At 37.3% G+C, this 60,948-nt stretch overlaps 2 protein-coding genes across 4 annotated transcripts; both read right to left on the reverse strand.

Moving 5' to 3' along the window:
* Positions 1–11,657: 11,657 nt before the first annotated feature.
* LOC125390264 (serine protease inhibitor Kazal-type 12-like) lies at positions 11,658–14,078 on the reverse strand. Its single transcript, XM_048419191.3, has 4 exons — positions 14,018–14,078; positions 12,348–12,373; positions 11,969–12,096; positions 11,658–11,706 (listed from the first exon to the last, which is right to left on the reverse strand). Exons 1-4 carry the CDS (start codon positions 14,076–14,078, stop codon positions 11,658–11,660), a joined length of 264 nt encoding a protein of 87 aa, XP_048275148.1.
* Positions 14,079–32,341: 18,263 nt separating this feature from the next.
* Positions 32,342–60,627, reverse strand: Spink6 (serine peptidase inhibitor Kazal type 6). Of its 3 annotated transcripts, XM_048419523.2 has the most exons (6): positions 60,487–60,627; positions 44,307–44,431; positions 41,654–41,676; positions 34,674–34,745; positions 33,622–33,737; positions 32,342–32,577 (listed from the first exon to the last, which is right to left on the reverse strand). In XM_048419523.2, exons 2-6 carry the CDS (start codon positions 44,362–44,364, stop codon positions 32,532–32,534), a joined length of 315 nt encoding a protein of 104 aa, XP_048275480.2. In that variant the 5' UTR covers positions 44,365–44,431; positions 60,487–60,627; the 3' UTR covers positions 32,342–32,531. The 3 variants fall into 3 exon arrangements, with proteins under 3 accessions (XP_048275480.2, XP_048275481.1, XP_085532679.1); XM_048419524.2 differs by lacking the exon at positions 34,674–34,745; XM_085676553.1 differs by lacking the exons at positions 34,674–34,745; positions 41,654–41,676; positions 44,307–44,431; positions 60,487–60,627 and adding an exon at positions 41,485–41,614.
* Positions 60,628–60,948: the final 321 nt, after the last annotated feature.

Below are 60,948 nucleotides of genomic sequence, written 5' to 3' on the forward strand. Positions count from 1 at the left end.
GAGGAACAAGAAGCTTGATGTGAAATTGTGTCTTCTACACATGGCAGAGAGTTACAGTCATGAAATCTTAACATCATGGTTACGTGCACAATGACAGAAACAGTTGGCATAGCAATATGGATGGAGGAAATCTCACAAAGCCCACTACCAAGATGAAGAGCTCGGGAGATTAAATAGCTGTGAAGATGGGGAGAATCAGTGTTCTCCAGGAACAACCGCTGGTTAGGTTATCTAATCCAAGTGCTCAGTTCTAAACAATGCATATATGAGTAACCAAATGTAATAGGCTTAGAATGCAGTATATGCGCGTGCGCGAGTGCGTGTATGTGTATGTGTGTGGTGTGATGTAGGTGATGTGTTTGTGGTATGTGTGTATAGGTGTACTTCTGTTTTCTTAAACATTGAAGAAAACTCATCAAAAGCCTCCTAGAGTGAAATGAAGCACAGGTACCCAAGAACAATTATTCTGTGAAAGCAGCAATGCCTTTAAATGTGCTTTTGAAGCAGCCTCTTTGGCCTCAAAGGAGAATCTCAGGTGATTTTAACTATTGTTATAACATCCTGACTTACAAGTATTGGATGCTGCTTACAATGTGTGTTGCTTTGAGATGTCAATTACCCTGGGGTTGAAAAGCAGCATGGGGTGGCATGAGGTGTTTCAGAGGCAACTGTTCAAACAAAATGCAACTGTCATTATAGTATTCTGTCAAATGTCATGATAAGAAGTCACTCTAGGAGTTGAATTTCTCTAGACACTCAGCTGTGGTTTGGAAAGGAAGTACCTTTTTTCATAGCATCATTATTGTTATTCTGTCTTGATTTTCTCTCTACTTCTCCATCTATAAAATGAGCTAGAGTTAGGATTAAAATGGATTTATTCTGGAGGTGGGAAATAGAAAACACAATTTCCTGCTATCAATAATCATTTCAAATCCTGATTACATGGATTGAATTATGTCAATTTGATACGTTGCTGGCACTTGGAATCCACATGGTTGTGCTCATGAGCCTGCTTTGTGATTGGAGTGGGACAAAGCTGGAGTAGGATGGGACAATGCCTGTTGCCTGCTGGCACTGTGCCAGCATTTGCCCGCCTATTTCAAAAGTGCTTTGAAGAAAGGGAGGCGATTGGTTTCTGCAGTGGACTTTCCATATCCAGATTACTTGATTAAATATCAGGTCATTTGCCACGCACCCAAGTGTGGAGAAGCTATGAACTCTCCAATAATTTTCTCTTTTTGTATTTACTTCTTCTTCTCCAGGGAGAGAAAAACAAGTGTCCAGTTTAATTCTTGTAACCCTCGAAATAGTTCTAGAGTCTGAACCCAGAGGAAGAGAAAAAATGTGCTCCTTCACATTACTGAGATTATCCTGATACAAACACAGTATGTTTCACTGAGTCCAGATAGAAAAGGAAAACAATTATTCCATTCTTTGGAGAACAATTTTTCTTTTATAAGAGAAACAGTCCCTGCTAAATGCAGCATCCTGTTGCCAAGGTTGTCAGATTAGTTAACCAATCTTATCAACTACAGAATTCAGAAAGGCTTAAGGCCATCCACTAAATAATCCCTTGGCACTAAGGGCCCTTGTAATTCCTTAGCTGATTCATTGATTAATAAATTTACACAATCTCTGAGTCCACACAAGGAACCAGTTTCAGTGTGTTGAACTCTGAAGGAATGATGAAGACTTTGCTTGAGATATTCTCTCTGCTGTGGGTGTTCATCACTTTAGCCAAGTACATGCAGTTTCAATGCAAGCTGAAATTCAGTTGCATTCAGTTTCATCATTATTTATAGGGGTTACACATTTATCTGACACATACCTGTGTTCCACTAATGTCATCCGATATTATTCTGTTAGCATCAGTATTGGAGGAAAGTAGACACATGACCTTGTTGACTTCATTTTAGTTGATTCCATATGAAATGAGGAGACACCAATAAAATACAAAATAGAATGTAATTAAAATAGTCATGAAGTATGCTGGTTATAGTAAAAGTCTTGTTCCCAAGACTTCTATTACATGAAGATCTTTTGTCATATGTGTCTGTAGATTTGGGGATATTAAATGAAGTTTAATCTCTTTCTAACCTCCCAGTTCACCTCCATTTACCCCTTTAAGAATAGCACTGGTTTTGACTTTTTTCTACTTTTTTATTACTTAAAAAAAATCCAAATTTCCACTTCCTCCCCTTCTCCCACTCCCTCCACAGACCCTCCCACCCTATCTGTTTTTTACTTTTGTTGCATCTTCATATTTAAGAGAAATTAAGCACACAGTAAGTAGGTTTTTTTATTTTTTGTTAACTTGTTATTTAAGCCTTGATTTCAATCACATTCTATATAGTAGCCACTCATAGTTAGGTTTATATTTTGAAGAAAGAGCATAGATTTAGAACCGTGTTACAAAGGTCAGCATCAGCATATCCTTACATATTTCTGTTCTTCTACAGAACAAGAATCTACTCTCTCTTCTTGAAATTTGAGCTGTTGTCACATTCCTTAGAATAGGAGGCAATAAGTGCAGAGGAATGGTAAGTTTTGGTCTAAGCCTTATGAGGCCTGGGAATATTAGATGAAATGAAATATCCTCAGTCATGAGCTAAAATACCAGTCACATGACTGAAGCCATCTTGGAATTCAGTTGAATGTCCTGTTATGACAAAAGTGTATGAAGACAAATGTTTCTTCTAATTTAGTCATGCATTCAAAAGCCACAGAAATGTCAAAGTTTGAATGTGTGCTTGTTGCAAGCCATTAAACTTGATGTGGTTTTGACTATCGACATTGGATCAAGATAGTTATACCAATGCTACTTATTGTGACAGCTTACATGAGCACTGCATCTTTATCACTCTGCCCTTCCAATCCCCATCCAATTGTACCCATGCTCTTCTCTAAAACAATCTCTTAATTACCATTCTTACATGTATAAAAACAAAAAACATTATGTTTTTGAAGAAAAGTTTTGTGTTTCTAAATCTTTAAAACTCATGTTCATAAATTCCATCATATTTTCAAAGTATCTTTGACCAAGAAAAGGGCAGAAGACCTACATTATGTAAATCAATATATAATGTTTGTTTGTGGGAGACACCCTGAAAACTTTGATTACAGAATAAAGAAATAAATGTAGGAAAACTGTAAGACAAGTGACATATACTGATCCCTTGGCATGGGAACAACTCTGAGATTGGATGAGACATGATAAATCATGTTGCCTACTGAGTTCTCATGACTTATTACATACCATTTTATCATATGGCATGGATAGAGGCTTGATTACACATTTCAAAAAAACTTATAAAGTTGACCAATGTCTTTTATCTGCTTAAACAGACAACAGAAAATAATTTTTGGCTAGCTTGTGTACAATACACAGTCTATACTTGTATTAATGCAAATATGTATGTTATCTTGAAAGTTTGTGTGTTTCAGAGCAAGGGAATCAGACACCAATAAAATAATGAGTGGCTCATGTGATGTAGTCTCTCAGAATATCTCTGATGCAGTTTCCTCAGATTCCTACATTCAGAACAACTTCAATGCTGCTAGCTGACTATTACAGACTATTTTAGTCAGGACTTCAGATAAACTTTGTACTTTCCATTGCAGAGAGGTCAGACAACAAATGTTATGGCTAGTTTTCTTAAGACTTGACCAATATCTCAATTTTGCAGGGTCCCTTGGGGATGCTGTCACCCCCAGATAACAGGAAGCAGTCTAAAGAGTAAACACCCACATTTTCAAGAGGTGGAGTGGGTGGTTTTGGTCATTTGTTTGGTTAAGAATGATTGTCATTATTTAGTGGAAATATAGGAATGTAGGATAAAAAGACAACATAAGACATTTTATATTGGTGTGTATTTTTATATATTGATACAAATTTAAGATTTTTTGTTATATTGTGTACATGTTTCTACTCTTGTTTGAGGTATTAAAGTTACACAGCTCATTTAAAAACTCTAGTCCTTGAAAGCTATTACTACAACCTGTTTAAAATAATTAAAAATGCAAACTAGCAGTTAGTCATCTATAACAATCAAATTTGTAGTCATGTTAGATATGTTTTTAAGGTTAAGCATGTATTTTAATTAGGTGATCTTTAAATGCTTCAGAAACTTACAGAAAATGACATTTATGATGTTTAATAAGCTATGATATTTTATGACAGTGAGACATGTCTGCTCCTGGAAGCACCAATCTACTTCATAAAAGGATGATGGACATCAAAGAACCTCTGTATGGAGTTTGCTTTCACTGTGGCAAAGCTAGCCATCTGGGCAAGAAATTGCCATTAATTTGACTGCTGATAGTATATCATACAAACTAGACAAGCAGGACACAAGGAAAATAACTGCGGAACTTTTCCAAGACGAGGTAGGACAGCCCAACAAAATTCCTGCTTCACAGATAATTTTGTCAAAATATTATAGGCCAGTAGGCCAAAGATGGGTGTCCCAACATTGCAGAGGAACCTGGGTGACTGTCCATGCAGCCAGGTATTTTTGTCATTTCTGTAATTTTGGAAGTTGCTTGGTCTGCACTTCATGTTTACACAGGTAATATTATATCTTTCTCGGGTCTCTGATGGAGTTGAAGATGATATATTTATAGCTATACTTTTCCTTGTTTCTAAATTCAGAAAAAAATTTACAAAATAGATGTAAAGTTCAGAAGGTTGTGAAACAAAGAAGCTTAAATTGTTTATCTAAGAAAATGTTTTGAGGTCTAAAATAATTTTGTTTTGGTTATACAAATCAGTATAGAAAGCAAATTAGGTATCCAACTTTGGACCCCACCAGATATGATAGATGATGGAGTATTTTCTCTGAATTTGACAAGGGCAAATGAACTGGATACTGTAAATGTAATTCTTACTTGATAATTGTTCTTTTTGTATGTTTTCTTACTATATTAAAGCTAAAATCTTTCTTTTTATTTAAACAGAAATGAGAATATATTGCAGAATGTTTGTTTAATTATGCAAAGATGTGTTACATTTGTTTATGTTGTGAAATATTTGGTTAACTGTATAATGATGTGTTGTTTTTGTTTAATTGTGTAAAGATGTATTGTTGTTTTACCTTGCCTGACTAAGGCAGCTGATTGGTCTAATAAAAAGCTGAAAGGCTGGTGGTAAAGGAAAAGGAATAGGTGGGACTTCCAGGCAGAGAGAGTAAATAAGTAGAAAGAGGAATTTAGGCCCAGGGGAAGAAAGAAAAAGAGAAGTCAGGGAGATGCCAGGAACCAGACAGACAGACAGAGAGGCATCAGAAAAGTATGGCATACAGAATGAAAGAAAGGTTAAAAATACCTGATACAAAATGTAGATAAATATAAGCAGGAAAAATTCAGTTTAAAAAAAGCTCGTGTGACAAGCCTAAGCTGAGACTGAGCTGTCATAACTAATAATAAGTCTTCCTGTCTTTATTTGGGAGCTGGTTGTTGGCCCAAAGAAAATTCCAACTACAGGGGAATAATGAAGAATTATAGAATATTATAAGTAAAATGAGGAGGTAGACTACTGGGAGTGGAATTTTTTATGTTGGAAGGAACATGAGAGTGTGGAGAAAAATAAAGATTAAAGAAAGGACAAAATCCAAGGGAAAATCTTTATGAAAGCTGATTCTCTCATGACACAATTAAAACATATAATTGAGAGGACAGGGGGATACATGTGACCTGAACAAAGAAGGTAAATAGATGTTTAAGAATTAAGTTGGATAGATGAATGGGTACTGGGAGGATTAATCAAAATTATAAATGTATGTATGAAAAGGTCTATGGAAAATACTAATCAGTTTAATATCAAAATACAGCTTAAAATGAGGATTCCAAATGAATTACCCTCAAAGGATGAAAAACACAGCTCCCAAAACCTTTAGGTTATTAAATTAAAATCTCAATGCAAAGCCCGGTATACTTCCCTATGAGTTATTGGTCAGAGAGACCAGGGAGGTCTCCAAAATCACACAGACTATTGCTACTACCTGTCGTTATTAATCATTACAACATGGCAAGACCCTGTTTCAGGAGACATCATAAAACTTATCTTCAGGTCATAGACAAATCAATGTCAAGTGGACTGGAAAATTTCTTTCCTGTTGGCTAGCAACCATAGCACAGAAAGATGCTATGGCTGCTGTTAGGGTAGAAAAAAGACATTAGTGACCTCCAGTGTGAGACTGTGCATGCTATGACACCTACATGCTAGGCAAAATGTATCCACCAGTGCACTGGTGACATTAAAGTTCGTGAAGGTAGCCAACTGCCATCTGATTAGATTTGAGATTTGTTCCCAGAAGGGAATATTATGGCTGGTCCTGTGATGTTATCTGGGTCAAAGTCATGGCTGGGAAAGTCATAGGTCTTCAGAGAGATCTTGCAACTGCCACTCTGCTTAGCAGCCATGTTACAAATTACCTTTAAAATATTGTTATTAATATTGATGCCCCCTTTTTGTAGTGGATAGCAATCAATGCAGAGGTACATAATGCATCAAACTGGTGCATTTTTATTTTTCATCATCTTTGATAAGGCTCAGGGAACATCACAGGAGGAAATACATACCAGTTACTCTTCAGTTGCTGTGACAAAACACCATGACCAAGGCAACTTTCAGAAGAGTTTATTCGGGCTTATGATTCCAGAGAGATGTAATCCTTGATGGAGGAGAAACATGATGGCAAGGAGCAGGCATGGTTGCTGAACTGGCAAGATAAGAGATCACATCTTGAACCGCGATCATAAAACATGAGATGGGGGAGGGAGAGAGTGAAAGAGAGAGAGCAAGATAGAATGAGAGAGAGAACTGAATATTGTATAAGGTTTAAGATTCTCAGAACCTCCCTCCAGTGATACACCCTGAATGTAACTGTGGACCAAGTATTCAAATCCCAAGACTCTGGGGGATATTTCTTATTCAAATCCCCACGAGACAAAAAGAATACCAGAGACAAAGGACTGGGAAGAGTATGTGAAATGCCATCGTTTGGACATGACATTTGCAAACCCACAGTAACTGTGGTTACATATATAAGAAAAGCATAGGATCAAACCAGAGAAAATTCCAGCATAGATGTGGGAGTTGCTATCTTGGACACACCCTATTGAGTTATTGGCACTCAATAGAAGACGGGGAGGGGAAAATCATGCTTTTGATAGTGTTCCTACTGGTTGTTTTCCCATGATGCAGCAGATTGTGGTATGTTGGGGTCCAACCCCAACATAAACTATCTCTCTGGACCAGCGTGGAGGTGCAGGAATAATTGAGACACAGTTCACACGGCAATATTGGATGGGAGTCTCAGGATTCATTCAAATCCTGAAAATCACCCATATTTATTCTCCAAACAACCTTTATCTCCAAAGGTAAACTGAGGCGGAAGTTCATTAGTATCCTGTTTCCTGGGTAGCAGGACTAAAGTCTCATCAGCAGCTCGGTCACTTCTTCCCAGGCGATCCTCATAATTACAAAGAAGGGAGCAGAACAATATCAGCATAGCCTGACCCAGGTGGCAGCCAGTCTGTACATGCTTTTGTGACCACCTCAGTAGCCACTATGGCTTGAGCGCCTGGCTACCAACACAATGCAGAAATATGTGGCCTGTATAATATTGCCCCACAGTGATAGAATATTTTTTGAAGTATATACAGATGTGTCACATTTGTTTGTACTGTAGAATATTACACTAACTGTGTGTGTAAGGTGTGTTACATTTGTTTATGCTGCATTTGTTTAACAATTTAATGACATGTGTTTAATTATATAAAGATGTGTTAAATTTGTGTCACCTTGCCTGCCTAAGGCACCTAATTGGTCTACTAAAGAGCCGAATTCTCTTCAGCTAGGCAGAGAATGAATAGGAAGGGCTGGTGGGCAGAGAGAATAAGAAGGATGAAAGAATGAGAGAAGAGAAGAAGGAGGAGAGAACAAAGAGAAAGAGAAGGACATGCTAGAGCCAGAAGCCAGGAAGCTGCTAGCCAGCTAGATGTAGAGACAGCAGGAAAGTAAGACATACAATAAGAAAGAAAAGTAAAAAGCAATGAGGCAAAAGGTGGATAAATAAATAGAAACAGGTTAATCTTAGTGAAAGAGTTAGGCAGAAATGAGCCTGAGCTAGGGCGAACATTCATAGTTAATAAGTAAACTCCATGTCATAGTTTGGGAGTTGGTTGGTGGCCACATAGAAAAGGCCTGCTACAGTGGATAGCTCAACATCCACGTACATGTAGGCAGCACAAACTGAATTCAATGGGTTATGGGAAAGAAAACAAAGAAAAGAAAGAAGTGAAGTTGGAAAGAGAACATATTGTAGAGGGAGGTGTTTTAGGAGGTTGCTTGTATTTTCCTGGCTGCTCAGCCCCAAAATAACAACAAAGAACTGTATTAATTAAATCACTTCTTGACTCATTAGCTCTAGCTTCTTATTGGCTAACTCTTACATCTTAATTTAACCCATTTCTATTAATCTGTGTATCTCCATGTGGCTGTGGCTTATTGGTAAGGTTCTGGCATGTTTGTTCTGGCAGCAGCTACATGGCATCTCTTGACTCTGCCTTGTTTCTTCCAACATTCAGTTATATATTGTTTTCCCCACCTAGCTCTACTCTACCCTATCACAGGCAAGTCAGTTTCTTTATTCATTAGCCAATAAAAGCAACATATAGGCAGAAGGACCTCCCACACCAGGGAGGTGGATAGAGGGGATGTTGGAGGAGATAGCAGGGTTAGATCATTGCATACATGTTTACAATTCTCAAGAATAATGAAAATTATAAAAAGATACAGGAACAGTAAGATTCTAAATACAAGGACACTAAGATAATATTAATTACACCAATTTAATCAGTACACATGGTAGATATAGTTTGAACTATCTTGATATACTCATTAAGAATGATAACCTGCTGGATGGTGGTGGCGCATGTCTTTAATTCCAGCACTTGGGTGGCAGAGGCAGGTGTATCTTTGTGAGTTCAAAGCCAGTCTGGTTTACCAGAACTAGTTCCAAGACTGGTTCCAACGCTATAGAGAAAGTTGGTCTCAAAAATCATACAAAAGAAAGAAAGATGACTAATCAATTTTTGAACTATATCTTCTTTTTTAAAAAAATAATTTAATCATTATGTATTTTACAGTCAAGCTTCAGTTTCCGCTCCCTCCTTTTCCCCCAGTCACTCCCTCCATCCTCCTATGTTCCAACTTTCCAGTCCACTTCTCCTCTACTTCTGTTAGTAAAGGGCAGGTCTCCCTTGAGTATCAACAAAACATGGTATATCAAGTTGCAGTAAGACTAAGCATTTCCCCACTTATTAAGGCTGGACAAGGCTACCCAGTATGAGGTATTGTCTCCCATAAGGAGACAATAAGAAGGATGGAATGTAAAGAGGGAGGAAGAAAAATGAAAGTGAAATAAGAAACAAAGCGGGGAGAATCAAGATTATCAAACTCTCTATTCAGAGATAAGTGGAGATATTTGAAAGTAGAGAATGTGGGAACTAAGTAAAATGATAAGACCTGCTACCCTTACATTTGTGTTCTGTGGCATTTTATAGGATGGTTAGGATGCCATTATGTGTTTGTGGTTTCATAACAGAGTATTTACCACTTAGTATTATAAAGAAGAAACTGATTCTGGCAGGAAGCTATCATATAAATGCTGATGAAGTGATATTATCCTCTAGACTGAAAACTTCTTTTCCTTTTTTAAAAATAATTTGTTGTTCTCTTTTTTAATATATTTGTTTTTTACATATAATTTCCTGCCTGCATGTATGCCTGTACATCAGAAGAGGGCACCAATCTCATGATAGATGGTTGTGAGCCATCATGCGGTTGCTGGGAATTGAACCCAATACCTCTGGAAGACTGGCTTGAGCTCTTAATCTCTAACCATCCCTCCATCTCTAGAGATTAAATTTATAAAACAAAAGTTATTGAATGAGACCCTCTTAAGGGAAGGAGTGCAACTTTATCATCTACATTCAGGAACTAGAAACAAGAATGAGGCTGATCTGGAGATTTTGGTAATTAGTCTTCTACCAGCCGTCAAAGTCAATCAGTTGTTGGATATTGAAGAGTTAGATCATTATGTGACTGGATCTTCTCATATCTATAGTTTCTAGAAATTCAGACTTTTGTCTGACCTTTTGCAAATCTTAACTATTGATATCTAACCGAAAATAAGAAAAGGTACATGTACACACATACACACCCACATGCATGTGTGTGTTTAAGGTTTCTTGACTAAAGAAACAGCTCTAAGCCACTTCTCACTTGTTTGTTGTGCGATGAAAACTTTTCTTTTGGAAGCAGTCTGTGTTTCTGTGCATATATAAGGAAGTACTCTGACCAAGTCTGCATCTTATTTATACGCTTACTCAATTTCAGACTTCACAACTATCCTTTCTTTCCCCAAAACTTTCCCTCATTCTTAACTCAGAAAACTTTCTTTATGTCATGGGTCTACCAAAACAACATGTCTTCCGTGAATTGTTTCTTTGTATATATCCATAGGCTCCCGCAATGAAGCAATGTTTCAGATTTTGTGTGGCTATCCTCACCCATGTCATTTTGCCAATCTTATTTTACTTACTTTTGTTTTGCATTTGTTATTTTCTCTACTTGAAATGCCTTCTCTCTATTTTTTCATTCTTCAATATCCGCTCCAAAGAATCAGTTTCAAGCAATCTTTGTCTCAAAACACTCCTTCAGTGATCTCTGCCATGTGTCTCTATTTCATTTCCTTTTACATTTTTTAATAACTGAAAACAGATTTAACTCACAGTCTTGTCCACCGAGTAAGTTATATGGTTCTTCAAAGTAGGAATCTTGTCTTTGCCTTTTATTGGAATGACATAGACACTGAGTAATTATTTCTAGAAATAATAAATGCAGTAATTCTTTTATTGGATTTTTTAAGCCACCACATATTAAAGCATGCTTTGACGTTGATATGTATCTGTCTTTACAATGACTGAAAGTGGTTAGCTTGTCCATTTCTATATTTTGAAACATCCACAGCACACGAGTGAATCTACTTTTATTTTTTAGCCTTTTCACAGTTTTGCACTTACAGAAATTATATTTTCTGTGGTACAAGTGTCACGCAGATAAAAAACCAGGGGTAAGTAATGGGGAGGCTGCAACTGTTCCAGAATGGACTCAGAGTGACCAATATTTTGCCCATCTTTTTATCACTTTCTGACCTCAATGTTTTTGTTGAGATTTTATGAAACTCAACACACTCTTTATGAAAAGCCACTGTTCCAACATATCGTGTGTCAGATACATATATTTACTTCACCAATTTGATCTTCTTCAGACACTCTGTATAGCCACTGAAGACCTGAGCTGTGATTGGGCAGAACTGGGTCAGGAAAGTATACTAATATTCTGTTTAGTTTTCAAGTTTCTTATTTCATATTGAATTGTGTAACAGTTCACCTAACTTAATTAATTAGAGGCACTTTTATTATCTGAAACAAAGCATTGGTTTAGAAATGTTACTGATATGACTTTATTAAAATTTTGTCTTGTGTATAATAACTGGTCGCAACACATTGCCATGGAGATTGGGCAATAGAGAATACACATCTTAATGTGAACATTAAACCACAGGTGCACCCATTGTTGTGCAAAAGAATCAGCATTTCCCTTCATGTTTGAAACCAAGTTTTCCAAAACTTCTTTCCCTGAAAGAAAAGAGATGCTATTCAGAGACAAAGTGCAGTAGAAATGGGTTCATTAAAGTGCAACAGAAATGGGTTCATTCTTGGTTGGGTAAAGGAGGCAAAGATTGGTTTTCTAGGTTTAAGGTTGGGAGACAATCATATTACTTTATTTCATATAAAATTAACTTTAATGGAACAGTAAATTATTAATCAACTATTCATGGATGCCTACGCCCCTGGAACCAACCAAGAACATCTTGCTATCAGAGGCCCATTTGCTCACATGGCTGTTCGGCAGAATTCACAGCGGTTTTGGTAAGTTCTTCCATCAGTACCACACACTGGTTTGTGGATCTTTGGGCATGATTTTGCATCAGCACCCAGTGTCTTCTCATAGTTTCTGCAAAAAGCCTGTGAATTAAGTGAAGTATTTTTTTTTCATTTCTTACAGAATGGAAAAATAGCCTTACATACCTCAAAATTCCCCGAGGCAGATTCCTGTTCTGTTATGAAAGTGGAAATACATTGAAAAGAGAGTAAGCCCCCTAAAACTGCAGCATTTCTTGTTGGCAGTTTGATTGGCTTCCTTCCGCCTCTTCTCTGGGCTTTGTGGTGCACTTGCTGGGGTAGAAATGGCTACAGAAGGAACGGGAGGCACATACCTGAAAGCCTCCTTGACTCACAGCATCTGCGGGGAAAGAACAGACGCTGAGAAGTCACACACGATGACTACATTTTCCAGCTGCAGCTGATCACAATCATCTCCTGTCACCTCCATTTTGCTTTGTGGGTGGAGAATTTTGCTTTGTGGGACACACGGCTTGTTAACTGCACAGGAGCGCTAGAGGCAGGTTGCCTTATGCACGGTTAGAACAACATTGCTCTCACTATGTTTGCACTTTATGTACTTTTATGCAATTATGTTTTCCACGTTGTGATTTATCAGATAGAAAGCTTTTCCATGGAGAAATGAAGAAAAAATCTTGAGCCATTCTTTGTTGAGTATGGGTAAATATTTACTAGGAAGGAACTAAAAATCTCTGAATTAAAAGCTTTTGATGGAAGGATAGTAATATAACAAAAATACTAAATAAATTTTAAATAACTGCAATATGAATAATTGTAATTTGTGAATTTCCACTTAGCATATCCCCTTCTATTATGGGAATTATACATTTAAGTACTGCATTAAATCTTATATGGATCAACTCATATAACAATCCTATTTTTAAAGCTGAGGAAGACTGTGAATGATTGCACATACTTGTAATTCCTGAGCACAGCTGTAGAAACAAGTGGACCACTGAGAATTCAAATATTGATCTACCTAGCAAATGCCAGGCCAGCAGGGCCTGCACAGTTAAACCCGGTCTCAAGAAAACAAAACAAAATAAACCAAAACCAAAATGACAACAACAAAAAAAAACCACAAGCAGAAAACAAAACAAACAATAACAACAAAGCAAACCAGCAAATAAACTAAGGAAAAGGAGTAATGGGGCAAGTATTTGGCTAAGTATTAATACTTATATGTTATAAATAGCAGAATAAGGAATATAATCTAGACTTGCTAGGATCTAAAGTCAGTGTGCTAGGTAGCATTGTTGTTGTGGTTGAAGGATACATCAGTGCATGTGAGCTTTCTTTCTACCATTATTATCAGACAAACTAGCAGCCAGAGCACTGAAGTGACATATTCAGCATGCATTGGGGTGGTAGGAGAATGAACATTGGAAACAAGTCTTGGACTGTCAGCCCTGGGCTCTTTCTACTCTCCGACATCATCGCAATGTTCTGTGTCTCCTGTTCCTTCTCCCTTTTTCTTTCTCTTCCTCTAATTCTCTCTTGACTTTGTTGGCTTAGAGGGTAAAAAGAATTGCTCAGATTTTATGCCATATATCAGAAGAATGCTGATAGCTGAAGCATATTAAATAAAAATTTCTTAAAGAAGATGCTTTAGAAGAATTTCTCCTGTTGATATCAAAGTTCCCCTAAATATGGAAGCTTAATTTTAACCAGATGTCTTTTTTGGTGACCCCCACACAGTAACATAAAGGGCCTACAATCCCAAAATTGGACCATGGGAGCCCATGAAACCTAAAACTAGCTTACTTGTCCTATACAGCATGAAACTAATTTTGGAAATGAAGAAAAGTGCTTTAAGCAGAGCACTATAGTAAAGTAAAAATAGCTCATTTTTCACTAAAATCCCACTGAAATGGAAAGGCCATCATTCACCATCATTATCATCATCATAGAAAACAACATTGGAATCCAACTGCTGGCATCAGCCAGTCTGGCCCAGAAGTCCGCTGCATTGTTTCGCACTCACCTGCAGAGAGGAGCAGACAGGCCAGGCCGATCAGAAGCAGAACGGTGCCTGCTGGCTTCATGATGTTGAGAACTTCAGATTCTGAGAAGACTGAAATGCTGATGGAGTTTACACTCTGGATGATGCACTCCGGCTGTTTTTATAAGTGAATCTATACATGCGAATCCAAGTACCTATACATTGTCACTCAGTCACAACCTCCACCCCTATTATGCAATAGATTTCTCTAAAGCAATAGACACTAGACACCAAAGAAACCTATTTCAGGCCCTTTCCAGTCCGGAACAATAATCAAGCATGATGTTTAGGCATAATGAAGTATATTGTAAATAGCACACCCAAGGTTTCTCTTATGCACCGTACAGTGATAATTGCAATCAAATCCTTACCTTGCAATTTATATACTTCGGACTTGTCTGTCACAGAGCCTCAGGGCCACCAAGCTAATAACAGCAACCTGGAATAGAGTCTGAATAATTTGTGTATAATATTAATAGGGTTTGGCACCATAACCATGAGGAAACGAAAAATGTTGATGTGAGGGGTTTTGAGGTCAAGGAATTTATTAAATATAAGAAGAGTACAACTTGGATGGTCATCGGTACAAATGCTAGACTTTGGAGGTGGATAGGATTTACAAGGTTGCTTCTTTCAGTTCCTGGATTTTAGGCAGAGTCTGCATTATGATTGCTAGTTACAATTTTTTAATCAAATCGGTATTTTATGTCAGTTTTAGGCATTAGACATATATGACATCCATCGTTGCCTTTCTTTTTCATTCTCAAACACACTACACACTCTTCATTTTAACTCTTTTGCTTTTATTGTTCTGCAATAAATATTTCTGGACTAGAAACTTAATTCTGATTTTTGTATTTTATAAGCAATATAATAAAGTATTGTTATGATGTTCACCTAATCATGAGCTGAGTAAGGATGACAATAGACATTCCAAATTGGATGGGGAAAACACCCCAAGACCTCCTGCAACTGAGAAATGCTAAGATCAGGAGAGCTAGTCTTCCTGAGGGAAAACAACACCAGCTAGTCATCCAGTACTAAGCAGTCAGGTTTGAAAACATACGTACAAGAAGTATTATATAGACTGAGCAGGTTACAGTTAGGAATATGAGGCATATATATGTTTTTATGCATGCAATAACAATTAATGAACCAAAAGGCCATGTACATGAAAGAGAGCAAGACTGTATATATGGGAGGGCTTGGAGGGAGGAAAAGGAAGGGAGAAATGACTTAATTATCTTATAATTTCAAGAAGAAAAGAAAAAAAAGAAATATAGGTTCAGATATTACCTTCATAAGAAGAGTTCCATGACTATTCACAAAACTCTCATCTTAAATAAAGTTGATGTTTTCTATTGTATTCAACATACCTTTAAAGGTCTAAAAACACCATTTTGTTGAATATTTCATTACAGGCTTGCCAATAACCAAGCAGACATTTACAAGTTTAGGGCCATCCAAGCTAGGTTATAAGCCATTACATTCTTCTTCCTGTGTCTGCACAACTGCAAAATGTCTTGCAGGTACATGCATATAGACAGCAACTTGCAAACGGATAACAATAAAAATTCCTTTTCTGCCTTCCAAAACAGTAACTAGCCACTGATAATTTCATATTTATCTAAATGTTGAAAATAAAGCAACACAGAAACATCTTTCTAGAATTTACGTTCTCCAGTCTTTTCTCAAGCACTTGAACTTGAAACCTGTGAATTCAAGGAAATTACTGCACTCTGGAAATTTTAAAATGAGCAAAAGAAGCTCGCTTGTAATTTTAAAAAACAATTAAAGCTATATATAGACCAGTAAGGAAACACTGAAAAGAGAATAGAAAATACTGGAAATAGTGTGTAGAAGTTTTGGCCAAGAGGTAGTGATGACAGAATTCTTGGCCTTGGGAGTTATTAGAAGAACTTGAAACACATAAACAAATACCCAGTAATCTGAGAACAGGAACTAATATGAGAAAATAATAAAAAATTATTAAAGTGGAACTTTGTAGATGTTTTTTGGTTCTGAGAGTTTGTTTCCAGGGACATGCACAGGCTGGTAAAAAGCTCCGTCATTGATGGAGGTGTAGTCTTGGTTAGCAGGCTAATTAAGGGTTAGATTTAAATGCAGACAAAGACCTGACAATCAAAATATTCTTGGCTATTTTATGTTTCTCTTTGCCTCTGGAGTCCATTAAATTTACTGTTAGTACCATATGGCACACTACACTTCTCTGGAAGTATATTTTATACTTCGGATCTCTCGATTATCCTTGTATCTGCTTAGCAGACTTCATTCTTAATCATTCTCAAGCAGATAGGGTAATTCACTTAATAATTCTGTCTATAAACTACATTATATAGGCCTTTTCTGCCCACTTTATATAAGTGATATTTTTGAGATAAGAAAGCATTTTTTCCTTTTCCTTTAGAAAACAGAGCATGTGGATTTTAAGCATGCATTAAACATGCTTAAAACAGAGCATGTGGATTGAAAGTAGATATTTCTGTATTTGTATCAATACTTTTCATTTCTTCAGTCAAACTACTTGAGAGTAGTCTTTGTTTCCTGAGATCTCCTTGAAGACTTTCTTAGATGCATACAAGATAATGTTGATTCTAAGCCAATGTTGCTGTATCACAGCAACCCTGTATCTCAAGATCTCAGCTAGATGCTCTGTATTATGTAGTTTTACATTCTGGCCAGGATTGTAAAATAGTTTCAGTTTTGTGTGAGTGTTTGAGAAGTTATTCTCTGTGTGTTCCATTTGGGCAGTTTTTTTTTCTTAGTCTTCTATAGCTTCTATTTCTATTTAAATTTGATGATGATGATGAAGATGATGATGATGATGATGATGATGATGATGTGTCTGATGCTTGTTTGTATGCCTCTAGAGATCAGAGAATAGCTTGGAAGAGTCACTTCTTTCCTTTCACCTTTGTGTGGACTCTGGTGATAGAGCTCATGTCATCAGGCTTGTGTGGCAGTGCATTTACCACTAATCCAACTAGCCAACCTGACTCCTAGAGTTTCTTAATCTAGCCATGCTGACCAGTGTTTAACTGAGAACCAGAGAGTGCTTCTCTGCAGATCTCCTGAGCCCTATACTCTGCCCTATGTACTCCAGATGCCTTGTTCTCCCTCATGAGAGTACATACAGAGCACTACTGGGAGCTCTTTCCTAATTCTATCACCAGGAAATTCCATAGGATGTAAATGGCTACCTCTTTAGAACACGGCTTTTTGTTATGCTTTTTGTATTAAGGACGTTGTGTTACATATTTTGTCTGGTACATTAATTGCTAACCTTGTATTAGTATCTTCAGTACTTCAGTCTCAATATTTTTTAGTCTTTGTTAGTGCTTTCAAAAAGCTTTTACCATTTATGTAAAGGAACTCTTTCTGGGGTGAGAGTGTAAGTCTGTAGTAAAGCCTGGATTTAGCTCATGAGAATTCCTGGATTTGATTCTGGCATTCAAAATAATACAAAAGGAAGCCATTATTTTAATGTTTACACTTAATTTGTTTATGTTAGGGAATTATACACCAGAAGAGTTTTGTTAGATCTAAAAAGTGTTCAGGGATGTCACTCCACCAGTTCCCTGGGACTAAGACCTGTGGCAGAGAAATGGTTAAATTAGAGATGAGATTAATCTACTGTTTTACATGGAGTAAAAATGTGAACTGGAATCTCACACTAACTTCGTTTATTACTCCTAGGTATCTTTGAAATTCAAACCACATATAACCTCTCTTTCTCTTTCTGCTTTTCTATCTCACACACATACACACTACACATACATAACATGATACATATGACATCATATGCATATGATAATCATCATCACATGTATTTGTAAATGTGCTGTTTTAGAAAAACATTTATAGATTATTGTTCTAAAAATGCAAATATCATAACAGGTTTTAAAGCACACTTTTGAAAAGAAGAATTATGTTGAAGGTTGAGTAAGTAAACAGGACAATGCAAGAGCTAGTGGTTATGAAGTTTTGAATATGTATTTGGAAATCCAGGCAAAAAGAGAAAAATAGCATGTTAAGAAAGCTTGGATTATCTGAAAGAGAAAAAGTATAGCTGCCATTCTGGTACTTTGGGTCCTAACAGTTTTTATAGTGAAGTATAGCAACCATATAGCAAAATACAGAAAGCTGTGAACAGACATATGTGCCTCCTTCTCTCATTTACTGGGAGTTGTTATCATTGTAAATATTTGTTTTTCAAAAGGATTATTTATTTAAAATTCTAAATAAAATATGGTGAATTAAAATGTGGAGAGGCCAATAATATACCACAGCTCTCATGGTCAGAGGACAGTTTATGGACTCAGTGTTTCCCTCCTTCAGCAAGTGGGTTTCTGGGATTGAACGCAGGTCATCAGGGGTGGTAGCAAGTATCGTGTATTGTTACATGATGGATCATCTTTCTACATGGAGATTGTAGATTCGTGATGTAGGTGGGGTCTTCTTTCTATGTGTTGCTTTCACTGGTTAATTAATAAAGAAACTGCTTGGCCTGATAGGTCAGAACATAGGTGGGTAGTGTAGACAGAACAGAATGCTGGGAGAAAGAAGCAGGGTCAAGCAGAGGCAGAGAGCCGCCCGCCATGAAGCTGCCAGGTCAGACATGCTGGATCTTTCCCGGTAAGCCATGACCACATGGTGTTACACAGATTATTAGAAATGGATTGAGTCAAGATGTGAGAATTAGCCAATAAGAGGCTAGGACTAATGGACCAGGCAGTGTTTAAAAAAATACAGTTTCCGTGTAATTATTTTGGGGGTAAGCTAGCCGGGATCTGGGCGGGCCGCAGTCCACTGCTCTTTCTACAAATGGCGCCCAAATAAAATTTGTGTGTTGTTATTTTGGGTGTAAAGCTAGCTGGGCGGGAGCCGGGCAGGACGAAAAGCAGGCCTGCTTGCCTCATCACTACAGATTCGAAACTCAGCTCTGAAACACACACACACACACACACACACACACACACACACACACACACACACACACATAGCGTTAAAGAGAATGATTTGGTTGAATTTTAGGAATACATGTATATATACATCTGTACAGATATATCATATGTATGTAACAATAATGAATGAAAAAAGATGCCGTGAATTCAAAAGAGCACAGGGGTATATGGGAGGACTTGGAGGGAGAAAAGGGAAGGGAGCAATGATGTGATTAGTCTCAAACATTAAAAGAAATAATTTGAAAACCAACACTGGGGTACACTGACAGAAACAAATGTAATAAATTGTGCAACAATCACACATCACTTGTGAGTCCAAATTCACATAAATGAATGCTGCCAATGAAGAAATTCACCCAAAAGGGATGGCATTCTGTATGGTTCTAGCTACATGACATCTGGGAAAGACATCATGATAAAGATAAGAGATGAAACTAGAGGTTCCCAGAAGTTCAGAAAGGGAAGGGGAGTGAGGAAGAGACACAGAAGAAGGGCAATGGAATCATTTTGCATGGAATTTTAAGATGCACGCTTAAACATTTGTCAGCTTCCAGAGGAAATAGTAAAGCGATATACACGATCGACACCATTGCATTAGGCCAATAATATGCCAGTTTTGTTATCTGTTATGCTGAACGCATACTATGGTGGACACAGGATGGAGGAGGTCGAGTAAAATTTGCAGAAGGCCAAATGTGAGAATTCTGACATTCCTACTTAATTCTTATCCCTAGAATTCTTTAAACTATTTTACTAACATTTGGATGAAGAAGAGCATAAATGTAGGAAAATAAGAGAAAAAGAAAATGCCAGTTGTTAATTTGATCAATGTACACTGACTGCATGGATTAAAACCTCAAAACTAAAAGTAAAATTGATACACACTGCTGAGAAGTTAAACTAAAAATTTTAAATAAAATAAATTTAAAAAACAAACATGACACATAAGTAAACATAAGTTTTGTGCAGCATTTGACTACATATCAGGATCGTCTCTCAATTGAGTACATATTAGGATTGTCTCAACTGAGTACATATCAGGATGATCTCTCAATTGAGTACATATCAGGATCGTCTCTCCTTCATACCAATCATTAGAAGACCATCTTCATGCAGTCACACAAATTGTATTTTATGGTGTGTGTAGAGACTTCATATGGTTTGTATTTATTCACTTTCCCCTGAAACTAAATGAGTGGTCACTAATTATTATTATATTGAACAGTATAGTATATTGAACATTACTAAATTCTGACTCAGGTCATCATTCCTGTTAGAATCCAAATAAAAACATCTTCTAACTCCAAACCTAACTTCTTCCAGGGACTCTGGAGAGAGTATATTGACAGATTGTCTATAGTACAGATTTGTATATTGCATATATGGAGAGGACAAAGGCTTTCCAACTGCATTCTCTCTAGAGGAGATTAATTTATGCCTGAAAAAGAATTTTCTTGAAAATTCAAGTGAATACTCTCTTCTATAAGTTTTAAAAATTATTTCTTTTATGAGATTAACATAACTCCATAATTTATCCCTTCCCTTCTCTTCTTCCAGCCCCTCCTTTTTCCCCCTCCCGTTCTCTTTCAAGCTCACAGTCTTTTCTCTCATTCATTGTTGTCGCACAGAGATACGTTTTGTTATTCTTGATGAACCAGACTGCATATTGCTATCCCTCTTTGTGTTTTGCAATGTGTTGTTTCTTGTAAGGAACACAGTGTGATAGCTTCTGCAGAGTAGGGAAGCACACTGCTGATTACTAAGTAGAGTTCTCTTTTCCCATTGTAGGATTTTAAGAACAAAGACTAGTGTATTTAGAGGAGTGGAGACTGACTCATACTTGAAGTGGTGAGAGACTCTACAGTCTCATTCGTATGAAAGAGTACAGCAATTTGCAGCAATTTCCAGAAATTAACCTATAATTAATTATGACGCTTAAAGGAGGGGCTTAATGCTTCTTTATAGTCAGTAAGAAGGTGTTTAATGATGTCTGCCTAAGTCTATTAAATTTCAAAGCATTGCACATCCAAAATGTTTATTGCAGAAAAATAAAGTGGCTTTTATTGGATTAATAGGGTTTAATTTTTTTCATAATGATAATTTAAGGAGAGCTATGTTTAAGTCACATTATTTACAGGAAAAGTAAAATAACCCACATTGTTTCCGTATGCTGCTACTCTGGCTTGAAACGTGTGTGATTTCTGACCCTTCCTGCTGAATGATTTGTCACTTCTTGAACAAGAACCAGACCATTTTCTGTGTGTTTCATGTTTACATCTTATTCTTTCTGAAGACTTTAGATATTTCCACTTTCCTTGTTTTATTTAATAATATATTTGCCAAATTTTGTTTACCCAAGTGTGTTTAGTATTTCTGTTGGAATTGTCTCCTTGCTCTTTGTTTGTGATTATGTCTTCTCTAGAAGTAATGTCTGACCCTCTAAAGGAGCAGTTAGGAGCTGGTCAGCCTTGCATTGAACTCAGCCCATGGCTGCTCCACCTTGTCTTTGATGCTGCAGTTTTTGTGTTTAGAGCAAAAAAGAGCATTCTAAACCCAATGCTAACAAAAGAAGGAAATTACAGAAAAATTCTAAGAGAAATATAAAATTGGAGATTAGCTCAGTAATACAGATAAAGAGCAAAACCCAAGCTTGTTTCTCTAAAAAGGTGAATAAATTGGTAAAAATGTTATTTAGATTGACTAAAAATAAAAATAGAAAATTTAAAATCAGATTTGAAAATGGAAACATTCATATTGATTTATATAAATGAAAACATTATAAGAGTATAACTATATTCTAACTAGTATATAAGCTAAATAAAACATGCAAGCTTCTGCAAATACATGATCTACCAAAATTAAACTAAAGAAATAGAGAATCTGACTGAAGATATTGCAGTAAGTAGATTTTCAAAAAGAATTAATTTATTTTATGTTTATGTGTGCTTGCCTGATGAGTGTACTGCATGCATACCTGGTTACTGTGAGGTCAGAAAAGGGCTCTGGATTCCCTGGGACTGGAGAGTGGAGTTCCAGAAGGGCTGAGCTGCTGTGTGCGTGCTGGGAACTGAATCTGGATCCTCTGGATGAGCATCAAATGCTCTTAACCCTTGAATCATCTCTCCAGCACTATGAGGAGCATTTTAACCAACAACTGAGACTCCCATAAAGAACAGTTTGTATATTGGATCACAAAATAAAACTGATTTAAGTATGTAACTTTCTTTTTTGATTGTATCACTTTATGTTTTCAAATCAAAGGCAATTCAAAGTGCCATTACTCAAGCTTCTGTTAGAGATCGGCTGAGCTGGCCTAGTTCTAAGATTAAATAATACTGTACTTTAAGATGAACTAATCCAGGCTCTTCATCAGAGAAGGAGAGTATTGTGCCATCTAGGCTTTCCTTAGGCTAAAAGCACATTGCAGAAAACTCTACTTTAAAAATCAACACTGCAAATACCAAGCTGTTTTCAATACTGTAGCTCTGTAATAGAGTTTGAAGTCAGGGATGGTAATGCCTCCAGAAGTTCCTTTACTGTATAAGATTGTTTTGGCTATCCTGGGTTTTTTTGTTTTGCCATATAAACTTGATCATTGTTCTCTCAAGGTCTGTGAAGAAGTTTGATGGGATTTTGATGGGGATTGCATTGAACCAGTCCTGCATCTATGGGATGAAGCCCACTTGATCATAATGGATGATTTTTCTAATGTGTTCTTGGATTCGGTTTGCCAGTATTTTATTGAGAATTTTTGTATCGATGTTCCTGAGTGAGATTGGCCTGTAATTGTCTTTCTTGGTTGTGTCTTTGTGTGGTTTTGGTATCAGGGTAACTGTAGCTTCATAAAAAGAGTTTGGCAATGACTCTTCTGTTTCTATATTGTGAAATACATTAAGGAGTGTAGGTATTAGCTCTTCCTGGAAGTTCTGGTAGAATTCTGCATTGAAGCCATCTGGCCGAAGACCCAGATATTAACCCACAAAATTATGAACACCTAATTCTCAACAAGGGAGCTAAAGGTATACAATGGAAGAAGGAAAGCATCTTTAACAAATGGTGCTGTCATAACTGGATGTCAACCTGTAGAAGAATGAAAGTAGATCCATATCTATCACCATGCACAAAACTTAAGTCCAAATGGATTAAAGACATCAACATTAATCTGACCACTTTGAACCTGATAGAAGAGAAAGTGGGATGTAGTCTACAAGATATAGGCACAGGAGACCACTTCCTAAGTAGAATCCCAGTAGCACAGACAATAAGAGAATCAATGAATAAATGGGACCTCCTGAAACTGAGAAGCTTCTGTAAAGCAAAGGACACTATCAGTAAGACAAAAAGGCTACCTTCCGACTGGGAGAAGATCTTCACCAACCCCTCATCAGACAAAGGTTTGATCTCCAAAATATACAAAGAACTCAAGAAACTAGACACTAAAACTCTAATTAACCCAATTAAAAAATGGGGCACTGAACTGAACAGAGAATTCACAACAGATGAACTTCAAAAGACACTTAAGGTCATGCTCAGCCTCCTTATCGATCAGGGAAATGCAAATCAAAACCAATTTGAGATACCATCTTACACCTGTCAGAATAGCTAAACTCAAAAACACCAATGATAGTCTATGTGGAGTGAGGGGAACACTCATCCCTTGTTGGTGGGAATGCAAACTTGTGCTGCCACTGTGGAAATCAGTGTGGCAGTTTCTCAGGAAACTGGGAGTCAACCTCCCTCAGGACCCAGCAATTCCACTCTTGGGAATATACCCAAGAGATGCTCTATCATACTACAAAAGTATTTGTTCAACTATGTTCATAGCTGCACTATTTGTAATAGCCAGAACCTGGAAACAACCTAGGTGCCCCTCAATAGAAGAATAGTTAAAGAAGGTGTGGAACATATACACATTAGAGTTTTACTCAGCGGTAAAAAACAATGACATCTTGAATTTTGCATGCAAATGGATGGAAATAGAAAACGCTTTACTGAGTGAGGTAACCCAGACCCCAAAAGAGGAATATGGTATGTACTCACGCATAAGTGGATTCTAGCCATAGTTAAAGTTCTTTGAGCCTATAATTCGTGATCCTAGAGAAGCTAAATAAGAAGGTGAACCTGAAGAAAATCGTATAGTCATCCTCCTGGATATTAGAAGTAGACAAGATTGCCAGGCAAACTTGGGTGCACGGGGGGTTGGAGGGTGGAAGTAAGGGGAGATGGTTAGGGAGAGGGGATAGGGGGAGGATTGGAGATGGCTTGGGCGAATGGGAGGGTGGAGAGAGGAAGGATGGTTATGGGAGCAGGGAAGTATATATCTCAACTAAGGGAGCCATTTTATTGTTTGCAAGAGACTTGATTCTGGAGGGGTTCCCAGGCCCAAGGAGAGGTCCCCAGATTTTTCCCTGGGCAGCAGAGGAGAGGGTGCCTGAACTGGTCTTGGCCCATAACCATACTGATGAATATTTTGCATGTCACCATAGAACCTTCATCTGGCGATGGATGGAGACAGAGACAGAGACGCACATTGGAACACTGGACTTAACCCCCTAGGTCCAAATGAGAAGCAGAGGGAGGGAGAACGTGAACAAGGAAGGCAGAACCAGAGGGAACCTTCATCCGACGATGGAAAAAGATAGAGACGGAGACCCACATTGAAGCACTGGACTGAGCCCCCAAGGTCCAAATGAGGAGCAGAAGGAGGGAGAACATGAAAAAGGAAGTCACTACCGCGAAGGGTGCGTTCACCCACTGATACAAGGGGACTGATCGAATGAGAGCTCACCAAGGCCAGCTGGACTGGGACTGAATGAGCATGTGATCAAACTGAATTCTCTAAATGTGACTGACATGGGGGCTGACTGAGAAGCCATTGACAATGGCATTAGGTCCTGTTTCGTCTGCATGTACTGGCTTTTTGGGATCCTTGTCTGTTTTGATGCTCACCTTCCTGGACCTGGAGGGTGGGGGGAGGAACTTGGACTTCCCACAGGGCAGGAAATCCTGACTGCTCTTGGGACTGGAGAGGGAGGAGGAGAGGGAGTGGAGGGAGCGGGAGCGGGAGGGTATTGGAAGAAGGGGAGGAAGTGGAAATTCTTATAAATATTAAATAAGTAAGTAAATTAAAAAACAAATCAACACTGCAGAGCACAGCACAGTAAAAGTACCTGCTTCTTTGAGAATTGTAAGAACATTTTACAATTCTTAAGTAGGTAACTTTAATCCTACAAAACAGTTCAAGAAAAATTAACATCAACCTTTCCCAAACAATGAAGAAGGAACAAGACTTATTAGTTTGATACTAAAAATGTGTAGGAATATTATATAGAGATTCAAAAATTGTTCAGTAAAATAATGGAAATCACATCCAACAACATATTAAAAAATAAAAGCTCACTTTTTCTGTTTCATGGTCAGCCTGTGCTGCATATGAACCCACAAAGAAAGTATGCTGAAATTTGATTGAAGACTTTTATGGATCAAATGTATTTTCTGATTACATTCTATTAAGGAAGCATATAGCGTTAATGGATTTTTATATACTAAACATTCTGGCATTCATGAATTAAACCTCCTGAGAATGGGAATGTTTTTCATTTTCTGTCTTGGAAAGTTTGTTAGTATAAACAAGTTACTGATTTTTACATGATCATTTTATGTCTTTTTTTAATTTTGAGATGATAATATAATTGCATTATTTTTCCCTTCCATTTTCTCTTAAAGCCCTCCCGTATACCCTTCCTTGATTTCTTTCAAATATATGACCTCTTTTTATCATTCATTGTTGTTACATACATTTATATATATATATATATATATATATGTTTTTATTTTTATTTTAGAAAAGTAAACAAGCGCCAGGCAGTGGTGGTACACACCTTTAATCCCAGCACTCAGGAGGCAGAAACAGGCAGATCTCTGTGACTTCGAGGCCAGCCTGGTCTACAAGAGCTAGTTCCAAGACAGACACCAAAAACTACAGAGAAACCCTGTCTCGAAAATTAAAAAAAAATAAACAAGCTAGCTATCTTTTTTCATTATACATGCCAATTCAAGTCCCCACTCCCCCCTCTTCCTATTCCCTCTACAAACCCTCCCACCTCACTCCACCCCCAGTCAATCCTCAGAGAGGATAAGGCACATTGCTTTGGGGAAGTCCAAGGCACTACCTACTATGTCTAGGCTGAGCAAGGTATCATTCAAAGAGAATAGGTTCCCCCAAAGCCAGCATATGCAGTAGGGATAAATCCTGGTGTCACTGCCAGTGCCCCCCTGCCCCAGTCTGCCCCAGCCATGCAACTATCAACAACATTCAGGGGGCTAATTTGGTCCTATGCTTGTTCCTTCCCAGTCTGGCTGGAGTTGGTGAGCTCCTATTAGCTCAAGTAGACTGTTTCAGTGGATGAACCCATCATGGTCTTGACCCCTTTGCTCATATTCTCATTTCTCCCACTCTTCAACTGTACTTTGGGAGCTCAGTCCAGTGCTCTGATGCGGGTCTCCGCCTCTATTTCCATCAGTTACTGAATGAAGGTTCTATGGTGGCATTTCAGATATTCATTGGTATTCATTGATCTGACTACAGGGCAAGTCAGGTTGGGCCCCATCTCCTCTGTTGCTTAGGGTCTTAGCTGGGGTCATCCTTATGGATTCTACATATATACCTAAATATAACCTCATTCTGTAAAATGTTACTTACATATATGTTTTCAGGGTTGATCATTTGGTGTTAGATAACCAGTTAGTGTACCTTTCTCTGGAGAGGGCTATTTTGTCTGCTCTCAGCATTCTTTAGCTGCCTGTAGTTCTTTTATAGGGCTGGTGTCTCATGTGCCTTCCCCTATCCATTTTGACACGTCTATTGATGTTGTCCTTATTCAGGTCATTTTCAGGCAATCATTTTGGTGAGAATTTACATGTATAACTTTTCACATTACTAGGAGATACAATCTCACAGCAAACTCCCAGATTTTCTGGTTCTTAGAATCTTTCTGCTCTCTCTTCCTCAATGTTTCCTGAGCCTTACTTGTGGAAGAGTTTTCTAAATGATCCTTTGGGACTGGTCTCAACAACTCTGTTCTAATTGGTTGTGGTTTTCTATAATGGTCTCCATGTGTTGCAATGAGAAATTTCCTTGATGAGGAGTGAGGATTATACTTATCTGTGGGCATAAGGACAAATATTTAGAATATGGTAAGAGATTCTGCTGGTTTTGTAAAGTGGTGGCTATAGGTTCTTTTCCTAGATCCATGATGATATTCATTTATGATTTGAGGAAATTATACAAAGTATTTTGAGCATATTTAATTCCTCTTTGTCTAGATTGGTGACTTTTTCTGCCATGTTCTTCTTAAAGATCTTTGCTCCTCCAGTGTTTCTCTCAGCCCCATTCTCTATCTGTTGAATTCTTGGGCTTAGGTTCTTGATTGTATCTTGTACATTGTGGTCACACTTATTTCTTGCCTTCCTCTTTATTTAGGTACAAGATTGTATTATTGTTATTTCCTACAATCTGTAATATTCTTTCTTTTATTTGGCCGGATTTATTGGTGACACTTTTCACTATATTTTGTATTTGTTTCATTCCAATATTTTACTTGCCTTGTTTTTTAAAATCCCAATTTCCTTGTTGGATATTATTCCTTTTTTACTGACTTTTTCATCCATGTTGTGACATATCTTATTTATTCTACTGATTTTTGTCTTCCTTGTTTCTCCCCTTCCCCTCTGTGGCCTGGATCAAATCCATGCTTTAATCCTCTTTTAGACCATTGATTATTACTAAACAGAAAATGTTTGAAATATCCATCTGACATATCTGACCTATTGTAGAATGTTTGAGTTCATCATCTGAAAATTTGTGCTCCCTTTTAAGTGGAGTCACTTTGCTTTGAGTTTCACTTTTATTGATTCCTGAGTGGTTATTGGCATGTCTGTTGATCGGAATGCCTCTTCTATATTTTGAAGAATTCTGTTCTTATAGATCAGTTTACTCTTCAGCTTCAAATTCCCAATACCACTCAGCAATGAGAAAACACGGTGTTCAGAGGACTCACTCCATCATGGTGGAGAAGAAATGGCAGGAGGAAGATGGATGGCTGGATACACAGTCTTCACAGTCAGGAGGCAAAGTGCTATTGCTAAACTTGTATACATGCTATTTTTAGAGAATTGGTTAATTGTCATTATTAATAATGAGTTATTTCAATCTCTGTATTACTATCTCCTAGGACTTTTTTTCATATTGTTTCATCATTTTTCTTATGCTTGCATGTACACTTCCCTCAAAGAATTCTTTCCACTGTTATTTCTGCAATACTCCTTTACTAAAGTTTAATCATTGATATACCAAACAGTTTTTTCATGCAGTTATGTTAGAAAAAACTGATTACTGAGAAAGATGTAACTTGGCAACAATGGGAGCGAGCAGTAAAATTGCCCAAGAGCAGTTAATGATTTCACCTTTGGCATAATCTGTTCCTGACAATGTTCCCCTTCTGATCTCATGGTATGATGGTAGACATGAGAACTGATATCAAATGAATTCATTATTTATTTGCTTTAGAACAAGGAGCTCAAGTCATACTTGAAAGAGTGTACTTTGTCCTGAACATCACACAATGGAAGAGTTTTTCTCAGCTAAACAAATTGATGCATCTTAATAGTTGAATATGTCTTTGTGTATGAGAGAGAGGTTGTGATTTTCAATTTAAATATTTTTTCTAGTGAAAAGTTTTTTAAAAATATAGTAATAATGAAGTAATTTTTAAAAATTAATTTTTAATATTTTTCAGTCATGAAGCAATTTTATAGAGAACACCCATACATATGGCCTGGAACATTATGCAATTATTTTTAAATTATTTTATATGTGTTTAAGATATGAGAAGTTTCATATGCATATGTATAGAAAAATAAAACTAGATTGAAAGATTACACATGAGTCACTCCATGTGTAAATGCATGTATCTCTTAGCTAATTTTCAGTTTCAATACAAAGTTATCATCACAGTCTATGTGAATATTAAATTCTTAGGATTTAACTCATTGTCCATAAGCAAAATCTGAACCTTTGATTTCTTTCCTCAACTTTTTTCTCCTTCTTGACTTTAGTAAGTCACTTTCTACTCACTGTTGATATTTGCTTGACTTTTCCTAAGAGTCCATTTGAATATTTCCTTTCATCTGTGGCTTAAATTAAATCACAGACAACAGTGCCTATGCATGTCATAGTGAAGACTGTTAAATGTTTATCTTCTTAACATAAAAACCATGAAATTGATAAATGTATACAACCCTATAACCCGCATTTTGGTTGCAAATACTTGACTACCTTTTCTTTATAAGAACTATAACTTCTTGTGCTGTTTGTTTTTATTTATTTTCTTTACATTCTCAAAAATAGTTTAGAACCAGATAGTAAATGTTTTTTTTCTCCCTACTTCTAGATCCAGCACATGAAATGTTCCATAGGATACACGATAGAGCTAAGATACAGGTTAGAGACTTGTGTGAGGGAAGAAGTACAGCAGAAGATGACGTGAGAAATGTTCCAGGAAGGACAGGGTCATGGATGAAAGGAGTCTTCAGTGTGAGGTTAATAGAGATGGACCTGTAACAGCTGGAGAGGAAGGTTCCAATGAGAGACAGATGTGGATGTTCCTTAGAAACAGCGTTCCATAGAAGCTCTATGATTGTGTTAGCAAACATCACAAAGTGTTCGTGTGTTAGGTATAGCTAAATTATATTACTGAGCAAAGAAAAAATCAGCTTACAGGCCACAAACCCAGAGAAATTAGAGAACAAAGAGGACCCTAAGAGAGACACACATGGATCTACATAGGAAGGTGAAAAAAACAAAGTCTCCTGAGTAAATTGGGAGCATGGAAGTCAAGGGGAAAGGGTAGAAGGGGAGAGGGGAGGAAGGGAAGGTATGGAAGAGAAATGTATAGCTCAATAAAAACAATAAAAAGGAGTCAAGATTCACATTGTGTTGCATTGGCTGAAGGCCCACCCTCTCATCACTGTGTTCCAATTACAATTTATATAGCTATTTTTGTGTAACAAGTGGATGATCTCAAGACACAGAAGCATATACCTATATGCTTTTCCTTGCATAATCTAAATGATATCTTGGATCTTTATCTAGTCACTCATAACACTCGTGTCTGGCTAGATTTAATTTGATTATACTCATGAAAAGTAACATCTACATGTCTCAAATATATTTGAGATTTTAAATGCACTTGTAAACTTATTAATCGAGCTGGAGAACAAACACAGGACTTGTTCATTCCGGGCTAGTGCTCTACCACTGAGCTAAATCTCCTGATACAAGTCAGACATATGATCTTAAAATTCATAATTCAAAACTTATCTTGTTCATTAATGTCAAAGCCAAAGTCTAAACAATAACCACTGTTAGAGTCTGCACTTTCCAGTGGATACCCACACCTGATTCAGGCTGCACGCTTTCCCGAACTCGGGCCCACGAGAATGGATGACTATCCTGAGGGTTAAAAAAGAGACACACACAAAAGAGACCTTTGCTCATTTACCAGAGTAAATGGCCCCTTTATTAAACTCAAGTCAGGTATTTATACCAGTGGGCAACCAGGATCAAAAAGGCAAGGCCTCCTCCCAACAAAAGCAGGAAGGAGAATAAAGGCCCCAGTAAAGGAAAACTCCTCCCACCCAGAGGGGGCTGGGGAACTGGCCTCTGTGGGAGTTTTTCCCCAGGCAGGTGGTCGAGGGTACAAGGCAATGTCAGACAGGTTAGATGGGCCTTGGTGCCTGAGCTTCTTTGAGGCAGGTTGAGAAATTACCATTTTAAAGTAAAATAGATCCCTCAGGCTAATGTACCAGGCTGTAGCAGAACCAAGGATGGAACTAGCAGGAAGCTTAGCTGGTTAGCGTAAACATTATTTGCATCCAGTATTTTGGTCTCAAGGATCAGGGAGGACAGGGTCCCACAAACCACCATGCCACACATTTTGGGAACATTGTTCTCCGCTGTGGTCATCTGTTGTTTGTCTACTCAACAAAATCTTGCTCAGCCCCATTGTCTCAACTAGAAAAAACTAGGCATGCATCAGCCTCAAGGACTGTGGCCTTGCTTCTCTTTTTGCTTTTCTTCAAGACATTTGCTTGGGCAATTCTAGAATCTCCAGGTCTTCCCAGGAAGAATGATTCTAACCACCAAACATAATGTTGCCATTGGTTACCACTCCTCCCTAAAAATATTTTTATCAATATTATTAGATGCTATTTACTATTTTTCCTGTAGCACATATTACATCTCATCTCACTATGTTTTATTTATCATATTTACTGCTTCTATTTTTACTTTATTTTTCCATTATTAAATGCATGTTCAATTAGTTATTGAAGAATTACTGGTTCTTATTACTTCCATTTAAATGTGTTTTCATCAGTACTCAGAATAGCATCTATTCCAAATTGGGCACCCAGGAAAAGGCTTTTAACAGAGAGACAGTCATTGCTTTGAAATGAATCTTCATATGTGGTTAAGTGCAATTTTCCTCAGGAAGGCATTACTTATAAATATCACATTCTCATGCATTAAAGTATTCAAATGACTGGTTTCAAAGACTTCCATGCTGATTTCTAGGAATGAGATGAACTTGTACATTATGACTGTAGGTTTTCTTAGAATGGAGTAACTACGTAGAGTATGACTGGCTTATCAAAAGGATTCTTGTATTCTTTAGTTTTCTTCTAATTGGAATTGATTTCTTTTGGCTAATAACTAAATTTATGTAAGCCTTTGGATTTCTAATGATTTATACATTTTTCCCATTTTACAGTGAAGTTTACTTTTCATTAAGAAAATTTTCACATACTCTTTATTGAATAATCAACATTTGTTAAATATTCACTGTTCATCTTGAGCATTCTTAAACTTCTCATTCAGAGTGCCTCATGATGTTTTCAGGAGGCCAAATACTTTATGGATTTCAGTGTTACACAGCCCAAATACATTATTTCAAAGATGGTTAAAAACAAACACCATAGATGATCCATATTTTGGTTTTATGTAAAGTATCTTTACTGATATTAAGAAACATCAATATCTTCTGATTAACATTTAAATAGCATATTGTGGAATAGCATTGATATTAGCTTTACTATTACAATGAAAATTCCAAATGTGGTAGAGGAGAGATATTCTCACAGGACTCTACTGTGACGGACAGTGTATTTTGATGAGAGAAGAAGATTTTGATTCAAATGATTGAGTCAAGTTCAGTATTGTCTGTTGTATCAGTTGTTATATTAAACCCAGACCAAAGGGTAATCAATTCTGCAGAATTTACTTTATTGACAAATTAAAGGAAACAGACATATTGACCTACACAAGACCCACACAGAGAAAAAGTTGTTTTATTTTTTTTTGAATTTATGGGATTTGCCAGAGAAAAGTAAAAGTAGAAATCAAAACAATAAAGGTGAGAGGATTGGCAAGCTGGCAAAACACCAGCTCACGGTCAGCATTTCCCATGATGCTTTAGGTTGATTTTCCCAGAACTTTTCCTATGGAAAAAAAATGACAAATATATGTTTAATGCAGTATCTTCATAGTTTGTCATGGTGCCCAGGGCAATTTTAATGGTACCACCTATCTGATTATTGGGTTTTGTTGGTATCTAACTGCTATTCAGCAGAAGTGAATTGAATCCATTCATCTAAGAGTGAAAAGAATGAATCTTAGACTAATCTCAGCTCTTAGTCTTGAACTTTCAATAGTCATTACTCATTGTTGAGGAGTGAAATGTAGACGGGAGGAGAAATATGCCAATCAGCCAAAATCATGGTTGTCTCGGCAGAATATTTAAGAAAAGGAGCAAAGCCTTGAAGTGTTTTGCATTTTATAGCAGACTATAGATGCAAGTTTTTATCAGGTGTTTGTCCTTCCATTCACGCAATCTCATCCTGTACCTCAAACTTCTGTGGAGATTTGCTATGAATTGCATAGACAGATTACACATTAATGTGCTGATTACATATTGAGATCAATATTGACATTTTAACCTATTTTTTTAAATAAGAAAAAAAATGGGGCTGGAAAAGATGGCTCAGTGTTTGCGAGAACATTGGCTGCTCTTGCAGGAGACCTGGGCTTCAGTCCTAGAACCCACATGGCAGCTTACAACCAACTGTAGCCCTTGTTCCAGGGAATCTGATGCCCTCTCTGGCCTTCCTGGGCATCAGGCATGTACATGGTGCACAGACATATATGCAGGTAAAGCACTCATATACATAAAACAAAAATGAATAAATATTTAAATAAAATAAAATAATGAAAAGTATAAGACTTATTAAAGGTAAATTGCTATATGCAATATGTATTACAAAGAAATTCCCAAATGCTTCATAGGTACAAAATAGTTAAAGTGCTTTGAAATATTTGTTTTATTCACTTTTGAGATATTTCTTTTCAATCCATTTTCTGAAGGTGTATTTTTTTTCAGTATCCATTGGAGATATGAATAATAACATGCTTGGATAGCTCAAAAATATTAATCTATCTTTGGAAGTTTATGCTCACAAGACAGGTATGGTGAGAACAAGACTTACGCCAATGCCTTGCAGAAGGCACATTTATTTCCATATGTCTGACCATCAGAGCCACAGAGTGGGTCAGATTCCCGAGTACAGAAGACATTGGGGTTATGGAACTCACCACAATTAATCTACAATGGAAAAACAACATCAATAATAGCATGTCTAATAGATTAGGAACAGAAGCTTAACATAATGTATCCTGAAATAGATACTTAGGTAGAACATTTTGCTTCACTGAGACATTTTATTAAGCAATAGGAACACGAGAAACACATTATTTTACTTGAGTAAATTAATAAGGCCAAATGCTACAAGACTTTTTATTTCAACATTAAATTCATGTAGTTGAGAGTAGTTTTGGGTAATATATACCAATTCTTTAATAACAAGTCTTGTGTTAATGTATTCTAATAGTACTTCAGCATACTATGAAAACATGGATGATCCTTGCAGGACAGTTTCCAGACAGTACTTGAAGCTTCTTAGTTTTTTTCTGTGAATGTAATACCCCTTTATATTCTGAAAACAAGATTCTAATGCCTTTGTACTGACTTACTCAAAGAACATGTTTGTAGAATATGAGCTTTGCTGAGTACTATAGTAATTTATTAATGGTCCCCTAAACTTCTGTGTTTAGAAAGATCTCTAGGTTTCATTCAGACTTATGAACACATTTGTTATATCTAATTAAGAGCTGCTATCACAGAAATGCATGGTAGTATCTATGGTAATAACATCCTATCCATTACACTAATCGAAAGAAATTAATTAGTAGCAGTAAGATGCTTGTCAATACAAGAAAAATATAATCGATACTTGGTGTAATTTTACTTCCAGGATATTGACAACATGAAATCCATTGAACAAAACTTCAGATATCAGGAGTAACAGAGCAATATTTACATATGAACAAAGCTTTAATCTATTTCTCCCTCCACTAAAATAATATTCTCATGGTTTTCAGTACCTTCAAGTTAATCATTTTCAAAGATATTGCTTCATTTAAATCTGAAATTCCACTGAGAGATAAGAGACTAGAGCATTTTTGGAATTGATGGCCTTACCCATGCTTGAACATATTCCTTCTCATTTGAGTCCAGAATTTCCAATAATCTACTGTGGTTTAATAATGTATCCTTATTGAGAGAATTAGACTCAGTGTCACGTTGTGTCCTTGACTACAGTTATGATCAGAACACACAGATTTCATTAATAGAGTTTATCAGTTTTATAAATGTTATAGATACTATAACTATATTGTACTATAATTCCAGTTAAATGAGTAGATTTTAGCTGTTATTGTCACAAAAAATGATTAACTATTTGGAGTAATAGATATAGTAGCTTTTCCATAGTATCATTTTATTTATTTTATCCTTTAACATCATGTTGTATACCTTGTTTAGGAAATAGGATAGTAGTAAAATCTATGAGCCATAGCAGGAGGAATCCCTTGTTTACAATGACAGACACTATTTTGCCCAAATTTTTGCATGGGAAATTCTTCAAAGAACACCACAATTGATGCAGCCTCTTTTCCCTTGGGAAAACAGCTACAAAGACAGGTGATTGGGGAGAGCAGTCACTTTGAGTATTTCTCATCCCCTCAGCCCTCCTCAAGTTCACCCATCACCTTGTCCTGCCGCTTGGAAAAAGGTTAGGAAGAGCAAAGGGTTTTAATAAAGAAATTCATGCTGATCAGCCAGCCTGGGAACAAACTGCCTCACGACGGAGATCTCAACACTGTTAATTAGTGGGGTGCTTCAGGAACCTGCAGTGAGCTGAGAAGTGTGTTCTAGAACTTTCTCTGTTGTTGGTTGTGTTATCCTAAGTGAAACGATTCCTGTGTTTTTAATTACTCCGATGAAGAAAGCATCTCTTCGACACCTCCCATGCCTTGTTCCAAGCAAGATTCTTAGGGCTGTCTCAGAGACCAAATATGGCATAGGGATTTGCATCATTATTATGGAATGTTTAAAATGGTCCCGGAATGGACTGCAGAAAGATGCCTCTTTGTTGGTGGCCTCTTCTTAAGAAAGCTACAGGAGTTTTTTCCAGTCATATAACCTGATATTTTCCATCACTGATACCCTAGTGGACTGTCTAGCTTAGATGGTCTCAGAGTAGCTACGACTTCTTTCAATGAAGTGTTTCAAATGAAGCTTTCCCTGTCTTTAGCTCTTCAGCTGGATGAGAAATGTGATCCTTCTTGCCTCAATGCTTCTTCTGTATATAAGGGAGGACTCTGCATCTCTGCATTCACTGAAAAGGTTAAGCAAGATTGTTGGCATCAGAAGAAGAACCTGGAAATTGAAGAGTCACCAAATGCTATGGCAGCGTGAGGGGTAGAACGAGACCCTGAGAACTACCGCATGAGGAGAGACATTAAGATTTATTATTGCCATGCCTTTCATCTACCTGAGTTTCATCCTGTTAATATGGTTGTAGGTGCCTGAATGACATTCAAATTATGTGCTTCTTAGTGGAGGCTAAAGCAGATCTAGATTGGGGGAGATGATACAGTTACCTTTTCTCTTTTAGGTTCCATTCGTGGAGCATTAGCGTTTTAGGAGAACTGAGATGCACTCTGGATCTAATTAAAATGCATCCAAAGAATTGTGCTCTGAGGCAGTTGGTCCCCAGATGTAATTAGACTGAGTTAGACTTGAATTTTGCTTCTCATACTTATCAGCTTCTTTTCATTGGGTTTAAATGTCTAATGTATACAACAAGAGACTAGTAACACCTATTTTGTGTGACCGATGTAATAATTACACCTCTAAAAACACTTTGTAAAGTATCAAGCTTTATGTGGAAGAGTATTATCATAAACAACAGCCATGTAAACTGTATCATATCGCAGAATTTTGGTGTAGTTGTTTCCCTATTTTACTGTGATTTATATTTTAATATTTGGATTGCTTTCAGATTTAACAAAAAAATACCACTCAATTTTCTTTGATATTCAAGACTTATATCAGTCGTTTATTCCAGTATATTCTCCTTCCCCCTCACCTGATCCTTCCTGTTCCCAAGACTGGAAATTAAGGGGTGGGGATTTGGGGCAAGGTAGAAACTGAGTGCAATGGAAACTCCATGGTATCTACAAGAGAAACCCTATCCAAGACTCCTGTTAATGGGGTACATGGGATCCTGAACCGGCCAACATCCGTTAACTAGGCAAGGCCTCAAGTAAAGGAATTAGGGCACCATCCTAACCATAAAACTTGCCACCTACAGTTTGGCCTGCCTGCAGTGTTCTGGGACGGGAGCCTAGCAGAGCCATCATCAAAGAGACCAGAGAGACTTCACCGAATAACTGATGGGAGCAGACACAGAGTCCCACACCCAAATATTAGGCAGAGCTCAGGGAGGACTGCGGGGGTGGTGCGGAGAAACCAGAGAGGTTAGGGACACCATGAGAACACAGTCCACAGAATCTCAGGGACAGGGACTCACGGGGGGCTTGCAGAGATCAGGGAGCCTGTTAGGGTCTGACTTAGATCCTCTGCATATGTTATTGTTGTATAGCTTGGTGTTCTTGTGGGATTCCTAACAGTGGGAGCGGGGGCTGTCTGTTACTCTTTTACCTTCTTGTGATATTATTTTCCTCCTACTGGGTTGTCTTGTCCAACATTGATGGTATGATGTTCCTGGTCTTACTGTAGCTTGCTATGCCATATATGGTAGATCTCCCTGGGAGGCTTGATCTTTTCTGAGGGTAGGAGGAGGTGGTCGATCTTCGGGAGACAGTTGGGGAGAGATACTGAGAGGATGGGAGGGAGAGGAAACTGCGGTCGGGTTGCAATATATGCAAGAAGAATACTTATGAAAATTTATAGTTCATTCTTGGATATCAAACTGAGTATCGGCCTGCCCCCTTGTGGTTCCTCAAAGAACTGTTATCTGCTAAAAGAAGTTCTGGAAAGGTAGGACATTTCAGTACTCAGATTAGCAGTATTTATTGAGACAATAGAATTATTTACTTTTGTTGAAATTTGAGCACCTATGCTCATAAAGTCAACTAAAGACTCGAGATGGTTACTATTTTAATCATCTTAAGTTTATAGATCAAGCTAATGAAAATGTATGTTCTCACACACAAGCACAAGGGCTTAAAGGGAAAAGGGATGTCTTTTAAATCACTTCCAGTCAATCCATCTGCATCCTTTGTCAACTCCAGTCTTCCTAACCCACCTCTGTCTAGACCAGTGATTCTCAATCTGTGGGTCGTGACCCCTTTACAGGGGTCACCTAAGACGATAGGAAAACATGCATATTTATATTATGATTCATAATAGCAGCAAAATCACAGTTATAAAGTAGCAACGAAAATAATTTTATGGCTGGGGATCACCACAACATGAGGAACTGTATTAAAGGGTTGTAGCATTAGGAAGGTTGAGAACTACTGTTCTAGATTAGCCTTCTTCTTTTACGTGCCTCTTTTCTCTTAGAAGTGATCTGCAAAAATGATTCTCATGAGAATACTTGCTACTAATAAACCTTACACTGGCTCCTTATGATACATGCAACTCTTGACCATCAAAATCTTTTTAAACTCCTAGATTTATAATATGTCAGTTCCCTTGTTCTCCAAATATTTTTTTTTGTTTTTTTACTCTTTCATATTTCCTGTTAGAACACATTTTCTCAAATAATACTGATCCAGCCCAGACTTTTATTTTTGAATTTTCATTAATAATTCACTCTCTAATTTTCATATGTCAGAGGATTACTTGCAATCACTGGCTTAATTCGTAGTTAAGGATTACTTATTTCCGAAGCATGTCTTCTTTTCCTGTCAACTAGACTTTTATTCTAAGTGATCCATTTTGATGAAAGTGCTTCTCTTCAATTTCCTCAGGCTGCTCTCTGACCGAAGTTGCCATTTTCCCTTTGAAATGCTCGCTCGCTTTCTTTCTTTCTTTCTTTCTTTCTTTCTTTCTTCTCTTCTATGCTAGTTCCATTTACTGCCTGCAAAAGTCCTTAGCATTTCTTATCTGACCAATACCGCAAGTTCAGTTCTATATAAGCGATTTCCTATTGGTATCAAATCCTTTCTACATTTGAACAAATGTTATTTTAAACTATGATTTTCATCATATTCCTTGTATAAGACAGGATGACAATAACCAGCACATCAACTTGGCTAGAGAATAGTCTGGTTGAAGTCTTTGGCAGAGAATACATGGGTCTGTGATACTGATTACAGCGAAGTCAATAGGGACTCAGCAGTCCTGGGACTTGATCTCACCCATTTCCTGCTGCTGAGACGTAACCCACATTCTCTTCAAGGTTTTGTTCCACCTGTGGTTACATTTGGGATACTCTCCAACCCCTTCAAACTGCATTTAAATATCACCAGTACATGGATGGAGCTAGAAAATATCACATTGAGTGAGGTAACCCAGACCCAGAAAGACAATCATCATATGTACTCACACATAAGTGGGTTTTAAACATAAAGCAAAGAAAAATAGCCCACAAGTCACAATCCCAGAGGACCTCGACAACAATGAGGACCTTAAGAGAGACATACATTAATCTAATCTACATGGGGAGTAGAAAAAGACACGATCTCCTGAGTAAATTGGGAGCATGGGGACCATGGGAGAGGGTTGAAGGGGAGGGGAGAGGCAGGGAGGGGAGCAGAGAAAAATTTATAACGCAATAAAATCAATAAAAAAGAAATCAAAAAATATTATCAGTACATTAATTTTAAGCAAAACTAAGGTAGTTGGGAATATTCAAGAACCTCAAACTCAGTAGTAGGATGCTGTTTTACAAATATTCTAAAATTAACCCATCTTTTAAAATACAATAGTTAGTTATGCCAAAAAGCACTGCAGAAGAAACTGTCGCTCGGGCCACACATTTAAACGACTCTTTAAGGGTAAGACATCTAAACTCTGAGCCTGGAAAGTGAAAATAACAGAAAAGCAGAAAGCATTCATTCTCTCTGGTGCCTAGGCTTGTCTGGTATGGCATTCATTACATTAACTAGTTAGCCTTACAATTAGATGATTCTCCTGCCTCAGCCTTCCCAGAGGTGAGGCCACATGTATGGGTATAACAAAAAACACCCAGTTACCATGAAGAATGCTTGGAAAAGAACATGAAATTTATAAAGGCCTATAATTAGGAGTGTACACTATAATTTCCCAGAAGATGTGTCATGGACAAAATTCCTGGCCTGGGAAGAATGGCTTGGATGCTGGAGGAAACCTGCCTTCCTTTTGTCTTGGCTGTGTCTGACTTGAGCCAGCATGCTCCTAGCATCAATAATTCCTTCGGCCCCACCCTCCCCTTGGCCATGAAGAAGGAAGAATAAAGTCGCTTGGGTGTGGTCCTGAACGGCAGAATCTTCCTCTTATTTTATAGATCCAACGTGGCAGCCTTGGCAGTGCAGGCTTGGTTCACAATGATTCAAATATTTAGTTCAGCACAAGGCTTTAGATAGCAACGGACCTCAAACTTCATCCTCACAGGTGAAAGTGGAGGTACTGATAAGGGAAAGATATCAACCAAAAACATGACAAGTAACCGCGAATTAGATGTCATTCACCTTGTCTGATTCCAAATCAGTACTTCACACTCTATCTTGGTTGCTGTTTTATTTTTTTAATTGCTAAATTTGTTCTGTGTAAGTATCATCTGTACAGTTGTTTAGAATACAGATTCAAACTCCTGAACAATTCAACTGTTACTGAAGGTCTTCCATGGGGATTCGTGTATTTAAAAAGCATGTTAGCAGACCCTGAGGCAAGCAGACTAAGATGGTGGCTAACAGAAAGCAACAATTAAACTCTCAGAAAAGAAAATTCCAGGAAAGGAAGTGACCTGATGGTTAATGAGAAAACTGGGATTAAGTTTTAAATCTTTTAGATTTTTGTGTAATGCTCCTATCATCTTATTTTACAGCATAATGGAGTATGAAAAATATTGGCTGAGTCTTTGGGACTTTTGAATTGCTTCTAACTTTAGCATAAACTGTAGCATAACAGTTATTTGAGCACATATATTTTAGGATATAGAGTTGGCTATAAGAACACTAACACACGTGGGATTGCTTTATAAATTACAAGACACCATCAATTTTAAGATGAACCTTAATTTGTGAGACAATAAAATAAGCTCTTACGAATATAATCTGCACAACAGAGTTGAAAAGTAGCTTTTAAAACTGTTTTGAATGCCCAATCAGTTGGGAACCTGTCTGGAAAAGCTGATGCCAAGAGTTTTTGGACATGCTAAGACTGGAAAAGCTAGTACCCAAATCAGGTTGAAACACTCAACAGGAAGAGCAGACCAGCAGGGCAAAGGGCACTTGTTTGGAGACGTTTTCAATTGTTAGATCAAAAAATACAGAAAAAAGGCTGTTGAATAAACCTGAGAGGAAAAAAATACCTTAATGAAAAAAAAAATCTATGTTCATTCTGAGTTTTAACTCCAAGTTGTATTTAAATTTGAACACTGCAGGCATATATCCTCCATACACAAAATTATGTGCATTTTTACTTCAGCAAACACAAATAGACAAAAGAAAAAGCCCTCTCTTCTAACTCTACTAGAGGGAGTTAATTACAGATCAGTAACTAATTCACGTAGTTTTTTTTTTATAGTTTTCCAAATGATTTGCCTTGTTTGTACAGTTTAATGATGACTGTAATTCTATTAGGTGAGTTAGTGCCTAATTTGACAGCTGTGACATTTGCAACCTTGAGAACTGAGAGACTTTTCAGCTCAGTAGCCTGATAATGTTGAGAATAGGACATAAACTTTCTTTCACACCCATCTTCTGTGCATAATCACAGTACTCTGACAATATATAAAAATATAGGCTTAAGATCCTTTAAATTTAAGACTGTATACCATGAGAAATTGTAGTTTAAAATCCCATTGTTTCATCTGATTTCTCAATTTGGCATTTCTGGTCTCCCGACTCGCCCTTCTTTCGTAATGTAGACAAACCTCTTTTTAACAATGGAATAGCAGCCATGCTCTACCTAGGGCAAAATAATAAATACAGATGGGTTCTCACCTTCCCTCCTTGACCAAAGGCACCTGAAAAACAGCACAAATTCCAAACATTGTAATTTCTGAATGTGTAAAATAAAATCTACAAATTTAGCAGAAATACGCACACCTCTTTCTGATTGATGGCCAAGTCTCAAAGCCTCAAAATGTCTTGTTTTCGTGTCTGTTCCCTTCTTGGGGATCAGTAGACCATGAAGAGACACATTTGTTGGAGATTAGGATTAAGAGACTACTAAAGGTTTAAAATCTAGAGATTAATATCAAAACTTTGGCCTTGCTTTTCATTCATGGGAATGACTTTATCATCTTTGCCCCCCTTCATAGAAGTGGAGTTGGAAAGAATCCCTTAACCAAAATTACAAGGTGAAGCATTTGCCTTTACTGTCAAAAGCACGTGCCATGGTCAGTGGTGATGTTAGCTGTTTACTGTACTCAGGATTACCCTTCTGTCTTTTCTACTGAAACTCAATTTTAAAGATACGGCTCAAATATGCATTGTTAAACACCGATCCCTCCTCTTTTGATGCCTCATTTTCTATGTCTTCTCTATTTCTTTAAATTTCTGAAGCTGGGTCCCTGTGCAGCCTTACTTCTCACTCTCTCCTTCCTTCTTAATTTTAACATCCATGGTTTTAAGTGTGTGATGCATTTGGTGCAACTGCAAATGTACCAGCACCTTCCATCTGTGTAAGTCCAAGACTTCTTCAGTGAGGAAGTACAGACAGATGCTGCTGCCACCATGGACCAGTACTCAGGGATGACATGCAGAGGTACTTCCAAATGCAATGCGTTAATGGATGTAGGAAAGTACTCAGCGTTTAAACTTTATATGGGCCTCACCATGTCTTCCAGAAGCTTTATTATCAGCACTGATTCATAACTGGCAGAGTAAGTGATTATTATGAGTACAGAGTCTTCTGCCACATTCTTTGAAAGTTATGTTGTAAACCCAGACAATGCCTAGGACTCTGTATTTTGTAAATATTGTTAGTGATTTTTATGGTCTTGGAAAATTAATTATTGCTATTTTCAATGTTTCACTTTGAAAAACCTGTATTTGGAAAAAAGAGGATTTACCCACTGTTCCATATTTAGGAAATGACAAGGCAGGAAGGAGATAGACTCATATTGACCATACTGAAGAAAAATTACTCAATTGTATTTTAATTATGGCACTGATTTAAGACATTTGTTGCACATTTATTGTATATCAGCTACTATGTCAAACACTTTATATTAATTTTCTCATTTATTTCTCTATATAGGAGTAGTTATTGTACATTTTCATTTAATACATGAAGAAAACCCCCCAGAAATGTTAGAACTGAATAATGGAAATGCTAGGACTTCAACTAACTTCTTCAGTTTCAGCATTAGCATCCTTGAGCATATCTCAGTGTCAGCATCAGTGACATTTGATGTGTCTGGGAAGCTTCCATGCTCTACAGAACTCAGTACTTTTGTAAACTAGATATTGATAAAGTAAATTCATTTCTACAAAGATAAGCTACAAAGGATGACTACTGACTTCAAGGGCTAAGTTTTAGCATAGGTCTAACTTTCTGTTACCTCACAAAATATTTTTAGTTAGTTTAAAGTCAAACTTATTCAGCAATATTACAGGAATCTTTCATCTATTTTTAAATACATATTTTATAAGAACTTGTTTCTGTAAATGCGACTAACTAGAGTGAGTTTTCTCTACCAACTTAATTTCATCGAAAACTAAAAAATCTTTAACTTGAAACCTGAAAGGCAATGAAGTTTATTACCTTCTGTCCCAGAAAATGATACATCATCCACGAAAACCCAACTTCTGTCAACCGAGCTTAGTCTCAACTCTTAGTATTTACACAGAAAAGACTATCTAACAGGATACATAGGGTACCAGTGGGAAAGATGGGTCAATTTACCCCAGTGGACACTCTGTCTATTAACAAACATGTTCATCAAGGGGTTCCTTTGGCTTAGAAATACAGTCTTTTCATCTCAGGATGAATGTACTTTACAGTGTGACTTTGAACCTCCTCAGTTGATGAAATGCATATCCATTGCTCTAAGTGGTTTAAGATATTGCTTGTTTTGGGATTAGTTTTCTCATCTTGTTGCGTATGCATCTTCGTTCTAAAACTCCATAACTTTCTTTTCAAAGCTTTCCACACTGAGTGTCTACCCCCTGTCCTATTTAATTTCAATTACTTTAGTCTCTTTGAAATAATAAAAAGGACAGGAACATTTCTCTGAAAAGGCAAGATTATTCATCTTCTAGATTTGTACTTACAAATAAGCATCAACTGTGATGTTCTTAAGACCTCAATCAAGATTATGTTTCTATTGACTTGTTATAATTTCCCTTTCTGTGTCACAGTTTTTTATATGAAGAACAGGGTTATGAACTCCTTACAAGAGAATCAGAGATGAGCTATAGCCACCCTTAGTCCAAGGCTAGAGCAAAGCATGTGCTCTGTGAATGAGACTCCCTACCATCTTACCAGCCTATTGTCATCATCACTACCACAGTCATCATCATTAGCATAGTCTTTCTTAACAGCTCTTTCACATAAAAGTCATGAGACTTTTGAAATGTGAGGAAGATCTACATTCCTCCTTTCTGGCTCTGTGTAACAGTGGGATGTTCATTTTAAGGAAAAACTCACCTGAGACAAAGCAGAGAAGTGTCAGAGACAGGAGCAGAAAGACCCCTGCTATTTTCATGGTGCCACGTCACTCACTCAGATCAAGGCCACTTTGCTCAGCTCAGCTTAGGTTCTCTGTCAAGACACTTTCAAAGAAACCCAGAATAAACACCCAGACTTATATATATATAGAGAGAGAGACAGCATGAATGGAGTTGGGATCTCCACCTTCTTTATAAAAATCTCCTTCTAAAACCATGTGCAGTCCTATCCACCTTAGGCATTTATGATGATCGTCACCACCTTAAAGAAATGCCTCACGGGCCCCATCAATCTTAGGGAAAACAATTATGTGAGTCGCACCTTAGATCGTATAATGGAGGATGCTACTTTCTTCCAGTAACCTACATTTTCCTAGCAACCAATACATCCCCCCTGCTTGTTCCCTCCAAGGCTCCACTATATTAAAGGATGACTCACAGGTGGTGTTCTCCTGCCTCTTATGTTTCTTTCAGACAGGTCCTACATGTCTGTGGTCCAGGTGAGTAACCACAGGGGAATGGAATTCCTGGGTGGAGTTTGGATTTTCCACATCTTCAAGATGTACTTGAAGGAGAGAGGCATTCTTCATTGTCACCAGAGCTCCATCAGAATGAACATTTCAGGGCAGGAATAAGCTTGTTGGTTTAAAAGTCACTGATGCAGCCCAATGGCAGTGATTTCCCATTTTTAAATTTCAATCAAGCCAATGTTTTGCTTTCATTTTGTTAAAAACATTGAAAAGTTACTATATTGAGAGTTTGGAATAAATAACATTGAATATTTTCTTGATTCTTCAAGCTAAAAATAGAAGTTTTAATAGAAAGCCTTAAGTTTAAAATCTTTGGTAAGATGTCTTTATATAAATTAAATGAACCTAGTAAGTGTATGACCTATCCAAGGATAAGATGTCAGAACACTTTATAGAATACAGAACTATGAACAAAAAGGAAGTTATAGTTATAGTAGGAAATTCTGCCTAGAAACATGTTTTACTATTTAAAATACACTGAGGTAAATTATAAAAAATTAAATAGGAAAATTATGTAAAATGTTTCCAGTTGAAACATGGGGTATCGGTGTAATCTCTTCATAAGAAAGCTATATGTTACATGCAATCTCTTCATAAGAAAGCTATATGTTATATGTAATCTCTGCATAAGAAAGCTGTGTGTTATGTCAAATAATTTTTCTCTTCATTTAAAATGTATATATCACATGTTCCATTTATCTCAACATTTTATTTCTTTTTGAAAATTTTAATTTGATATACTTTTTGTGTCTTTCAAAATGATTGACATGGCAGTAATGGACCTGAAATTTGGCTGTTCCCGTGTATAATTAAAGGGAATCTTAAAAGATTTTTAAAAAATGATTGACAGCCTCTTGGACTTTACAATCAGAATATCATCAATTTGATCAATAGGAATCATAATTGTGACAAAAATAGTTATTTTCATAAGTTTTCTGATAATCATATGAAAAGAACAGTGAGGATAAATTAATAAATTTTGGTACATAAATGTTGCCTTGTAAACTTTCACCTAAGTTAATGTATTAGTGTTTCACCTAAAAAATGATACAGAGCAGCTTGAATTGTTTTTTCTTTTTGAGACAAGGTCTCACTATGTGGCCCTGGCTGGTCTGGAACTCACTATGTAGGTCAGGCTGCTCTTGAATTCACAGAAATCCAGTTTCCCCTCTGCCTACTGAGTGTTAGGATTGAAGACATTTACCATCGTGCCTGGATAGATGGTCGCAATTTTATCTTCTCAACTTTGCACTCAACACAACTACACAGTACTTTTATTCTTAATAACTCCATGATAGAAAGGCACACATAGGATTTTCTTCCAGATTGACCTGTGCTATGCATTCTTCTTATGCCACAAATTATATGATTTGATGAAGATTCATTAAATTTGCACTCTTCATATTTCTTGGAAGAAAGACCGAGGTGTGTAGCACAGACAAGTGTCAGATTCATGATCCACCTGCCTCACTCTCCTGAGCTCTTCACCCTAAATATGCACTATCATGCCTCGCCGTGCTCTTCAATAGCCGTGGTTTTCTGAGTCACATTCAGCTATCTTACGCTTTATTTGCAATAGATATGCCTGTAGAAGTCTTTGTTGCTATTTTTTTCTATTTTTCATTTGACCTCTTAATTTGTTCAGACTTCATTAAACTAAGTGATCTTCCCTGGATTTCTATGAATTGCCTATAAACATAACATTTTGGTAATCATCAATGTCACTTCAAAAACATTGAAAAAGAGACTATTCCATTAACTTATCTTCAAAATTAGAATGACACCTATTTATAGCATTATTCACTTTTATACCATAGCAATATGGTTCTCACCTTATTACAGATTAAAAGCATGTTTGGAATGAACATGTTTTTAATGAATAGCACATGGATTACCTAAGTCAATGTGATCATTCCCCCTATATATTATCATATGTCTTGCCCCTGTAGACTGTACACCTCTCCTGAAATAAATGGCTTGTGACTTCCCTTTTATTTATATTACAACCCTCTTCACCAACCTTAGCTATAGTGCTTGAAATATTATTCTTATTTTCTTCAAGATAGATTAATGACTCTATAATGTAGAGTAAAATGGTTTGCCATTGCTAAAATGATCAGATACTATTACAAGAGCTTATATAGTCTGTGAGTCAGAACAGAGCAACAAAGAAATTTCCAGTGGATGTAACAGAATTCAATTGTCTCTTATCTCTATATATACAAACACTTTTACATATATGTCTCATTCATATATATATATATATATATATATATATATATATATATATATATATGGGGCCACACCCTAATATGAAACTAGCTCTCTCTCCCAGCAGTTATTAATTACCAATAGCTCCTCAACTAAACGTGGGACTTAGCCACTTCACCTTCATACTGAGATTTTATCTAGTTAGAGTTTGCACAGGTCTGTGTCAGCTGCTATGAACTCTACACATTCATATGTGCAGCATTCCTGTTGTGGCTGGGAAATGCTATTTGGTTGTGGTCATCCACTGCCTCTGGTTCTTATAGTCTTCCTGCCAACTCTTCCACAATGTTTCAAATGCCTGGGAGGGGGTAGTGTAACATAGATGTTCCATTCAGGACTGAGAACTCCACAGACTATTTTTCTTTGTACCTTGACCAACTGTGGAACTCTGTGTTAATCTACATTCACTTCAGAGAGAAGCTTCTATGATGAGGCTCGAGAGATGCACTCATTTAGTAGTATAGTGATAAGTTATTAAGATGAAAAGTTATCTGAGACGGCAAAGCCTAGCACCCCCCTCCAAGTGTGGTTCCTGAGATGTAGGAAGCAATTCCCTCCAGGCAACACAGTGGCAGCTAAGTGAGCATGTTACTTGAGGGCCAAGGAGGAAATACCAATGTACCCTGAGGACCGGTTCTATGGCGTCTACACATTTGGCATGTTACAGATGATTCTGGTTATAGTGATTCTACTAATGTACTTCTTCATGTTCTTTCTCCCCTTCCACACCAGTGGCTTCTGAAAATATGGATGTGCTGTACGATAAAATGAGTCTTCCTGATCTGATAGAGTGGGCAGCCATTGAAGCTGTAAAACAGGTTATGGAAAAAAAAAACTGACTGATGAAAGAATTGGGGAAATCTGGAAAAACTGCAGAAAAAATTTTTTTACATGATTATAAAACTTGGCAAAAGAATTATACTAAGATAGAAAAGAATTTGGTTATGATGAATAAAGTTTCTGAAGAACCTAAGGCTGTAGGTCTGACTTTCTATGACCTTATTAATCAAAATTGACATTATGAGGAACAACAATGAGAAAGATACAGCAATGGAGTAAAACCCACTGAACTATGCTTCTGTAAACAGCAGGTAGTTAGCTTTTGAGGTGAGAGTTGTTTTATGATTAGAAGTTGTTTTATGATTAACTCAGCTAAGAATTAAGAATATAGTGGTTGACATGGGGCTTAGGAACTGGGAAAATGTCAAAATGAATTGATGGAGGAGGGTTAACTGTCTATGTGTTACTTTCATTGGTTAATAAAGAAACTGCCTTGGCCTTTTTGATAGGCCAGCCCTTAGGTGGGTAGAGTAGACAGAACAGAATTGTGGGAGAAAGAAAGCAGAGGCAGGCAGTCGCCATGACTCTCCTCTCTGAGACAGATGCAGGTTAGGACCTTTCCTGGTAAGCCACCACCTTGTGGTGCTACATAGATTACTAAATATGGGTTAAAACACGATGTGAGAATTAGCCAATAAGGTGCTACAGATAATGGGCCAGGCAGTGTTTAAAAGAATACAACTTGTGTGTTGTTTTTTCGGGCATAAAGCTAGTCGGGCAGGCGGCGGGAAGCGGCCCGCTGTTCCTTCTACAATAAATGATGATGCTCTGATTTCAAAGAGTCGTTATACTTCCTGTGAACTGCTTGACCATGTAATGATTAACTTTTGGCAAGGAAAAAGAATCATTTTCCTTGTGTGAAATTTACAGTAAAAGACTGAGGTTTTAAGCTCAGGGCAGAAGAAAAAGAGGAAGCAGAAGAAGAACAAAAAGAAGAAGGAGGAGGAGGAAGAGTAGGAGGAGGAGGAGGAGGAGGAGGAGGAGGAGGAGGAGAAGAAGAAGAAGAAGAAGAAGAAGAAGAAGAAGAAGAAGAAGAAGAAGAAGAAGAAGAAGAAGAAGAAGAAGAAGAAGCAGCAGCAGCTTCCCTGCAGCTGATAGTTAATCAGCTTGCATCAGAATCCTGTGTTCGTGTACTCATTTCGCCTTCCAGACATCCCAGATTCGAGACCCATTTCTCTGCCTAGGCTTGTCCCCAGCAAAAAGTGACACAAATGTTGGTGTGACTCTGAAGAACAGAGAATACTCATTCATAACTGGTAGGATCATAAACTCATGCAGCTTCTGAGAAAATCTGTGTGGTGGTCCTTTAAAGAGTTAGAAATAGATCAAGCAGTTGATCAAGTTATGCCATTTTTCAGGATATACCCAAAAGACTCTATGTCCCATTATAGAAACACTTCCTTATTCATATTTATTGTTACTCTATTTAAAATATCTAGTAAATGAAACAGCCTAGATACTCAGGAATCAGTGAATGGATAATAAAAATCTGGTACATTTACATAATGAATATTTTTAATCTATGAAGAAAAACACTATGTATTATGAAATTTATATGTAAAGAGATGGAGATGGAAATAGTCATTGTAAGTGAGGTAACCCCAGCTCAGAAATACAAATACATATTTTCTTTTATTTGTGTATGTAAGCCTTGAATATTTAGATATGTGTACTTCATTTGGAGTACCCACAGAGGTTAGGAAACTAGTAAGAGACTATAGGGCAGGACTCAAGGGAAGAAAGGTAGAACACAGTGATATAAAGTGGTAAGTGATATAAAATGGAGCAGGAAAAGTGGGATGGGGTTTGAAAGCAGAGTACAAAAAAGAAAACACAGAGGGATAAACAACAGTAAGAACCTTCTGAAAAAGTCATATAAAACTTGTGTGCAGAAATTTCCCAAACTATAAACCTATACATGGATAAAATTAATCAAAATGTAATTATTCTATAATAGGGAATGTTACAACTAGACATTACAGGACCACAGGCAAAAAGTCCAATGCCAGTCAAAAGTCACCTCTATTGGAGTTGTTGGCCAGTGGGGTCTCATAGATTCCCCAAATCATGTTTACTATTCCCATTGCTCTTAGTTACTCTCCAGAACTGATGGCAAGTCCCTATTGCTGAAGACAACACATACCCGAGTCATAGAACATGGAGAAATCAAGCTGTTACTGTATTAAAGCTTCATTGCTTATGGCTAGCTTTCATGGTGCTGGGATGTGCTAATCATGTCATCAGAGGAGAAAAGTGCTCATCATTATCTAGCTCTAAACACTGTGAGCTACAATGACGGGCCTGGCAAGATATTGGTACAACAGTGGCATGAACATCCGGGTAATTAATCACCTTTTGGTTGGATTTGAGAACCTCTCAACAAATTGGAACCCATACCTAGTACAGTTATAGGTGCCAATAACCTGTTCTTGGATAGGTCATAGGTCTAGTGTTAAACCAACTGCCTATGGTATTCTTTAATCAATACATGATTAAATTCTACATACTAAACAAAGTCCACATTGCAATACTGTTTTTAGAACATTTATTTTCAAAGGCAAATATTCTAAAATGGTATCATGAGACCCAATACTGGCTTAATGGATCTTATTTTATCTACAAAATGGGCCAGGTGTGGAGGAACCTGCCCTTAGTCCCAGGACTTGGGAGTCAGAAGCAAACAGATCTCTGGAAGTCAGAGGACAGTTTTGTCTCATCTCATGTTCCAAGACAGCCAATGCCACAGAGTAAGACCTTGTTTTAAAATAGCAGACCATGACTTTAAAAAACATAATATTTTCTTTTTAAAAAACTCAACAAATAAGATATAAGCATTCCTGAAAGTATTGGAGACCCTAAGTGCTATAGCAAAAGTCAGCTGGTGGTCAGGTGAGTCTGCCTCTTCTAAATCTGCTTTGGTTCCATTTGCTTGCCTTATTTGTTACAGATTGCATAAAGATATTGAATTTGACATTCCCCCCTAATTTTCTTTGATTATCATGTTTGAGTATGTAGGCAACCAAAGCCAAAATTGAAGGTCAGCTTTTTGCAATGTCCGCACTTTCAGATGCCAGTTCTGCCTGTGTCTGGTTCATGCAACCTATAGCTTCCATTTCCTTAACCCCTCACCTGTATCTTGAAAAGGTTGAGTATGTGTTCTATTACCATACAAAACCTCACAGAATCTATCTATCATCTCTCTCAGTGTGCCTGTTTGTCTGTCTGACTGTCTGTCTATCTGTCTGTCTATCTATCTATCTATCAATCTATCTATCTATCTATCTATCTATCTATCTATCTATCTATCTATCATCTATCTATCATCTATCCATCTATTCATCTATTCGTTTACTTAAATATTTATTTTTGACACATCAGCTATTGAAACCAAGAACTTCTGCGTGCTATCCAGATACTCTGCTTCTGGGCTACTAATTTATTTTTAGATGTTTTATTTTATATATATATAAAGTTTTATTTTAAATATATATAAGTATATATATATATATATATATATATATATATATATATATATATACTTCAATTTCTGATTTTTAAATCCAAGTATTCCTGGATTAATTAATTTGGCATTAATTAAGAATGTATTCAAGGTTAGGCTTAGAAACATAATAAACATAACAAAGGGATTTTACAATCTTTAGATTTATAAAAAAACAGTAGGTAAAAGTAATTTTTTCCTTTTTTTAATGTGGTAACTAGACCAGTAGATCTGTATAATATAATAGTTATATAATGGACTTGACCTTCTGCAAGGCATTAGATAAGGACTCCCATGACATAACTATTAATGAATAAAGATAGACGAGGTGATAAATTCTAGGAACAATGAATGATAGGAACACTGGGTCAATTACTCCAGTCATTACCAGAGTAAAGAATGAAACCCGGAAGAATAAACTTCTGAGGCAGCCAAACCCTTTGCAACAGACCTGAGTGAAGACAGAAAGCAGGCCTTTCTTTTCTTTTTTTATTGGTTTTTAATGCGCTCTACCGTTTTCTCTACTCCCCTCACGACAGCAGGCTTTAAATGTGGGGGAATATCTCTCCCTCTTCTCCCTTTATGGCTCACATGGATAGATTTTAAGTTTGTTTTCTTCATTTTGGGAGGTCTCACAGTACACAGAGGTCTTTTGGACTCGACATAGAGTCTTGTTTTTGAGCTTTGAATAAAATTTATTTAAGAAATTATTCAAAAGAGTGAAGGCAATGGCTCCCATAAAGCTATAAAAATTTGTCTAGGTGGGCTTCTGGGGGCACACACAAAAGATTTAAAAAGAGAATCTCATACAGATATATACAGAACCACACTTATGGTAGATTAAATTACAATAACTTAAGCATAGAAGAAAGTCAAGTGATCTTCAATAGATGAATAGGTAAGAAAGATGTATTATATATATTCCCACCCCTCACATATGCCCACAAGAGACACAAAAAAGGCATGGTATGGTTTCACTTTTAAGAAATATTCATAATACTCAAGAAGCATGTGCTCAGATAGTAGATATATAGGCCTTGAAGAAAGAGCAATGTGACTTACTGCGGGATGGATGCAAATGCAGTTTCAAACTGTGAAAGCATCCCAGGGACCCAGCATAGCAATGGCTGCTCACAGGACCTACAATATCTACAAGGACAATGAACTGCTATACACATAAAATGGCTCAGATGGTGTATTACATGTTACAAATATTTTTGCATAAGTTTTGATAAGTCCATGTTGGGAGGTAACGGAGGTTCAGGGGGATGTGGTTGGTTCTGCTCTCATGGCTATTCTTCTCCCCGTTTCTAGAACTTCTGCCACTGGGATCTACGGAGGTGAATTCTGAATTGTTTAATGCTATTTACTGGATGCATCATGTTTGATAACTTCGTTTACAAGATAATCTCATAATGACTTGACAGCAAATTGTGAATTATATTATTTTTCTTTTACATTCTACCAATTTATCAAGATGACATATGACCATCAGTGTTGTTGAAGCAGACATGCAGTCTTTTAATATGTATCAATTTGTTAAACTTTTGATGAACTTATCTAAAACACTCCTAATCTTATACACTGCTCTTTGAAGACTAAGTGGCTTTTATAGATTGGTCTGGGTTCTGTTCTTCAATATCCTCACACCAATTTGCACATGCCTTGAATGTTTTACTAATAATATTGACTTATCCTGTACTCAAGGATCTCAAGATTAGCAAATCAAGTATAGACAAGGCACACCAATATAAAGCGATACATTTCAGAAAATATAGTTTTCAAGATGCTACGCAAACATAAAGAACTAATTATTTTTGCTAAAATGGTGTCCAGAGAGAAGGTTCAATTAATAAATAAGCAAAAGATACACTCACACAATTGTCATTCTTGAAAGACCTAAGGATTCTGTGGCAAAATGAGACTGGGGTAAGTGGAGAAGGCCGACCTGGAAGAAGAGGGCTAACAAGCAGGGGCTAGAGCCGTGAGGAGTCATGCAGATGTGCAAAGACTCGGGGTTACACTAACACCAAATGGTTCATTTGACTGGAATGCAGAGTACTCAGCAACAATAATAAATAAGCTGACACTAGCCAGGACCAAATAGAGTCGGCGAGCGAGGCCATTCACAGAGTGGACACTGGCCCACAGTAAAACGAGAGACCCCTTGTCAGCTGACAGCACTGGGGACTCTTGTTGGCACTCTGACCTGCCACCCTGAATCGTACCACTGAGTCAGCCTGCGGAAAGTGTGGTGAGGACAAGCGAGAGCAAACTGTACAAAAGGAACAAGGTGGAAAAAAGGAAACAGCCCATTTAAATGGCTGGCTTTGCCCAGTCCCTTTGAAGCTTAATTATAGCTATCAGAGGAAGCCTCTTAAACGCTGGCTAAGTCACAGCAGTGTGAGGAGGGGAAAGTTTGCCAAAGGTTTTTAAAGTCTCCGGGAAGCGGTACAGCCCATGTCAGGTGATTTAGTTCAAACAACTTGTAACAAGGTTTGCCTTTTAAAAAAAGGAAAAAAAAAGCTACTGTAAGAATTTCTGTAAGAATTATAAAAATCCCATTTTGTTTTGCATACAAATATTCTTCCAAGCCTATCCACACTGGTCCTGCCAACTAACCCAGGGAACAGTTAGTGGATGTGCCTCTTTATGGCTTGACACAGCCCAGGCAGTGATGCTAGTGAGCTTCAGCTTTAAAGTCAAGGCTTTCCTCTGACCAGCACCCTTCCACCTGACCCAGCTTAGCTTGTATTTCCTTCCAACTTCGACCTGACCCAGCTTCAGCTCGGTTTCCTTCCATATATAAAGAAGGAGACTCCTGAGTAAACTCGATTTGTCTCTTCATAAACTTTTGCCCATTTATGTTCTAGCTTGTTCATCTGAAGTACATTTTACAAGGTCTAACTGCCAGATTCTGATTCAATTTCCCAAGTACCCCAAAGCAAAGTGTATTGTAAAATGAATCCCACAATTAATCAAGACGGGAGGACCAAGAACCTTTTGCACCTAAACATGTTTTATTTCACAGCAGATGGGAGCTCTTGGACAAAGTGCTACAGTCAAGCATTGGCTGCTGAGCGAGGGAGAATCGGGTTCCCCCCAACATCCCAGGAATGAGCTTCCTGATCCAAGTGGCCAGCCCTAAACACACGCACATATGAACAATACTAAATAGACTCAACCGGTTTTATGAATGCTTGTAAAAGCCAGTAGGATTTGATGTATATACAAATAAAAAGATAAAATATAAGTGTATGTGGGTAGTAAATAAAAACAAGATCACAAATTTGAGAGGAGGCACGGGAGGAATTGGAACTGGTAGAAGAAGGGTTAAAACAATGTAAATACCATATTCATGTATAAAATTCTCAAAATACCAAGAATATTAAGTAAAAAAGAAAAATAATTTAGAGTTGGCTTCCAAGGCAGTATTAGTACACAGAACGAAATTGTGGGCAGAGCTAGGAAGGTTTGGAGAAAACCTTTAGTAGAAAGCCTGTATTTTCGATAAGATTATTGGTGAGAAAATAAGTAAGAAGAATGACAATAGTGCCAGAAGCTGGAGGAAAGGGGCTGTTTTTTCAGATTAGTGGATGAAATGTTTACCAGCACTGAGGTTCTGCAGTTACTTGGAAAATAAGGACATTCATATCCAGTGAATGGTAGATCTTGATGGTGAACTTTAGTCAAATGTTGGAAGTATCAGCTGGCTTTATCAGACTGTATAGCTTTCAATCAGATTCTTAAGAAAATGTGGAGGACCGGTGTTTTCTGGGGTTGAAAGCATAGTCACTTTACAACCTTAATTAGGCCCCAACCACCAACTAGGTTGCTGTCAGAATATATATTAAGGGAAGGAAAAAAATCCAAGCTTAGAACTACCAAGGCCTTTAGAACTTTAGGCAAGTGATGCCCAACCTTCCTAATGCGGGGGCACTTTAATACAATTCCACATGTTGCTGACCCCCTTCAACCACAAAATTATTTTTGCTGCTGCTTCATAACCATAATTTTGCGACTGTTATGAGTCATATTGTAAATATCTGTGTTATCCTATGGTTTTCGGTGCTTCCCTTTGGAGATTGAACTACCCAATGTTGAGAGCTGCTGCTTTAGACTTAGTATGCTCTCTCAAGGACCTTCAGGACTTCACAACAAAAAATTCATCGAAACATTCTGATTGTGCCATGTATGCCCTTTCTCTCTGATGTGCTGGACATTTTCTACCATGGCAGCTGCTTAAACTAGAGAAGAAATTCATGTAAGGTACCCAACAACGTCTGAACGGAAGAGTGGAACAGAGTCCGAATGAAGTTGACAACAAGGATTTTACCTTGAAAAGGCAAGAGTGGAGAAACCAAGGTTTTCAGGCTAGAGTTGGTAGTTAGTCTGTAAAGTATAATCTCAGTAGCTTCACTGTGATAGAATTGATCGATGACAAGCTATGTATCATTCAATGTACAATCTGAAAAGTTTGAAACTTTTTACACACTTTAAAGCAACAGCAGCCAAATTAACACATCCAACATTTTTCATGTTCTGCAATCCTCACACCACCATTAAATCACTTTCTGTTTGAATTTTTAAGAACTTTTGTAAGTAGAGTGACATAGGATGGACTCTTTCTTGTCTGGCTTCTTTCCCGTAGCAAAACAGTTTTGAGACTGATCTCTGTAAGTTTCAGGGCCTTGCTATACATGTAAAATTTTTGTCTGGAGCATCTATACGAAACTGTTGTGCATTTATGGTCAGTTGATAGTTTTTTTCTTCTTAACTTTAGATGGGATTATGTCAAAGATAAACGCAAGTTTTGCTTTATACTTCTACTAAAACTTTATAGCTTTAGATTTTTGTTGTGAATTTAGATTCATTATTTAAACTAGTATGCATATAATTTGTTCCATCATGTATTGAAGATTACCTTTACTTAACTGATTTACTTTTACATATTTTGTTTTTAAAAAGCAAAACTTTTCTTGCATGGATTTATTGTTAGACTCTCTGTCTTTTTGTTCTACATAATTATCTTGATTATAGATCCACACCCTATCAGTTACTATGGATTTGTAATTAGTTCTAAAAATTGGCAAATACTTTAAATCTTCTTTTTAATCAATGCTGGTTACACTATTCTAGAACTTTTATATTTCTATGTGCATGTTTCAACAGATTGTTGACTTCTAAAAGTAATAGTGCTGGGAGATCACCTCAGTCTGCATTGACTGCAAAAATAAAATTGGAGAAATGATATTTTGACAATAATGAATACTCTTACCCACAAATAAAGAATATGTTCTCATTTAGTTATACCATTAGCTTCACTATAACTTATTTTCAATATATAGGACATGCACAGTTTTCAACAAATATGTGTGGAGGCCTTAAAATGTGAGCCTACTTCCACATTAATCAAATGTCAGAGAGTTAGAACTTTCCTCTAGTTCCTTCAAGGTTATTGTGCTTCTGCCTCAAACAAAGGTCCCACCTAGATGTAGATCAGAGAGTTCTGCTCTCTCAAGATTATTGTCTACAGGTGTGGTTAATAGCCAACCCTTGTGCTCCAGAAATAGAGAAGTAGTTTGTTCCTAACTGAAACAAGAGTCTAAGGATCCATCTAAATTCCAGTTCTCTTTATGGAAATAAAATTTAAAAAAACCCAGGGAGAGTGCTTTGCCCACAGAATGTTTTGGTCTAGGATGTAAGTGTCACTTCTTTTGTTCTAGAAACAAACTGTTTAACTATGAATGTAGCCTGAGACTTTTTAAAAATTTAATTTAATTATATTTTTAATGAACATTTATTTACAGCATTTCACCAAGTTAGGTGAAAAAGACATAATAAGAATGTAGTCTTTTTGAACTTCTTTTTTAAAATTTATTTTTCCATTCAAAAATTTACACTTCCTCCCCTCCTCCCTTTCCCCTTCTGCTTCCCCTCTCACCCTCCTCCCTTCCCCTCCCTCCTTAAGAGAGGGCAGGATAAATCTGACCACACTGAACCTTATAGAAAAGAAAGTGGGAAGTAGATTGCAACACAAGAGCACAGGAGACCACTTCCTACGTAAAACCCCAGTAGCACAGACAACAAGAGCAACAGTGAATAAATGGGACCTCCTGAAAGAAGCTTCTGTAAAGCAACAGACACTGTCATTAAGACAAAAAGGCATCCTACTGAATGGGAGATCTTCACCAACCTCACATCAGACAAAGGTCTGATCTCCAAAACATATAAAGAACTCAAGAAACTGGGCATGAAAATTCTAATTAACCCAATTAAAAAATGGGGTACTGAACTGTAAACAGAATTCTCATCAGATGAAGTTCAAATGGCCAAAAGACACTTAAGATCATGTTCAACCTCCTTAGCAATCAGGGAATGCAAATCAAAACAACTTTGAGATACCATCTTACACCTGTCAGAATGACTAAAATCAAAAACACCAATGATAGCCTATGCTGGAGAGAATGTAGAGTAACAGGAACACTCATCCATTGTTGGTGGGAATGCAAACTTGTGCAACCACTTTGGAAATCAGTATGGCGGTTTCTCAGGACATTGGGAATCAGTCTACCTCAGGATCCAGCATTATCACTCTTGGGAATATACCCAAGAGATGCCCTATCATACTACAAAAGCATTTGTTCAACTATGTTCAAGGCAGCATTATTTGTAATTGCCAGAATCTGGAGACAACTTAGATGCCCCTAAATGGAAGAATGGATAAAGAAAGTGTGGAATATATACACATTAGAGTACTACTCAGTGGTAAAAAATAACGACATTTTGAATTTTGCTTGCAAATGGATGGAAATAGAAAACACTTTACTGAGTGAGATAACCCAGACCCCAAAAGATGAATATGGTATGTACTCACTCGTTAGTGAACTCTAGCCATAAACAAAGGACATTAAGCCTATAGTTATCAAGCCTAGAGAAGCCAAATAACAAGGTGAACCCAAAGAAAAGCATATATAGATCCTCCTGTAAATTGGAAGCAAACAAGATTGTTGGGCAAAAGTTGGGAGCATGGGGGTGGGAGTAAGGGGAGTGGGGTTAGTGGAAGGGGAGAGGGGGTGAGAGAAGGGAGAAAGGAAAGACTAGAGAGAGTTTGGGGGAGTGGGAGGATGGAGATGGAGGAGTGGTGGATATAAGAGCAGGGAAGAAGATATCTACATTAAGGGAGCCATTTTAGGGTTGGCAAGAGACTTGGCTCTAGAGGGGATCCCAGGTGTCCAGGGGGATGTCCCCAGCTAGGTTCTTGGACAGCAGAGCAGAGGGTGCCTGAACTGGCCTTGAACCCACTATCACACTGATGATTATCTTGAATATCACCATAGAATCTTCGTCCGGGGATGGATGGAGATAGAGACAGAGACCCTCATCAGAGCAACAGCCTATGACTTTCAGTTGGTATGTTCATCTCTTTGTATCATGTTAATGCAGTCTTTTGTCCTACTACTACCTTTTTGGGTTAGGAGTATTTTAAGCAGTTGGAAATTAAATGCAGGTGAGTTTTTAGTACTCCCTGGAACTCCCTCCCAATACTCTCCTATATGTTTCTCCATTTTATTCTTATTCACATCTTCATATTCTTTACTGTATTTCTAAATCCCCATGCCTTTACCCTGTCGAGAGGTATTTTTGTTGTGACTGGTCTCTGACAGATATGTCTGCAATATTTTATATTTTGATATTTTTAAGACATGGTCTGAGAAACATCATCCACAATTGATGGAATCAGATTCAGAGACCCACAACTAAACACTAGGCAGAGTCAAGAAGGATGAAGAATTGTAGGAGTCAGAGGAATCTAGGAGACCATGAGAACATGGCCCACAGAATCAACCAAGCAGGGGTCATAGAGGCAGGCATACAGAGACTGAAGCAACAAACACAGAACCTGTATGGATCTGAGCTAAGACCTCTGTATATACTTTATGGTTGTATAGCTTGGTGTCTTTTGGGGACTCCCAGCAGTGGGAATGGGGTCATATTTCTTACTCTTTTGTGCTGTGGAATAATCTTTCTGTACACTGTGAAATATGTGTTGCTCATACTGTTAATAAAAAGCTGATTGGTAAATAGCTAGGCACGATTGTGGGACAGAGAGAATGCTGGGAAAAAGAAGGGTGAGTCAGAGGAGTAGTGAACAGATGAAAAGAGAAGCAACATGGACAAGCCATAGTATTGAGAAAAGCTAGCATGCCATATGGCAAAGCAAAGAAAAAATTGGGGTAATTGAAAATGTAAGAGTTAGACAGCAACAAACCTGAGCTATTGGTAGAGAGCCCTTATAATTAACATTAAGATTTTGTTCAGTTACTTGGGAGCAGTTTGCAGGACAGAAAGGTTCCCCTACATTTTTGGCTGTGCTTGGGTTCTGTTTCCACCAAGTGGGTTGCCTACTCTAGCCTTGATATAAATAAGGGTTTGCGCCTAATCTTTTTGTAACATGTTATGCCATGTTTGGTTGATGTAGCTGAGAGGCCTGCTCTATGTTTTTGAAGGGAAACAGAGGAGGAGTGAATTGTGGGGACAGGGGAGGTAGAGGTATGGACTTGGAGGAGTGAAGAGAGGGGGAAACTGAAGTCATGATGTAATGTATGAGAGAAATAAAAGTGTTACTGTTTTATATAAACTGCTGATCATTTACTTCTACTGAATAGAAATTTAACTTTATATAAGACAATGAATGGTACACATAAAAGGAGGGAATATGTGATAAAAAATAAAAAGATTAACAAAAGATTGTCTGCAGTTAAGATGGGGAAATAGACTTCAGTGTTCAATCGCATAGCCTAGTGAACATCACAGATTATACATTATACATTTTAACTTTTCTGGAAAAGTAGATTGCAAATGTTTACAGCATGAAAAAAATATACACCCTCTATACCTGAGGTCCAGGAAACATTGCAGAAGAGAGTGGAAAGATGGTAAGAACCAAAGGATCAGGCCATCTGCCACAGTTACTGCCTTCTGTATATGATAGGGAGCTGCACCCATGAAAAACTTACCAGAGTTGAGCTCCAGCGGGTTTCTGGGCTGCAGGACGGATATGTGAATTCAGCAAAGAATGAAGAGTCTGACCACCTTTCAAACTGATGGTCCCGACCAGCTCAGGTCATCTTTATTTATACAAGTTCAAATGTATTCAAGCATGAGCATTTTCAAAGCATCTTCTTTAAACAGTTTTCAAGCGTCATTAACATTGCTTCATTTTAGCTTCTCTTTCTTTCCCACTTCCTTGATGTCATTGACCTTTACCATTTATCATTATAATGCAAGTCAAATGTTTATATCTAGCCAGGCACTTCTTAGTCAGACTCAATCTTAGCTGTCAACAAACATTGTTAAACATTAAGAGGTTTAAGTCCTGTGATTATTTCTTAACAATATGATACTTTCATATTTTTGTAATCAGCTGAGTGTATTGTCATGCCTAGGTTATCATTTCCATGTGTATGCCAGTTTCTAAG

Source organism: Myodes glareolus, chromosome 13, assembly GCF_982192425.1.
Source record: "Myodes glareolus chromosome 13, mMyoGla1.1, whole genome shotgun sequence".
In the NCBI taxonomy this organism is placed as follows: Eukaryota; Metazoa; Chordata; class Mammalia; order Rodentia; family Cricetidae; genus Myodes; species Myodes glareolus.

Coding starts and splice junctions, on each gene's coding strand:
- LOC125390264 (XM_048419191.3), bottom strand. CDS start 14,078: ATGAAGCCAGCAGGCACCGTTCTGCTTCTGATCGGCCTGGCCTGTCTG. Junction 12,097..12,347: donor TGAGTCAAGGAGGCTTTCAG/GTATGTGCCTCC, acceptor CTTAATTCACAG/GCTTTTTGCAGAAACTATGA. Junction 11,707..11,968: donor GAATTCTGCCGAACAGCCAT/GTGAGCAAATGG, acceptor CTTTTCTTTCAG/GGAAAGAAGTTTTGGAAAAC.
- Spink6 (XM_048419523.2), bottom strand. CDS start 44,364: ATGAAAATAGCAGGGGTCTTTCTGCTCCTGTCTCTGACACTTCTCTGC. Junction 41,677..44,306: donor ACTTCTCTGCTTTGTCTCAG/GTGAGTTTTTCC, acceptor GCTGTTTTTCAG/GTGCCTTTGGTCAAGGAGGG. Junction 34,746..41,653: donor CCTTTGGTCAAGGAGGGAAG/GTGAGAACCCAT, acceptor TCTCTCAATAAG/GATACATTATTAAACCACAG.